Below are 72,089 nucleotides of genomic sequence, written 5' to 3'. Positions count from 1 at the left end.
CATCAAATATCTCTTTGAGAAACCATCACTTACGGGTAGGCTAGCTCGTTGGTTGTTGTTGCTTTCCGAATTCGATCTGAAGTATGTGACACGCAAGTCAGTCAAGGGAAGAGCAGTAACAGAATTCTTAGCCGATCATCCAGTGGAAGGAGGTGAAGCAGTTGAGTACTTATTCCCAGATGAGGCCATTTTGCATATCGACGACGAGTTTTGGACGATGTATTTTGACGGAGCGTCAAACCAGTACGGGTATGGGATAGGGGTGTTACTAATAGCACCCGACAATTCCCGTATCCCTCTAGCCTTCAAACTCCGGTTCAAAGTCTCGAACAACGAAGCAGAATATGAGGCATGCATTGCTGGTCTAGAAGCAGCCCTGGAGCTAGGGGCAAAACGGTTGGACGTCATCGGGGACTCGAACCTTGTTGTGTCGCAAGCAAAAGGAGACTAGAAAGTCAAAGAGGAAAAGATGATAATGTATCACCAAACCTTGGATTTGTTGTTTCTCGGTTTGAGAAGCTGAACTTTGCTCATCTACTAAGAGAGAACAACAGGTTCGCAGACTCATTAGCAACTCTATCTTCCTTGATAGACATCCCGTTTGGAGTCCGGATGCGTCCAGTCATCATTGACCAGAAGTTTGTGCCGGCATACGAATCAATTGCTGCCAAAGACGAGGTTCAGGACGAGAACCCCTGGTATTATGACATTTGGAATTTCTTGGAGAAGGAAGCGTATCCGCCAGGGGTAAATGCCAAGGATAAAAGGGCAATCAGAAGAATGGCTGTTCAGTTCATTATCTGCGGGGGTAAGCTGTATAAAAGAGGTCATTTGGGAATGCATAAGCTATGTGTAGAAGCTGAAGAATCGAAGCACCTAATGGAGGCCATCCATGGAGAAGAATGTGGAGCACATATGAACGGGGTAATGCTAGCGCGGACGATCCTCAGACAAGGTTACTATTGGTCCACCATGGAGGAGGATTGTATTAGCTTTGTTCAGCGATGCCACAAGTGTCAGATCCATGCAAACCGCATGAATATTCCGTCGTCGAAGCTGTACATCATGACTTCGCCATGGCCATTTTCAGTTTGGGGAATTGATGTGATTGGGGCTGTCACTTCGAAGGGATCGAATGGGCCTGAGTTCATCCTGGTCGCGATAGATTACTTTACAAAGTGGGTTGAGGCCCAATCCTATGCGGTGTTGAAGGCTTCACATGTTGCGAAGTTCATTAGGAAGAACATCATCTGTCGCTATGGGGTCCCGAACAAGATCATTTCAGATAACGGTTCCCACTTCAAGAAGGAAGTGATTGACTTGTTGGAAAAATATAACGTGGTTTTTCATAAGTCATCCACATACCGGCCGCAAACCAATGGAGCAGTTGAGGCCGCCAACAAGAATGTCAAGCGCATTTTACAGAAGATGGTGGAAACCTACCGGGATTGGCTAGATAAGCTGCCGTTTGCTCTGTGGGGCTACCAGACTTCGATTAGAACTTCTATTGGGGCGACCCCGTACTCATTAGTTTATGGGATGGAGGCTGTCCTACCTATTGAAATTGAGGTTCCGTCTTTAAGAGTGCTGGCTAAGTGTCAGACAGCCGAAGTAGATTGGCAACAGAGCAGATTTGAAGAACTCATGCTCTTTGACGAGCGCAGACTGAAAGCACTGTACCATGTTCAAGGTTATCAACGCAGAATTGCCAGGGCTTTTAACAAGAAAGTTAAGTCCAGGAATCTAAAAGAAGGAGATTTGGTGCTCAAGGACAACCGAGCTCCCATTCACGACCCTAGGAGCAAGTTCAGACCTAATTGGACTGGTCCCTACATCATCAAGTCTATCTGGTCAGGTGGAGCTGTGGTTCTGATGGATCTAGATGGCCTAGAGTTCTCACAACCAATCAATATGGGCAAGTTGAAGAAATATTACCCTTGAGAGGCTCGCTAGGTCGAAAACCCGAAAGGGCGACCTAGGCAAAAGTTAGAGCATGAAAAATCAGAAATTATAAAAACTGAGCTCGCAAGGTTGAAAACCCGCAAAGGGCAGTCTTGGCAAAAGTTAGAGCGCAAAAGGAGAGTGAAAATACTCGAGTGAACCCGAACCTGAACTACGTAAGGCTTGATTCCCATCTTTGGGATACGTAGGCAACTTCATCCTGAAGTTCAGCCATAAAATTTTTCCCGATCAACTTTGTCCATTTGATCATCTCAGCCATCTTTGTCCATTCAATATTCAAGAGCTCGGTTATGATCTCCGGTGCAGTGCTTTTCAGACTAGGGGCAACTTTCCAGTTACTAGGATCCGAGGTTGTGCTTCTCAGTGAAAAATCTTAGGCATGTCCAGTTCTGATCCACATCGAAAATAGTTTTGAAAAGTTTTAATGAAATTTGGCTTTGTTCAAATTAATCTTTTTACAACTTAGACCATTTTTGGACCAAAGCGGGAAATTTTCAGTACCCACAACCTTCAATTTCATTGATTTCAATACAGAGTTCTCCTGCTCTTGCATACAAATTGAAGCTGCTTTTTATTATATTCACAAAGAAAACTTGAAAGTACTAAATAAAGCAATGAATCCGGGGCATAGTCAAGTCAGGTGTTCCTACGCCTCCTCCCAGAGCTAATCAAAGCCTCTGACGCCAAGCTGGGCCCAATCTGTGCCTTTTCATTAAGCCAATCTATGCACTCATCAGACAAAGTGTAACTAAAAGTGGGAGCGGGGGCCAGGAGTTCTCTAGCCCCCAATGCTGTGACATGCCGAGCAAGTTGTGTACCTCGAACCGGGAACGCAGCAGGATACCCTATCCCCTCTGGCGGGCAAGTCTGATTGTGGCCAAACTGACGCTGGAACCGGAACGAGAAGTAGAACACACAGTGGGTTAAGCTGATCAACTGAATCCCAGTCTGCCGGGACATGCTGTAGCCCATCGCCGGTAGGTTAAGCCAATGGCACCGCCAAGCAATGCGATCTGCAGACAAACTGCACATCCAGTCGAACCACTAGCCTTCATCCAGGGCATCAACTAGACGTTGTCGGAAGAAGTAGCCGCGAGCTGAGTAGGCTGGGCAAGAGTCCACAACTTGCAACTTATCCATCAACCACACCTGGAAAGGGATGAAAAATGAAAGCATAAAGAATAGAGAAATGTACGATGTAAGAAAAGTAAGAAAAGGGTTTTGTGAGAAAAATCGAGCTTGAAGGTCGAGTGGTGTGAGCAATACATATGTGAGATCGGGTGGGAAACAGTACTTGTAGTAGTAGTGGACTCCCCGCAAATCTGGTTGTCTCTCAGCAATAAAAGGCATCTAAGCCCATCAACGTCTCAGCCAGAGTCATGGCAATACATCCCTTGCCCTCCTTCAAGCCTTGGGCAACCTCAATCAACCGGACGCTAGGCCCTCCGGAGCCCGAGACAAACAGGAAATAAGATAACATACACAAACAGAGGGCATGTCGCCGAAAGCCTTGCCAATGATGGTCATTACGGTCGCCGGCATCAGAAAATTGACAAATCAAACTCGAAATATCCAGCATTCCATCACAAATGAAAGATTGAGCGTCGTGCATAGCAAGTCCACATATTCGTCCTAAGGCTTGGGCGTGGCCAAAGCGAAGCTAAGGCAAGATTTCCTCACCACGCTTGGATTCCATCAAAGCTTGGAAGTCTTTGAAGGTAGGACACACCTCTTGCCCGCCAAAGCTAAAGACATGTGTTACCGGATTCCAAAACCTTGCCGCGGCGTGGAGAAACGGAAAGTGCAGCGGAGTGTGACTCAGCGTGAATAGTGCATTCATACTAAAACCCCGGAAGTTCAGCTTTTCCGAGCCGTCTAAGTTAGCAATCCAAGCTGTGAGATTTTGGGCAAGAAACTTTTCAATTTGGAGCAAATCAATGTGGAATTGAGAAAAACTACGAAGCTGAAGCCTTTTGTAGGGAATAAGGTTGAGTGGAGGACAGATGTCAGCATTCTGCTGGTCTCTGCCATTTATGGCCGGCTGGCCAAGTATAGTGCCGACCGACCACAACTTTTGGCCGATTATCAAAGATTCTGGCCGATGGCCACTTGTTGAGACCAATGGCTTTCCCCTGTGGCCGGTGGTATTTCCTTCTCGCTCCCTGAGCTGTTTACATGTTGAACATGCTAAGGATTTGCGGAATACCACCATTTCCAATGCCCTCCGGTGATGACTTTTGCGGCGTCACGTCCATTTGCTTATCGAGTTGTTGTAAATTTGCTTATCGAGCTGTATTTCACATTCCTTAAGCCTTTGTGTTGCTTATCGAGTTGTACTCGCACTTGGCTAGCTTATCGAGTTTCTTTGTTTTGTTTATTGAGTTGTAAGTCGATTCACTACTTGATTATTACGATGCAAGTACTCGATTTTCAAACCAAGTTCAGTTTCGTTCACATTGCTATGTGATACCTTGCGATGCGATGCATAGAAAGCACAAATGTAGCACCTTTTTGAACAAAATAATTGTTTCACTTCCCTCATGTGTTTTGCAAAATACACACTTTTGAAAAAGTAAAACCTGTCTGAGGCAGTGCAATGTGCTTGAACTACCAGTAAAAAGAAAAGTAAAGCAAAAAAAGAGCAGGGCAGCAAAGTATCGGAATTGATGCCGGTAACCTCCCCTTGCGGTCAATACAGTTCCCGCGCCCTTGTTCGGGTCAACTATGTGGCTTGGCACCTTTATTACTCATGGCAGTGCAAGGAAGTGCACTTTCGGAACACTAGTAGGCCTTCGAGTTGACCCCAAGCCGTGTCTTCTATAAGCGATGCTCGGTGCGTGCGAGGAACGTCCCTTCCCGTATCCTTTTCGTATCTTGTGAATTTCACAAATCACTTCAATTATACTGTGTTGCAGTGCTTTGCATTCCAATTTCATGAATAACATGTCATTACCATGCTTCAAGTTGAATCGGCCCCTTCAAGTTCCTTTTATACACATTGCATGCGTTGTCACGTTTTGCTTTACTTACATGTGTTCAAGTTCCTTTTATACGCATTGCATGCGTTGTCGTGTTATGCTTTACTTACATGTGTTCAAGTTCTCTTTATAAACATTACATGCGTTGTCGCGTTATGCTTTACTTACATGTGTTCAAGTTCTTCTTATACACATTGCATGCGTTGTCGCGTTATGCTTTACTTACATGTGTTCAAGTTCTCTTTATACACATTGCACGCATACGTGCATTGCTTTACTTACATGCGTTCAAGTTTCTTCTTATACACATTGCATGCGTTGTCGTGTTATGCTTTACTTATATGTGTTCAAGTTCTTCTTATACACATTGCATGCGTTGTCACGTTATGCTTTACTTACATGTGTTCAAGTTCTTCTTATACACATTGCATGCGTTGTCGCGTTATGCTTTACTTACATGTGTTCAAGTTCTCTTTATACACATTGCATGCGTTGTCGCGTTATGCTTTACTTACATGTGTTCAAGTTCTTCTTATAAACATTGCATGCGCTGTCGCGTTATGCTTAACTTACATGTGTTCAAGTTCTCGCGTTATGCTTTACTTACATGTGTTCAAGTTCTTCTTATACGCATTGCATGCGTTGTCGCGTTATCCTTTACTTACATGTGTTCAAGTTCTTCTTATACGTATTGCATGCGTTGTCGCGTTATCATTTACTTACATGTGTTCAAGTTCTTCTTATACACATTGCATGCGTTGTCGCGTTATGCTTTACTTACATGTGTCTACCTTCATAGCATTGTTATGCTTGTTTCAAATCGTATTGTCATACGTTCTATTCGACTTATGTTGTCATGCACTTTCAATTGCATTGTTATGCATATCGCTAACGATATTGTACCTGTTAAGTTTTCTTTCTCTTTCAGGCACGATATTGTATGTACGGTTCGTTTGAGGCTGGCGCAACCAGACGAACCGGACAGGTATTGTATTCTCTGCGTGAAACGTAGCGAGAATTACATAATTCTCTTACATCCTTTCTACAAGGTAGTGTAGTTGGATTTGTGTTAGACTGCTTAAAACTGTTGCATGTTATGCTCCGTTACAACTTTCTTTGCATGATCATAAGTTATGTTCGGTTTCTTGCATTATCAGTTGCATTTTGCCCCTGCCTTCGGGCGCATATCTTATCTATAGCTTGTATGCTTTGCCCAAGTCTTCGACCTTGTCAAAAATGGGTCGTCTCTGGGCTTTGACAATCACTCCCGTCATTGTTATGACTTCCGAGTTCTGTCAAAGAGGGGCAACTGTAGACACCCCATTTTTGACCGTCCTCAAGACTTGGACGTCACCGATGGAACACTTGGTGATTACCCATGTTCGTTTTTTGGTCTTGAGTTCCCGGAGGTCTCGACTGCGCGCCTTGCTTCAGGATATCTCAACTCAACTGTTCTGTGTTTGGTTTTGCACCAAACACTTGTGTTTTTTGTTTCTGAGGGAAGAGAGTAGCTTGTTAGCTACCCCTGGTACCCACTGGCCATGGCTTGAGGCCACCGGCCATGTTTTGAGGCTACTAGCCATTGGTGAAATATACCATTGGCTGGTCGGCATTTTGTGTGGCCGGCCGACCATATGTTTGGCCGACGGCCTCCTTTTCTGGCCAGTACCACCTTTTTGCCTTTTTGAGGCATGGTGCATGCCAGCTGTGCCAGCTGGAATGCACAAGGCCTACCCCCATGCATATATGTGGTTGTTTTCCACCTTTGACCCCTTTTTTTGCACCCTTTGCTCAAGGCTTCTTGAGGAAGCCTTGACCCCTTGTCTTGGCTTCCTCAAGAAACTTGCACCTTTGGGGTAGCTTCCATTGGAAGCTTGGTTCTTTTGACCTTTTTGCAATAGCTTCTCTAAGAAGATTGGGGCCTTTTCTTTGTCTATATAAGGAGCCTCCCCATTCCTTTGTCTTGGTTGAGCAAAAACCAGAGCAAGATATAGATATATATCTGATATACACTTTTTCTCTCTATATCTCCCCCTCTCTCTTCATTTTGTGTGTGTTTTATAGCCTAAAAGTGTGTTTAGTTCATAGTATTGCACTAAAGCACACACTATTACACCATATTTTGACTTGGGAGGCCTTGAGGGTTTGTTCTTGAAGTTTTGAGCTGATTTTGATCATAAGAAGGGGCATGAGCTTGCTGTTCTTCAAAGGTTCTTCAAGGGTAACATTACTTACTTTATATTCCCCAATCTTGCACTAGCCTTTAGCCTATCTTGCTTATTGTTTTAGACTTTGTGTATAACTGAAAAAAGTCTTGTATTTTTATGCTTAAGACCTTTCATTAAGGTCATTTTGGTGTTGGGGGTCGACCTCTCCCTCTTAGGCCTTGTTTGGCCCCTTTTGTCCCCTCTTTGATTGAGCTTTGAACCTTTTGTGTATTGGCCTTTTCACCACTGAAATCCCCATTGGAATCCAGTGGATTTTCAGTGGTGAAGAGGAGGTTTTGAGGTCTTGCATAGGGGAGGGACACCCCTCTCCCCTTTTGTCTCTTTTGCTTATGTTTAAGGCTTATAAAGGTAGCATGCATGCCTAGTTGTCTTTGGCTCCATTTCAGAGGTTTTCGGGTGTTTTTTGGTCATATTATACCTCTGTCCCATGTTGGTTTGTTGACCCTTTGCATGCATAATACACTTGCTTTGTATTCCCCAATCTTGCCTAAAAATGCATCTTGCCATTAGACCATCGTGCTTGCATTTGTTTGCCTAGCTTTGTGAAGTTTTGGTCATATTTTGCCATGCTTGAGGCCTGTTGGGTGTTGATTTGGTCGTGCCTTTCATGCTTCGTATAGTCTCTTTACATTCTAGCATGTTGGCATCGGGTGTGTGAGTCATTGGCATGCATTACCGTGGCTATTTCAGTGATTTGGACTCACTTATTATGACATTTCCGACGTTTTGTGCCTACATGCTTGCATTTGTTATCCTTTCAATGCCTTGAAGAGATGTGGTCTTACGCCCCATGTTTGAGTCCTTGTGCATGCCTATGTTTTTGAGTCCTTAGGCTGCCATTCATGTAGGTTTTAGAGCGTACTTTGATGCATTAAAACTCTATTTTTGGTTGGAAAGTCCATGACATGTTTGGTGGGGGGAGGTATAGAGTAATGCCCTTTTGGTGACCTTGAATGCCTTTGTTTTGATGCCCATTTCGTAGCATGTTTTTGGCCCAATACCGTGCATGTTCCAGCCCTGTTTTGGGGTCCTCTAGGACTGTTTTAGGTTATTTTGGTACATTGGGGTTTGATTAACATGGCCATGGTTTGACCTCTCTTGGTTGGCTTCAAGTTTGGATCATTGTTGCATGCCTTGCTCGCATGACATGGTTGATTTCGCATCTTCCTCTATGCATTTTCAGAGCTTAATATGTTAGCCTAGCATCCATGTTTGTCCTCTTGTGAGTGCCCTTGAAAGCTGCCTTTCATGCCTTAGTCTTAGGCCCATTAGTTTGTATGCTTATTTTGCATGATTGGCATCATTACACTGCTTGGTTTGGGGTGCCAAACCAAGCGCGAATATTGAGAAGTGTTCGTACTCAAGGTGACGTAACACGTCTCAATCCTCGGTCGCCGATGTCCTTGATCTCAATATCATAGGGTATTGGCACCCATTTGTTTGTTGCATGCATTTACATCAAGTTGCAAACATGGCCTCGTAGGCCATCATGCATGAAAATGCACAATTGATCGGGCCATGCTCCCTGGAGTTCATTGCATTATAGGGAATGTGTCCATGCATACATTTGCTTGAAAATTCCATGCCATACACTGCTTGCCCTCTGCTGCTGTCAACTGCAGGTTTCAGCAGGAAGATTTGGCCGGCCGGCAGTGTTGAGTGCCGACCGGCAAAGAATTTTTGGCCGAGAGCACAATATTTAGCCGATAAGAGTATTCCCATGGGCGGTGGTATACTCCTTAGGCCGGTAACATTCCACAACACTTAAGGAGCAGTTCTGGGGACTTTCAGAATTTTCAGAGGGGCAGGGCAGTGTTAACAGAGGCAACAGTGCTATGGCAGCGAGTTTCCGAGCGGGGCGAGTCAAGCATGCATCATTCGTGCATTCCGAGGCAGAGCTGTGGCAGCCTCTTTAAGCTTCACATTTAGTTTATTTTGTAATTAATTTGTTAATTAATTAAGGGTCTGTAATAATTAACTAGCTAGGATAGTTGATTCATTATTCGGATGTATTATTCTTTCGGTCCCTCCGAGTGAGGGCGTATTTGTAATAAGTGTGCGTGAGTGTGTGCGTGTCTTCCAACCCCACGTCTTTCTTCCATTTTATTTACTAGCTTTCGATGATTAGTCTAGGGCATGTTTCAATTAGCATACAGTACGATAGCATGTTTGCATCCATTTATTTGTTTTGCATGCACCGGGCTCGGCGCATCATTCTAACTGCATTTGTACTTCAATTCGAACTTGAATACATGTTAGTTGTAGCATCTCACATGCCATTGTAGATTAGCCGAGCCTATCTTAGTTGCATTTTGCATGTGTTACATTAGCCATCTTAACATGAACTAGGATCAGGCACATGATTACTAACTGGTTTCTGTTTTGGCTCAGAGTACTCGGTAAGTCTCATGCTTTAGCATCCTTGCATGTGTGTGAGTGTTGCTATGACAGCATACTTACCATGAGGCTAACTGCTTATGTGATATAACTGCTTGAGTGCCTGTGGATGAAGGTTGAATTACCTAAATTGGAATAATGCACTAAAACTGTGAGTTTTAAGCCCGCGAGATAGTGGCAAAACCATCTTTTCTAAAGCCCACTCGAGGGTGGCAAAATCTGCATTTTAGCCTACTTGCGAGTAGCAAACCATTTTTAAAACAAACATGAAATGCTTTGTTCCAATTTAGGCGATTTGGTCTATACTTGTTTGCTGTGCGCATAACATAGTAATTCTAGGCTAATAACCGGAATAAGAACACATAATGCTTTCAAAACAAGATATCATGGTTAGTAGAGGCCGATCTTCGGATCGGGCGAGAGGAGGTGCTCATAGCTGACCTTCCCCAATTGTATCCAAGTTCCCGAGCCGAGGCAACTTTGGTGATGACGGACACGTGGCCTTTGGCACCGAGTCAGGGTTTCCTAAATTTTCCAAAATAAAATATTTAGGTGGTAACTCTGTATCTGGCAAAGCAGTCCATGTTTGACACTTCTTTTCTAAAAATCTGTTTCTCAAAACGATTTGCCGGATTTGGACTCTTTGGTTCAGATTAAAAACCGACAACAAATCGAGTCCGAACTGTAGAGTGAGGCCCTCCCGGGGCGCGTCTACATTCCCCTAATCTTAATGCAAATTAAGAAACAAACATATCAAATTTATAATGTTCACCAATATTGGTAACCCACCCCATTAATTTTAAAACGGACCAAGCTTCTCTCATCATGTATGGTTTCCTGACAGGCTAATCCCAACACTTCCTTTGATAAGCAACCATGTGTGCAGTGAATCCTGCACAACAATATAATTTAAATTCTAAAAAGAAAGAGCATAAATGAAAATGGAACAACTATTCTTGCAAAAGAATGCAATCTACATACTTGGTGCCAGGAATATTCAGATTTCGACCCCTAAAAAAAAGAGAGGTTTCTTGCCCACCCACAACTGCCAAAGGGGACACTGATATTAATTCTGGAGGACGCCATAAAAAAAATTAAAACCAAAATGAAATTAAAAAAATAAAATAAAATTATTCAACAATAAAGAAAAAAGCATTATTAGCATATGCATATTACCTTCATGAAATCTTCAATCACATCTGCAAGTAACCAAACTATATGATCAGCTCTAAAACAGAGGCATTCAAAGCAACCACTCGTTCACCAATGTTTGATTATGCAAAACACTTATATTAAGTAACCATGTGTGCAGTGAATCCTGCACAACAATATAATTTAAATTCTGAAAAGAAAGAGCATGAATGAAAATGGAACAACTATTCTTGCAAAAGAATGCAGTCTACATACTTGGTGCTAGGAAAATTCAGATTTCGACCCCTCAAAAAAAGAGAGGTTTTTTACCCACCCACAACAACCAAAGGGGACACTGATATTAATTCTGGAGGACGCCATAAAAGAAATTGAAACCAAAATGAAATTAAAAAAATAAAATAAAATTATTCAACAACAAAGAAAAAAGCATTATTAGCATATGCATATTACTTTCACGAAATCTTCAATCACATTTGCAAGTAACCAAACTATAGAATTTAAGAATGCTGAATTGTTTTTTTAAAAACACACACATAAAATTAAGAAAACAAAAAACCAAAAAAAAAAAAAAACACAATTTTTGCTACTAAACTAAAAAAAAAAACCAAAAAATCACAATTTCTGAACTAACAGAAAACTCAATTGTATATACAGAATATTTTTATAATAAACGTGATGTTTTCTTAGTTGATGATTGAAATTAATATTATTTATATTTTTAAGTTTGACGAAATCATATCAAAATTCTATTTATCATAACCATCTATTTGCAATCCTACCACACCACACCACACCAAATCAAATCTCTTTTCTTTTCTTCCGGAAGAACTCCATTGCAGCTGGTGTAACTGGTGCAAAGATGAAAAGATGAACCTAGAAAGTCTTTTTCTTAAAAACACACACATAAAATTAAGAAAACAAAAAACCAAAAAACAAAAATCACAATTTTTGCTACTGAAAAAAAAAAAAAAACCTCAAAAAATCACAATTTCTAAACTAAAAGAAAACCCAAAACCCCTTTCTCTATAATCAAAGAAACACAAACATAAACTCAACTCAGACAACACAAATTCACATACATTATTTAGGATATATAGTTGATAGTTACTTGCAGATCAACAAATCATAGATAAAACTACAAAAAAAACACAGTTAATGTAACAAGCCCGCGGGGGGACCTCGCTACAGCTCGGACTCGACTTTTCGTAGTCACGGTTCTAAGTCTGAACCAAAGAGTCCCAATCCGGCAAATCGTTTTGAAAAAACAGATTTTCGAAAGAAGTGCCAAACATGGACTGCTTTGCCAGATACAGAGTCGCCACCTAAATATTTTATTTTGGGAAATTTAGGAAACCCTGACTCGGTGCCGAAAGGCCACGTGCCCGTCATCACCAAAGTTGCCTCGGCTCGGGAACTTGGGTACGATTGGGGAAGGTCACTTCGTGAGCACCCCCGCTCGCCCGGTCATAGACCGGCCTCTACTAACCATGATATCAATTTTTGAAAACTTTGTGTGTCCTTAATCCGGTTATTAGCCTAGGTTACTATGTGATGCACACAGCATATAAGTATAGACCGGGTCGCCCGAATTGGAGCAAAACATTTCATGTTTGTTTATTTGAAAGTGGTTTGATGGTGCTACCCGCAAGTAGGCTAAGACGTGGATTTGCCACCCTCAGGTGGGCTTAGAAAAATATGATTTTGCCACTATCTAGTGTAGTGGGCTTAAAACAAATAGTTGATGATTTATTCCAATTCAAGTAACCCAATCTTCACCCACAGGCATTCAGGCAGTTATATCAGATAAGCACATAGCCTCATGGTAAGCATGCTATCATGGCAGTCACTCACACGCATGCAAGGATGCTAAAGCATAAAACTTACCGAGTACTCCAAGCCAAAACAGAAAGTTTATTAGAAATCATGCATGATCCTAAATATACAGAAATGCCTAACGCAACACATGCAAAAATGCAAATTATAGCAGGCTCGGCTATTCTAAACGTGGCATATGAAATGCTACAACTACCATGTATTCAGTTTGGAATTGAAAGTACGATGCAGTTGGTATGATGCGCCGAGCCCGATGCATGCAATACAGATGAATGATGCAAACTTGCTGCCATACTGTATGCTATTTGAAATATGCCCTAATCTAACCATCAAAAGCGGATAAATAAAAGGGAGAAAGACGTGGGGTTGGAAGACATACATCACACCCACGCACACTTATTACAGTTATGCCCTCACGCAGAGGGTCCGAATAAATAATACAGTCCGAATATTACAGTCCCGAATAAAAGAATATTACAGTCCGAAATATTACAAATTCCTAATTAATTAATGAATTAACTAGGAAAGCGAATAAAACTGGCATGCAAGCCAGGGACTGCCTCGCTTCTGATGGATGATGCATGTCCGGATTGTCTTGCGCGGAAATCCACCGGAATGCCCCAATTAGCCTCTGTTTACACCTGTTCTTGAAATGCGTGCCAAGCCTCAAAAGTTGCTGATTCTTCGTTTTGCTGCAACAGAGAGCAGGAAAGGGGCATAGCAATGTATTTGCACAGATATATGCATGTCTCGATCCTCGTGCCACCAATCACGCATACCGAGGCATGATGGCCGAGGAGTCGAAATGCACAACTCAATATAGAATGAATGCACATGAAACTACAGCTAAAACCTAACTCCATCATGGATAATCCGGAGTGTCGGTGACTGGGGAATTGAGACACATTCCGTCACTCGGAGTACGAAATGTACCTCGTTTCCCGTGCCCGGGCTAACTCCTATTCCGGACACGATGCAATATGCATGATATGCATGAAATGCAGCTAAGATACAATCCTTACATGCGCAAAGTTATGGAATGAGGTGCCTCGAAGTGCGTGCACGTGGGCACGCGAACCGAGGCAATGGCAAGATATGATGTAATGAAAATGAGATGCCTCGAAATGCGTGCACACGGGCACGCGAACCGAGAAAATGATATGTGTCTCGAAATACGTGCACACGGGCACGCAAACCGAGGCGATGATATGTGTCTCGAAATACGTGCACGTGGGCACGCAAACCGAGGCGATGATGTGTGTCTCGAAATACGTGCACGCGGGCACGCAAACCGAGGCGATGATATGTGTCTCGAAATACGTGCACGCGGACACGCAAACCGAGGCAATGATAAGATGCAATGAAATGACATGGAAATGACAAATGGGCTTATACCAACATGAGTGAACCTCAGCCACACTCACATAGGATGCCGTCGGATAAAAAAGAAGTGCCTCGAAATGCGTGCACACGGGCACGCAAACCGAGGCAATGATGAAATGTGATGAAATGACAAATGGGCTTATACCAACATGAGTGAGCCTCAGCCACACTCACATCGGATGCCGATAGCAGAAAATGAGGTGCCTCGAAATGCGTGCACACGGGCACGCAAACCGAGGCGATGCAAAAATATGATGAAATGACATGGAAATAACAAATGGGCTTATACCAACATGAGTGAGCCTCAGCCACACTCACATAGGATGCCGTCGGATAAAAAAGAAGTGCCTCGAAATGCGTGCACACGGGCACGCAAACCGAGGCAATGATGAAATGTGATGAAATTACAAATGGGCTTATACCAACATGAGTGAGCCTCAGCCACACTCACATCGGATGCCGTCGGATAAAAATGAAGTGCCTCGAAATGCGTGCACACGGGCACGCAAACCGAGGCAATGATGAAATGTGATGAAATGACAAATGGGCTTATACCAACATGAGTGAGCCTCAGCCACACTCACATCGGATGCCGATAGCAGAAAATGAGGTGCCTCGAAATGCGTGCACACGGGCACGCAAACCGAGGCGATGCAAAAATATGATGAAATGACCTGGAAATGACAAATGAGCTTATACCAACAAGAGTGAGCCTCAGCCACACTCACATAGGATGCCGTCGGATAAAAAAGAAGTGCCTCGAAATGCGTGCACACGGGCACGCAAACCGAGGCAATGATGAAATGTGATGAAATTACAAATGGGCTTATACCAACATGAGTGAGCCTCAGCCACACTCACATCGGATGCCGTCGGATAAAAATGAAGTGCCTCGAAATGCGTGCACACGGGCACGCAAACCGAAGCAATGATGAAATGTGATGAAATGACAAATGGGCTTATACCAACATGAGTGAGCCTCAGCCACACTCACATCGGATGCCGATAGCAGAAAATGAGGTGCCTCGAAATGCGTGCACACGGGCACGCAAACCGAGGCGATGCAAAAATATGGACCAAAAATATGAACATTTACAGTATATGGTAGCCTCAAAATCAGTATACAAACATGATAGAAATGTGATGCAAAATAAGGCTCAACAATGGCTATAACATGAAGTATACAAAATATTCACCAAACAGAAAAAAAGTGTGAATGAAACATGAAGTATAGGCCAAAATAAGACCACTTTCAGTTCGGACCAAGGTCCAAAAACAGAAGCAAAGAGGGTTTCCAATTTATGCAAAAATGGGGCCAAATAAGGGATATAACTACAAGTGACACATGGAGACACCAAACAATGTTGAGCCCTTCTCCAATGTTGAAGAGGGGCTCAAAATAAGCCTCATATCAGTTTATAACATGCTCAAAAACAGATTTCTCATGGGCCAAAAATAGCATGCAAAATCATGACACATAAGAGGATCAATGAAGCAAGTGTATTATGGAGGACTCAAACAGGGTTGAGCCCTTCATGAAAAGTGAAGATGAGCTCAAAAGAGGGCCCTTTTCAGTTAGGGCCGGAGCTTGAAACAAAAAGAAAATGGGGCTTAGAAATAGATCAAGAAAAAGGGTCAAAAGGGTAAAAGTGTTACTTACCCTTGAAGATTCAAACTTTTGTTGCTTCTTGGATGGATTTGCAGCTTCTTTAGCCTTCAAGAATCCTTCCTTGTTGCTGGAAATGAGATGGTGGTGGTAGAGCTTGGTGGTGTAGAAGGAATGATGGTTAGGGGCTTAGGGTTTTTTGAAGAATTGAGAAGGAAGAAGATGGAGTTGGCTATGGAAGCTTGAAGGAGAGTTTTTCTAACCCTAAAGAAGAAGACCCTCAGCTGGTTATAAGGGCAAGAAAAGGGTGTAAAAGGGGGGTTAATTGGAGAGCATAACTCTCTCCCAAAATATCCCCCGGATACAGAAAATATCTGGGGGATATTGCCCCATAGCTGGAAAGGGTACAGTGCAAGGAAGCTGGCCGGCCTCTCACTTTTGTTGGAGGTGGCCGGCCGGCCACACCCCCTAGCCGGCCGGCTAGGGGTCAAAAGGGTCAATCACATTTTCTGGCCGGCCAGGTATTGGGGAGGTGCCCCTATGTGTGCACAACACAACCATGTAGTTGAAATTCCAAGAAAGTGGGCCTAAGGGGTTCAACATTGGCTCGGAAAGAGGGGGTCAAAAGGGTCAAGTTGAATTACTGGCCGGCCACCAACTTTTAGTGGCCTCCCAGGTGTGTAGATCACAGATATGTGGTTCAAAGTTCGAGAAAAAAGGTCCAAGGGGTTCAACATTAGCCCGGAAAAAAGGGGTCAAAAGGGTCAGGTGACCTTAATGGCCGGCCACCAACTTTTAGTGGCCTCCCAGGTGTGTAGATCACAGATATGTGGTTGAAAGTTGGCAACACTACCCCTAGGGTGTTCAACATTAGCCCGGAAGTTGGAAAAACGGGCGCCGGGAGGCTCCGGAGGAGAGATAACTGGCTGCTGCAACAATTGCTGGCCTCCCACCCTTCAGTGACCTTCCCTGTGATAAAACAGAGGTACCTGCCAAAAATGAGCGAAAACCGTTGCAAAACGAATGTTCCGGAGCCAAAACACGCAGTTCGGGGTCCCGAAAATGGGCTGTTAAGCGCCGAAAATGGTATTCGACCTCGAAGTGGGTTTCTCAGCCCCTAGTGTCCCTCAAAAGGGAGCAAATAGGAAGTATGCCAAAAATCAGAGCAATAGGAGATGGTTAAGCGGTCCCGAACCGAGGCACACGGCCTGACGGCTCCGAAAACCGGGAACCGGACTCCGAAATGGGCAAAATGGCCTACGGCCACCAAATCTAGCCTACGGACATTAAGAGATGGTCTACGGGACCTCTCCCTCCCCTCAGGAAAAGAAACAGAGAAAACCGAGTCTGGTTCGCAAATCGAGACAAGGCACAGAAGAGGGTTCGGAAGTCCGGAGGCAGGGCTCACGGCCGCGATTCTGGAACTTCTGAACGAGCACATTATACAACATCACCAAGCACTCAATTGGTGACGTCTGAGTCTTAAGGTCGGTCAAAAATGGGGTGTCTACAGTTAATTAAAATTAGAAAATTTAAAAGAGGTGGTGGTGCTTCTTTCCTCGTACACTTCAAAACAAACATATGAAAAAACAAATGTTTTTTTTTTCCGAATAGTTACAATATGATAAGGGACTTTACTCCCATGTCTTCTCCATTATCTCTTCTATGAAAATAAAGAAAATGGCACAAAACCCATTTTTCTTTTTTTGCAACAGAGAACCTCAAAACATCACAACAACTCCGAATAAAGCAATTCTCCAATACATGGGTTGTCCTCAGATTCAGGCACTCAAATATAATACCCCAAAAAGAGAGAGCCAATCTAGGAATGTTTGAGTTTTGTAGGTCATAATTTGCAGACCCAAATTGAGATTTCTTCTTCCCCGAAAGATGGCGATAAGCCGAATGAGAAACCCAACTGACAATTCCTCATTTTGATATACATATCAACCGGTGATTTAGAAATTCAGTGGGAAAAGAAAAACAGAGAAGGTGCAGGGGAAGGATTTGTGTCTTTAATTGTGATCCAAACAAAACCATTCTGCTATTGGGTTCGGAGAAACAAAATAAAGAAGGGAAGATCACACACACACTACATAGAAACCAATGACATGCATTGAGAGATAAAAAAACATTTAATCAATACTACTGCTACCCTGACAACCCAAACACTAATAACTCAGCAGTATAAATTGGGAATATAGGATATCAAACAATCTTTCAAATTGGAAGCAAACCACAAGTGCAAATCTTCTAACCAGTAACATTAAATCGACAAAATCAGTATTAGGCGGAGAGAGAGAGAGAGAGAGAGAGAGAGAGAGAGAGATAGAGAGAGATATTTACATACCTGTGTTGGAGAGCTCAGATCGTTTGATAGATTGCAGATTGTTACAGAGCTTTGCGTTCCTCAACACCTCCTGAATCATCGAGTCCTACCGACGGTTAACGGAGGATGAGTTATCCGATTGAGAAGCTGAGGCCGAGTCATCGTTGTTGCTATGGCACTGACATAGTGCAGAATCGGAAACCCTAGAGAGAGAGTGAGGGCTTGATGAGAGAGAGTAGGAGTGCAAAGATTATCGTCTCAATCGGGAGGAGATTTTAGGGTTTTAGAAGGTAAATTTGTGGGGGTTTGGATCGGAGCGAGGGGATGGAGAAGGGAATGTTGGCGGAGAGTCAACGCCATGAGAGAGAGATTAGACAGAGAAAACGGTGAAGGACTGTTATGAATGTAGGGATAATGATGATTTTCAGAGAGAGGCCAAGCTCAACAGTGAGTCCCAGCTGAGTAATTTCACACTAGGTATGGAGGAAGAAGAAGAACGGGAGGGAGAGAGAGATAAAGAGGGAATGGGGACAGAGAAGGGAGAGGGATAAAGATAAAAGGGAGGGGAGATGTGGGCAAGCGGGAAGGTGAGAAGAGAGAGATAAAGATAGAATAGAGGGGAGACGTGGGTTAGTAGGAAGCTCATTCTTTGGGCGGGAAGTAAGTGTAAATATATATTGATATATATTTAAGGGGGTCATCTCAGCCATCTATTTAAATCGACAAATGAATCATAACCATTGAAATGTCCTAGTAGGACAATTGTCTCTAACATATTTTCAAAAACCATTCTGTCTTATTATATAGATATATATATATTTATTTATCCCAATCCCACCTACTTAAATGGTTATAAAAAATGCCTTAATTTTGTATTTTAGTTGTTTAATGTGGAATAAATATTTAAGTAATGGGAATGATTACCTCTTCTCGCACAAGAAAGTCCTCAGAGACATTATCACTTTTTTTTACTATTTTGTTTCTCGTCTTACATTTATTTCCACAATCAATGTAATGTCATATATATATATAGAAGTGATGACCCAGGGTCGAATCTTGGGGGGAGTGTGGAAGTGTTCTCTTTGAGACCCCCCCTCTGTACTCCGGTTCGAACCCTCGGCGGCCTGTGGGGTATAGTTGAGCTCCATTGGTGCCTCGGTGGTGGGTCCCTCACATGGTGGGGGTTAATTCCTAACTGGCAACCGGTTACCCCAAGGTCAGGGCCCACGGGGCCGTGATGACACCTCAGAGTCCTTTTTTCCCTGATTAAAAAAAAAAAAAACTTTCACTCTAATTTTTTTAATCCCTCATTTTTTAATTGTAAAAATTAATTTTTCAAATTTCAATACGTATTTTAATTTGATTATCCGATCACTTATCATTAAAAATTTAGACAAAAAGTGCTTATATATATATATATATTTGATCGGCAAAGAAAAATTCCATTAAATATGAAACTTGAAGGTACAAGGAGATAAAACGCATTGAGAGAGATTTGAAGAGTAAAAATTTACTCTCCTACTACTGCTACTCACGTTTTTACAACCAACGTCTTAGCCTCACAGTTTTAAATTTTAAAAAGCAACTAGAGAAAAAAAAAGAAAAAGAAATAGAGTAAAAAAAAACACACTTGAGCCTCCACCTAACACCTAACACACAGCTATACACCCCACGTCTGACTAAGACACTTGATACACTCTTGAGCCACACGTTCTTACACCCTGCACCATTGTCGGACTGCCCCACGCCTGACTCTCTTGGGCACCCAACCTCCATAATTGCCGGACACACAGGCTCCAATGTCGTCGAGAACTACCCGTCGAGAATCACCATTGCCGGACACCCATGCCTTGCTCTCGACTGGGCTACTGTCACCAGGCCTTGCTCTCCACGCTTGAGTCTGTATCACTGATGCCGGACACTCAGGTTGCTGCCGAGAACCACCTGTGACTTCAATACGTGCTGGTTTCTCCTCCTTGGGTCAACAAATTCCTTGCTCTCGACTTCGACCTCTGCCGGAACTGCTACTGGTGACTCCTTTTTTACTGCTACTGCCTCCTTCTTTGGTTATATGACATGCTTCAACTTGATCCTCCTATCTTGTACTATTAAAAATTTTAACAAAAATGTTCATGTCGCCACATGATCATCTTCTAAGGGCATTATAGACAATAATTTGTATGAAAAATTACATTTTTACCTCTAACTTTCATTTAAATTTCACTTTGATTTTTCATGTTTCAATTTTCACTCAAATGTCAATGGAATGATAAGACAACTACATCAAGACACAAATTTTTGTCTAAGAATTATTGTAATTGGAAAATGAAATTTCAATGGAAAGATAAGACAACTACATTCACAAACATGGAATGATAAGACAACTACATACACAAATTTTTGTCTAAGTATTAATTATTGTAATTGGAAAATGAAGGACCGACGTTAAATTTGGCTAAAAGGCTAAAGGTGAAATGTGCAAATTGTCCACCAAAAAAAAAAAAAGAAAAAAAAAGAACCTACCATATCTTATGAAAAACTATATAAGAGGAGAATTTTTTTGATGAAATAGTCTCAAAATATATAACATCTATCTAAATATTACAAAAAATTAAGGTTTTAGAAATCAAAATTTAGGGATAAAATTATTTTTTAAGTACCAAATATTTTTGTTGCAAAAAGTGTAGTCATTATATTTTTAACAACAAAAATTGGATATTAGTGATGAATTATTATCATTTTGAGACCAAATTATTTTGTCCCTAAAAGTCTATTTGTAAGTGACATTTTCAAAATTTTGTTGTTAAAAGCTTCGTTTTTGACTTTTTGGGATGACCTTTTAGTGACTATCCTCACGACGATAAAAATTGGTTTCTAAATGTCTTTTGTAACAAAATTTTTACTTCTAAAGACCAAAAAAATTAGTTTATAAAACTCTTATATGTTGTAGTGAAACTTAGTTTTATTACGTTTTCGATCCTCTATATTTTCACAAAAATATCACTCAACATCTTCATTCCTAATTGAGCCCAAAAAAATATCTCTTGTGGCACATATGTCAATTTTTGTCAACCTCACTAGCCTCGCTACTACAATTAAGTTGGAGAAAAGGGCAAAACTACACCACTATTGTCGTAATTTGCCCTTAATATTGTGTTACAAAATTGGAAATTTGAGTTTTGTAGTAGGTAAATATGTATTAATGCATATTTATCAAGACATGTAGCCAAACAAGACCAAGTCATATTGCAACTGTAGATTGAACATTTAGCTACACGGTTTAGCAGACAATAGTAGACTTTTAAACCTTGAACCACTTGCATTAATTGCATTGCGTTGCCCTATAAATTGATATGTTCCTTACACTACTTTCTCATTCATCTTCAACCCTAAATCCACATCTCTCTTAGTCACTTGCATTGCATTGCACTTTGAGCTTGTATGGTTTTGTATTTCAAGGCTATCAATTAATATTACTAGCCATGAGTCCTTCACCATCGAATTTTTCTAGTATTTCTTCTGCAACTATTGCTTCATTCTTGCTTCTCATGCTTTTGATTTTGAATCTGAACAAACCTTGTAATGCACAGCTATCTTCCACCTTTTATGACCAAACATGCCCAAATGCACTCCGCGCTATTAGAACTTCTATTCGACAATCGATTTCACGTGAGCGCCGAATGGCAGCTTCTCTTATTCGCCTCCATTTCCACGATTGCTTTGTTCAGGTAAACTTTGGAGACCGACAGTGTATTAACCCAACACAACTGTAAAGCCATCTCATATATTACTTTAGTTTGTTTATTATTGTTGTATTAATTATAATTCTTTTGGCTTTGTAGGGCTGTGATGCATCAATCTTGCTTGATAAAGCGGCCACCCCGACAAGCGAGAGGAGTGCAGCGTCTAATGTCAGTTCTGTCCGAGGTTTTGAATTGATAGATGCCGCGAAGTCTGAGGTAGAGAAAATATGCACTAGAGTTGTTTCTTGTGAAGACATACTTGCAGTAGCAGCAAGCGATACCTCTATCTATGTAAGTAAATATGATATTAAGAAATATAGATACACGACATTTTTCAAAAACGTGTCTGTTTTATTAAATAAAATATAGCTAGATGCATTTTAAATTAGTTCTATGCCAAATCTTGTCTAGCGTGCATATAAACTTGAACTAATCATTGTTTGGTTTTCTGTTAATTGATCAGGTAGGTGGTCCATCATGGGCAGTGAAGCTTGGAAGAAGAGATTCGACAAGTGCAAGTCGTAGACTAGCAGAGAGTGATCTTCCACGTTTTACATATAACCTTGACCAACTTATTTCCAACTTTGCTAGAAAGGGTCTTAGTGTAAGGGATATGGTGGCCTTGTCAGGTAATAAAGTAATTGCTCTTTAGTAACATTTAAAAGAAAATTTTTTTTTTTTGGCCCTTTTTTGATTAAAAAATTATTATATACAGTTCATTAAATTCTTATGACAAAAAAAGTTATTTTTACTATGTTTGAAAGAGTTTCATTCATTTCTCTCTTCCATTCCCTTCGGCCACCACTACCACTCATCACCACATTTGGCCACCCCACTAGTGACCTCATCTGGTCACCCATGCCTCCGACAATAATACTGAGCTAGCGAGGCAACCACCTATTGCCACCACCTCTGGCCATCACCTTTCGACAGTTGGCAATTACCTCCGGCCACAATCTCCCATGTAAAGAACCACCTTCATCGACCACCTCATGCATCCAACCACCTTCAACCATTCTCTCTTACTTGCTTTCAAAACAAATTTCTAAAAAATACGTATACCAAACTTATTTTTTTTTTCAATTTTCCAAACAATAAACATAAGCATGTTGAAAGTGGTTTTTTTTTTTTTGTTTTTTTTTTTTTAATCGTTAGTAGACTGTAAACATTATCAAACGGTTGCACAACATTATTATTAGTATTTTTTTATTCTCTTGTGGACAAACAACAACTAAATATACTTTGATTTAAAATATAGGATCACACACCATCGGCCATGCACGATGCTTCACATTTCGCAATCGGATATATGACAATGGGAGCAACATTGATGCTGGTTTTGCTAGTAGCTGACGCCGTGACTGCCCCGCTGCTACGAATAATGGAAATGGTAACTTAGCACCACTTGATTTGGTGACACCCAATTCTTTTGACAGCAACTACTTCAAGAACCTGATTCAGAAGAAGGGTCTGCTTCAAAGTGATCGAGTACTTTTTAATGGAGGATCAACAGACAGCATTGTCTCAGAATATAGTAAGAATCCTTCGGTTTTCCAATCCGATTTCGCATCGGCGATGATCAAAATGGGAGATATTAAACCTCTCACTGGTCAACATGGGGTCATAAGGAGGATTTGCAGTGCTTTAAATTAAGATTGGTATAGCAAATGTTTTTTTTTTAGATTTGTTTTATTTACTTTTTTTAGGATAAAGTTAATTAAAAATTAATGTGTTTAACGAATGTTAAATAATTAGTTTTGGCCTTTTGCTTTTTATTTCACTTTCATTTTGTTTCATTTTTGGGTGTTGGGTTTGCTCTGTGATAAGTGTATATGAATTTGTGTTATTATATTTTAATAGTGAATCAATAATAATATTAATGGTCTGGTTCAATTATGTTTCATTTCTAGTCCAAATGAAAAAAAAAAGACTTTACTAATATTATTGAAGTTGTTAAATTGCTCTAATTGTTGAAAGGACAAACATAAATATGACTGTAGCAGTTATAAGAGTGATATGGCTCAAACATAATATAAGAATCCCAAAACAAACACGGACCTCTTCAGACACACCTCGTTTGGGAAGATCCAAAAAAGTTAAAAAGTCAAAAAGTTACTCAAAAAGTTAAAAAGTTAACACTATTCACCAAAAGTCAACAATTACGGCTGCACAACTCCCAATTCAAATTTTTCCCTACAAATCAATTTTTATAATTTTTTATTACACATTTTTCAATAAAAAGTCAAAAAGTTAACCCAAACATCCATATTTTCAACCTCAATTTTTTAGTCCAAAAAGACAAAAAGTGCACTTTTTTAGTCTTCCCAAACTTGGCCTCAATCCTCCCTCCCCGTACTTTTATTTTTACTTTTTCAAGCTCCCAGTATACAAAGAAGTTGGGTTGAACTAAGGCCAAGTTTGGCTAACCTAAAAAAAGTGTATTTATTTCATCTTTTTATTTTTTTTGGGTCACATTAATCAACATCTCCTCTCTACTTTTTCTACACATAATACAAAAAAAGTCAAAAAGTACATTTATTTAGTCTTCCCAAACTTGGCCTAAATTTTAAATTGATCCTGTTTGATTTGAAAACTTAATAAATTTTAAAATGTATTATTATTTACATTTTAATCTCAAAATTGTTGTAATCAAACCCAACTTGAATAGTTTGAATTTGCACAGAGCATATAAGCAAGTTGAGTTTGGTAAAAGGCTGCTTAAATTTAAAAGTTAAAAGATTTGTAATATGTCTGAATTTGACTTATTTAAATAATTAATCAATGATAAATTACATTAACAATCCTTATAATTTGAAGCTTGTATCACTTTAGTCCCTAAATTTTTAATTGTGACACATTTGACCCTGAATTTTGAATCTTGCTCCAAATAAGGACAATTGAACATATCATTGCTTAATTTCAAGGGCAAAATCGTCAATTTGATAAAATATAAACTAATTTGACAAAAATAAATGTCAAAAAAATATTTTAAAATTTTTAAAAATTATTTCTACCCACCAAAAATAAAATTATGTAAAATTGATAAAAATTAATAAAAATTACATGATTAATTTTTAAAAATTAATTTTACATGATCATCATTCAAATACATAATAAAAATTAATTTGGTAAAAAAAAATAAATGTCTAAAAAATTTATTAATTTTATATAATTTTATCTTTAGTAGGTAGAAATAATTTAAAAAAAAAAAAAATAATTTTTTGACATTTATTTTTGTTAAATTAATTTATATTTTATCAAATTGATGATTTTGCCCTTGCAAAATCTAATAGTATCTTTAATTATTCTTATTTGGAACAAGATTCAAAATTCAGGGTCAAATGTGTCACAATTGAAAAGTCAGAGATCAAAATGACACAAGCCCCAAACTATAGGGACCGTTAGTATGATTCACCCATAAATCAATCATAAATGAGTTTTTAAGAGTAAATTACACTGTTACTCTGTACTTTGCCCCGGAACTTTTAATTTTATTTCAAATTAATCTAATTGTAATATTTATTTATGACAAATGCACACATAAGCGGTATATGTCATATTTTTAGGATTGACATTATAAAGTTGATCAATTCAATGACTCAACATCAACCAATTTAGTGATAATTTCCGTTAAAAATCCTAAGGCCTTATAAATTAGACTAAATTGATACAAAATTTTAAGAACTAAAATAATACAAATAGCAAAATGTAGTGTGTTCAGTTTTTAATAAGTCAAGCACAAATCAAACTTAAATAATATGATATATATTACAAGCATCATATATGAAGCGGATTAATAATCCGGAGAAAATGTAAGGATAAATAATCCTTATATAAGAAATTAATAGTCGGGTCCAAATTATTATCTAGCCAAACAAACATACAATTATGAGTAACCCGAATGAAAAATTCTCAACTATCAACGCCACATATTCCCCTAATATATTTTATTTAATTTTAATTTTGTTTTCCTAATACTCACACAAATCTTGCATGTCTATTTTTTGTTTGGAAAAACAAAAACCCGAGACCCTAGTGGTTTATTAATATTTCATTGACATTATTGATGTGATATGAAATTTCTCCAAATAAATTATATATATATATATATATTGTTGAGAAAATTACTATTTAGTGTTATTTTTTTAAAAAAAAATTAATTACAGATATTAATTATAAATTTTTAAAAATTTTTCATATCTGTCATTATTTTGTGGACCATCTATTGGATTGTAAATTTTCCAATTTTTGTTTAAAGAACGTAAGGCATCACCGAGCGGGATAACTATTTAGTGATTTCGGAATATGGACATGTGCTATTTCATAATATTATGATTAGTGGAGAAAGTCGGTAGGTGAGATATTGTGTTGAATAATTGAAGAATATGAAGGAACATATTAAATAATGATTGATTAGAAAGTACAGACACGAGATATTTCGACAATATTAAATAATTTTCCGAACGGATGACCTGTGTGGGTTGGTGTGCGTTTTTGTGGGCATGAGATATTTCCGCTCTTCAGTTCTTGGCCTCATCTCACTCATTAACAAGAGTGATTATTCAATATTTTCAGAGTATAGATATGTGGTGCTCCATAAGGTTTTAATTAGTAAAGAGGAGTAGGGATTTATGATTTATGTTGGGAATAGAAACAAATTATCGGCTTGGAGTATGATCACGCGATATTCCGAAATTATTGAATAATTTTCTCATTAACAGTGGCATAATTTGTGAATAAATAGCTAATGGATTTCAAATTAGCTTCAACTCTCTCATTCAAAAAGTATATACATTACCATCCCATGACACAACACATGTATATACATATATATATATATATATATATATATATCGTTCTTCGCTTTATATAGAATCAAATTATTTATCCATGCCTGCCAATCCTTCAGTGACTGCACCCCGTGTTCTCATCGTATCAAGACGATATGTTCGCAAGAACAAATTTGTTGATACGTATCCTGTCTTTCTATCAGTCTTATTAAAACATATAGTCCGTTCATTTTTTTTATTATAATTTATTTGATTTGTAAATGTAATTTTTCAGTGAATATCAGTTCGTTTGGGATATGAGTTGACTTTTAAATGTTTTGATTATTTTAACTTAGGACTAAAAAACCTGATTTGAGATAGATTTTTTTGGCTTTTTTAACTTTTGTGAGAGAGAAAAAAATGAAATGATTGTAATATGAATGCGATATTTTATCTTATTGGACTAAAAAATCTATTTTGTATTTTTTGTGACTATTTCCATGGCGTTCTTCTCTACAAAAGTGAAGATATCAATCCCTCTCTTTATAACATCAACACCAATGGCCTCTCATCAGAACAATTGCGTGAAATCAGAGAATCGCACCCCAGCCATACCTCCATCGACCAAGAAAAAGACTTTTGAAGTGAGACTAGCCAAGCTCTGCCTCCAAAGTAACATACCATAACACTACAAGAATTTGCTTCTTTGGCAATCACTTTCGGCGATTAAAACATGTATTAGTCGGCGTTGGTATAGGATGTAGCTACTAAAATTTTTTAGTCGGGAAATATTATTTATTGGCGACTAATTTTTTTTTTTTTGTAAGCAAAAATGTCAGTTTTAGCTACTAAAATATTTACTAGTCGCCGTTAGTCTAAATTTTAGGCTACTAATTTTTTTTAGTCTTCTTATATTTTTTTTTGCCTGCAAAATAAATATTAGTAGTCAAAAACCAGGTATGTTTTTATGGTTACTCTTTAGCGACTAAAAAATTTAGTGGGCAAATATTATTTTTTCCCAACCAAATGGAGATTTAGTCGCCAAATACTTTTGGCAACCAATAAAATAGTCGCCGTTGATTTACCTATGGCAACCAAATAGGATAGTCGCCAATAAGCACCCTTTTGCCGAAAAAAATTTGATTTTAGTTGCTAAAGCTTGAAATTTTTTAGGACGCGACCTCTTTTATTGTTGTCCGCCTCTTTCTCTGTTACACAAAACAACATTCAAACCTCTCAGACAAAGACAATTAGACACCAAACCTCAGAGAGAAACACCTTACTGCAGCCTACCGTGCGGAGGACATTGCCACGGCCATGGCCACCATTGCAAAGCACCACCAGCACAACCGCAGATCACAGGTTTCCTTTCTCTCTCTCTCTCTCTCTCTCTCTTTCAATCTCGCTTTCTCTCTCTCTCTGTCTTCCTTCCTCTGTTTCCCTCTTTTCTAATTGTGGCTTTAGGGTTTTATATGCTTGAATTAGTTGAATTTTGTGTTCATTTCTGAAATGGGTTTGGCTGTTGTGGATTGATTTCTAAAGTAGTATGGGTTTGATGTCCGAAATATGGTTTGATTTTACTAGGTTCATATACTTCCCCCTCTTTTTCCTTTCTCTTTCATTAGTTTGAGTATGAATTTGTTACTGATATATGCACTTTCAAATTGTATCTGTAATTCTGTTTTGAAAGGGCTCCATGTTTAATGTATTTGGATAGAATGGATGCATTTGTCTGATTTCTAAAATTAGAATCACAACTGGGCATAATTATAAATACACCTTTGCAAATATTTTTGTAGTTTTGTACTGTACAATTTTTTGTACCATTTGCTGATACATAAGAATTTCCAGTAGGTGAAAGGATATTTGGGTTGACTGACCTATGGAGTTGAATGCTTATCAGAACTTTCTAAAGCAACGATAGTTGATTTGGCTAGCGGCTTCCTCATAATATTGTAAATCAGTTACTATTTGAACCATCTTTTCACTTTGTTTATATTATAGTTATGATCATTTTTAGATCTTTGAATTATTTTTTATTTATTTTTTTTATTTGTATAACTTTAGGGAACTCCTGGACTAACAGGATCAGTGCTTTGGGACAATGGAGTTGTATTGGGGAAGTTCTTAGAGCATGTTGTAGAATCAGGGACAATACTTCTTCAAGGCAAGAAGGTCGTTGAATTGGGATCTGGCTGTGGATTAGTTGGGTAATAATGACAACTATTTGCGTAAAAATGCGAAACAACTCCCAAACCACCATATGGATGTCACCACCAGCTTCCCCATGATAAATAAGACCTGTGACAATAGACAGAATGTAATTTGCACGTGTAGTTTGGAAGTTAAACCCAAAAACGGCTTAAACTTAATCGAAAAAAGGGTATTAAGAGGGCAAAAATGAGAAATAGCCCCCGAACCACCATATGGATGTCACAACCAGCTTCTCCATGATAAATAGGATCTGTGACAACAAATAGAATGTAACTCACACGTGTAGTTTGGAAGTTAGAGCTGAAAATGCCTTAAACTTAATCGAAAAATGTCGTTCAAGGGGCGAAACTGCGAAACAGGCTCCGAACCACCGTATGGATATCACGGACAGCTTCCCTATGACAAATAGGACCTGTAACAATAGAAGGAATGTAATTAGCTTGCGTAGGTTGGGAGTTAGAGCCAAAAATACCTTAAACTTAAAAGTAAGAGTTTGACATCCAATCAACGTTCAACATTTTGATTGTAAATGATGTCATTGTTTCATCATACAGTGGTCATTTGGGTGGTACACGTATTAAGAAAGCATGATATGGTTGTGGAGATAACCCCATAGGTTACTCATTTATTTTACTTTGACTAGGAAAATAGGAATGAAGAAGAGGTAAATAAAATTACAACCAAAACATTCTAACAATAAGCATTTATTTTATGAAGAGGTATGCTCCTAAAAATTGTATTTTTGTAAATTGAAATCAAGTTTGGAATAAATCTTTCATGATACATATATATGATTGTGTGGAGAAGTGGTTTGGAAATACTCTTCTGATCCTGGGGGACGCTCATGATCCTCTGCTAGTCACCTGAAAAGGAATAAACACTCTAGTCGGGGGTGCCGGAATTAGCACTCCGACGGGCAAGTTAGTCTCTATACTCAAGATTACTTGTATTCTAAGTTAAGTATAATGGTTCTCACGTACCTCTTTCTGGCTGATGTTATTCTATTTATATCTTTTTTTCTTGGGCCTCGGGATTAGGTCCATTTTCAATTCGATATTCGGCATGTTTTGTAGCAAACCGCTTTCCACTCGGCCCCTTGCTTAACCGGCTATTTGGCCGAGTAGGATTGGATTTGAGCATGCCAGACGACGCCGAGTGCTATATATTTTGACTCTCCAAGTTCGACTATCCGGAATCTCTACGACTCCAAATACTCGGCCCCCGCAATTGCCCCTCAAGCACTCCACTAACGATAGTTGGCTGGAGCGTTTGGCTTCGAACTCAAAAAGTCAGAGCCGAAATTCGGCGGTTGACCCCATTCCAACGCAAATGTCTGAACACACACTTCTCGGTTATCATTTCAACTTCCTGCCCCTTCGTACACTTCTATTTATTGTGATTTAAAATTTCGACGTCTTTTCAAATACATACACACTTTTAGACTCATCGCTGGACTGCCTTCCGAATTACCTCTACAACTTCTTTTTATTCACTATCCTCTTCACCTCTTGTAAGATCTCTCCTCTCTCTGCTTTGAATCTTTTTTCTTGCTTTGTTCTTGGCTTAGCATATTCCTATAGGCTGGGGGAAATGGCAAAACATTTAAAAGGTCTCCTTTCTTCGGATCGAATTTCTGGCTTTCGACGCCATTTCTCCATTCCTGATGACGTCCGTCTGTCACTTGTGACAAACGACACCCTCGATATGGAGAGGGCTGTTGAAACCATGATCGTCTTCCCTCTCCTATCAATCGCAGAGGGTGGAGTCCGTTTCCCCCTTCACCCATTCCTTAGGGTTGTGCTCTGCCATTGGGGCTTAATCCCTTCCCAACCCAATGTCAACTTCTTTAGAATCGTGATGGGGATTATAGCAGTAAACCATCGCCTTACGCTTAACCTTGGCATTCCCGCTATTCGGCATTGTTACGCCTTGGCCAAGTCTTCTGGTCGGCACGGGCGTTATTTCCTTAGGGCCAGGGACACCGACCATCAACTAGTGACTATGCTTTCCAGTTTTGGGAAGCGAGTCGATGATGTTATGGTCATCGTCCAAGGAAATTGGAAATTCGGCGAAGGCGAGGATCGCCTCAATCCTATTCCTAGACGGAGAGGCAAACCAGGCGGTCGTATAGCTTCTTTTATTTATTTTTTTGTTATATTTATAAAGCTTCATTTTCGAGACCTCATGGTTTTGCTTGTGCAGGAAACGATTTGAAGTAAGTCTTGACCTTAACCGACGATGCTGTCCTTTCGGAAATCAAGGTTGCGCTCAAATATTTCGGCCGGCCGAGTCTTCAGAAACAGGGGAGGGCGGCCCACGTTCTACTTCGCTATGAGCCGAATTACACGACCTTTTTGACAGAAGAAAACATCCCAATTCCGAAGGGTGAGGAGTTTCTTGCCGCTCTTATCTTGACTAATTTCAAAAATTTGAGGCAAGTCGATTTCGAGGGGTCAGATTCGGAGCGACCAGAAGTAGCTGAGGTCGCTGAGTCAGATCAGTCCGAAGCCGATGTCGCCGCTCTTATCTTGCTAAATAATTTTAATCGCCAATTACCTTCCCTAACAATTTTTCAGCGATGAATTTTGTGACTAAAGATTTTAGTTTCTAAAGAGTTTGGGTTACTAAATATGGCTAAAAATTTAGTCACCAAAAGTGTAAATTCTTGTAGTGTAAACAAGGACCCGACTAACGCTCTTTACCATAGTTGTGCTATGCAAACCCACAAATTAGGACAGTCCAAGACTGGACATTTCTATCTGGCATCATATCAAAAACCTGACTAGCGTTCTTTAAGAATACACGCTTGGCATACATGTCAACAAAACTATGCCAAGTTCCACATTCAATACCCAACCATTCTTCGCAATAAGTCCATGAATTGATTTTCCAAGCAGCAATCCTATAGAACCCATGTGGACACACCTTACTAAAATCGATCCCCAAGTCACTTGGTCAGGTTTTAATTGCTCAACCACCAATATTTCGAGAAATAGTGCTAACTCATTTCCCTTATGGCCATTATTCACGTAACATGCGATCATGGCAGACCATGAGGGAACATCTTTCAAAGGCATTCTATCAAACACGCCCTAAGCTTTTTCAATATCTCCTGACTTTGAATAGCCTGTAATCATTGTATTCCACGTGACCATGTTTCTCTCAAGCATTTCATCAAACAGGTCACAGGCATCGGGAAACGAAGCGACAACGTATGCATTGAAAAGGGAAGTGGTGACGTAGATGTGAGAATTGAAGTCGAGTTTGAGGAGATAGGAATCGAGATTGTGGGGAAGTATTTTGTGAATGACGCCACGTGGCCGAGGTGGCTCCGAGATTTCAGCTAAGGTACCACGTGGGCGAGTCATAGTTGCTGAGATGATCGTGGTATTGTCAAGGTTCGGTGTAGTAATATCGAAATTATGGGATATCAGGATAAAGGACAAGAGTCCTAGATAGGAGAGAACTCCTAGTCTGGATAAAAATAAGGTTCTTGAGGAGTCCAAGATGAGCATTGTGCTTGAGTCCTATGAAGTGAGACTTCTAGGGGACTAGAGCATTGCTGGCTATAAAGGGGAGGCACCCCCATGGGTCTGAGGTATGCTTTAATTTGTTCATTGAGTACTTGTGCAAGATCTTTGAGAGATTGTTTGACTAACTTGATAGTTGGAGTGCTTCCAGATGGACAAACCACCATGGTATTCTTGTCTTCTTGTTGGCAGGTGATTGGCTTAATCTATTTTGATGCGTGCTCTCCAGCTAAGTTCCCTATTTGGTTGTGTGGTTGGAAATCAACACCTATAATTTGGCGCTGTCTGTGGGAACTTAGTAATAATAGATGACCAATAACGGACAGGAAGTGAGGATCAGGGATGACATTTACAGTGAGGAAGAGGAACATATGGGTCCTAACGTTGGAAAAGGAAAGAATAACGAAGAAGTAAAGGAGGTTGACCTTGAGGCGAACAATGTCGCTCAGGGCTGAAATGGAAGCAAGAAGGGTAGTCGAGATGAGTACTACCAAGAAGGCGATCTCCAGGTATGGAATGATAAGTGATTAAGAAGAGATGAAGAATTGAAGGACATGGTGAGTAAGTTGACAGACTTGTATACAGTAGTTAACTTCATGATGCAGAACAACGTGATGCAATTAGCGTTTTCCTTACAAGACACACCGGCACCAGCAGCTGAGGCCAGTGTCCAAAAGGACAGACAGAAGACAGTGCTCATTGTATCACAACACGCTAAGGGACATAGAACTTCACATCAGTAATCACGAGATGCCAGGAGGATAGAGTCTGTATGAGGAGAGTCACAGAGAACACCACGGACCAATGGGACCTATGTCAGGGGATGTCGACAGATCCAAGGGCAAGGCCTTTGTTTTGATGATGTAGTGGACGTGGAGAAGTCCAAAAGAATGCATCCTAACATCAGAAGTAGTACGTGGAAAAGGTTGAAGTCGATTAACAGCCAAGCTCCCAGACGAACGAAGGAGGACCTGAGAGATTACATCCAAAGGAAGAGACACAATACTGAAATCACATCAAACGTCCAGCCGAAGAGGCCATTATCGGTGGAGTTAGATGCGTTTGAAGCAACGAAGAGGTTTAGCATGCCAAGGTTTTAGGTTTATGATAGTAAGTTTGACCCAAACTTTCATGTTAGTTTATATTTAAATTCAATGGCTTTGTATAGTGGGAATGAGCAGCTATCGTGCAAAGTATTCCCATCGTCGTTCGGGGAAGTGGCATCAGATTGGTTCCACAATCTCCCTTGTTACAAACAAGTTGCAGCCACTAAGGATAGACTCCCTACTAGCTTTGAAGATTAGTGATGGCGAAGGTCTTAGGGCCTACGCTAAGAGGTACTATAAGGTTTATAACCAGACTCCGGCTTATAACCAGGAACTCGTAGTCGTGTTCTTTAAGAACGGCTTGGATGACGATTGCCCACATCAGCAGTTGCTCGCAAAGACACTCCCAAAGAACATAGAGAAAGAAAGGAGAAAAGTATGCCAGGGTAGAGGAAGACAAGTGCATCAAAACAAGAAAGGAGAAACGGCTTGCCAAAGCGAGGCCGAGGAAATATCAGTGTTGGCAGGTCGAAGTTAGGGTTGAGATATATGCAGGCAGTAAGTATGGTTTCAAGATCCCTGCCTATAAGGTCTTAGAGAGAATCAGGAACCATCAATTCTACAGGGCACCACAGAAGGTCGCGGGGGAGTTCATGGGCAGGAACCCTAGGAAGCACTGTGCCTACCATGAGGAAGAAGGGCACATGACCTAAGGGTGTCGGGCTCTGAAGTTGCACCTGGAAGATTTGGTCAGATAGGGACACATGAGATACCTAATCAACGAAACAAAACCAAGAGAGGAGTAGGCAAAACTGGCCTAGGCACCGACAACACCACCGCCACTACTACCGCTGCAAGTAGAGGGACCACGGGTAATAAATGTGATTCACTTGAAGGTCAACGAGAATGTAGTTCGAAGGGAGACTGAGAGGGTAAAACACCTGCATCATGTCTACCAGGTCCAGTAGAAGAAACTCAGGACAAGTGGACTTTAGGGGCCTACGATATCCTTCTCTGAAGAGGACCTTGATATGGAACAACATCCATATAACGATGCTCTGGTGGTGACATTGAAAATAGGAGATTTCCAGGTGAGGCGCATCCTAGTTGATCAAGGCAGCTCTTATGACATCATGTACGTCAGATATTACAAGGAGATCGGTCTCTGCAAGGATGATATAGAGCAATTTGATAGCCTTATGGTCGGATTCAATAGGTTGCGAACATGTCTCTAGGAGCCACGAGCCTAGAGGTGCAGGCAGGGACCAAGAAGGTAATTATAGAATTTACCGTGATAGATATCCCTTTCCCATACAACATCATTCTGGGAAGACCTTGGTTGCATGCAATAAGGGTTGTTTCTTCAATGCTACACCAATAGTTACGATTCCTAACTAAACAAGGGATTGAAGAAGTAAGGGGGGACCGAGTACAGGAAAAAAATCGCTCCATGGTAGCAATGAAGTACACTTGTAGTGTAAGGGAAGTAGAGATAGTAGAGATTGATAGCGAAGACTGCAAGGTCTTGGATGATGTCGGCAAAGAATATACCGACAAGAGCGAAGAACCTTTGAAAAAGGTCTTTGTACATGAAGGAAATGAGGGGCGATTCTTCCTCCTCGGCTTTGGCTTAGCTTAGGAGAAAGGAAACTAGAGACTTTCTTGAGAGAAAACATAGAAGTGTTCGCTTGGACAACCTATGAGATGCCAGGGATTAGCCCCGAGGTCACCTGCCACAAACTTAACGTAGACAGGATGACCAAGCTAGTGATTCAGAGAGAAAGAAGACCAATTTGGTCTATGTCCAAGCAGTAGAAGATGAGGTGGAGAAGTTACTAGAGGCACAAGCAATCCGGGAAGTGAACTACCCCACTTAGCTGTCTAATATTGTGGTGGTAAAGAAAAAGAATGGCAAGTGGATGGTCTGTGTAGAATTCATTAGTCTAAACAAAGCATGCCTGAAGGACTACTTCCCCTTGCCCAAGATTAATAAGCTTATTGACGCCACATCAGGGCATAGAAGAGTGAGCTTTCTGGATGCATACAGGAAGTACCACTAGACAGCAATGTATTCCCCAGATGAAGAGAAGACAACATTCATTACCCCCAAAGGACTTTACTAGTATGAGGTGATGCCCTTTGGGTTGAAGAATACAAGAGTGACATACCAGAGGTTGGTTACCAAGATGTTCAAGTACTTAATTGGAGGGACTGTGGAAGTCTACATTGACGACATAGTTGTCAAGAGTAAGGAACTAGTAGATCATCTGTCAGACCTAACATAAGCTTTTGACATGTTAAAAGCATTCGGCTGAACCTAAAAGTGTGCATTTGGGGTAGGATTTGGTAAGTTCCTGGGTACTTGGTAACTAGGAGAGGAATTGAAGCAAGCCCAGATCAGATCAAGGCCATTTTTGGTTTGAAGAGCCCAACAACAACGAAGGAAGTCTAGATTTTGACTGGTAAGGCAATAGCCCTGAACAGATTCATCAGTCGAAGTTCAGATAAATGTAAGTCGTTCTTTCAGTTGTTAAAAAGGCCACATACTTTTGTGGACAGTGGAGTGCGAAATTACTCTGGTCGATTTGAAAAGGTACTTGACAACAACATCAGTATTGTCGAACTCGGTACCAAGAGAAGAGTTGCTCTTATACTTAGCAGTTTCAGACCACATTGTTAGTGCCGTGGTAATCCGAGAGGAAGAGGGAGAGCAGAAAGCAATGTACTATGTCAGCAAGACCCTGGCCAGTGTAGAAACTAGTCTTTGTTGCAACATGGAGCCTTGACATGTAGAGTGGTGCGATGGGATGTAGTGTTAGGTTAGTATGACTTAAAATTTAGGCCACGGACAATGAGAAAAGGTCAAGTTTTAGCTGACTTCATGGCAAAATTCACACCAAGCGCTTGCCCAAGACCGACACTAGCGAACCTCGGCCTAGGGTGCCTAAGAGAGTCGGAGGAAAATCAATTGGGACCATGGAATCCCACGCCGGCCAGATAGAAGAAGAGTGAAGAAAAGTTGAAACCTTGCGATATTTACATCGGCGACTCTTTCAGTCTATTTGTCGATGGTAGTTCGAACAGATAACGGCGGGTGTATGAGTGGTTTTGGTTTCGCCAGATGGACAAATGATAGAACAGTCCATCCATTTGGGGTTTAAGGCCTTAAACAACGAATCAGAATATGAAACACTAATTGTTGGCTTGAAACTTGCAGCAGTGGTGGAAGCTGAGGATGTGGTAGTCTTTTGTGACTCCCGGCTTATTGTAAATCAAACGATGGGCGAATACATAGCTCGAGATGAAAGGATGGTGGCCTACGTAAAGGAGGTCATCAAGTTACTTGCACAATTCCAAAGTTTTCGGTTACAACAGGCCAGCTGAGATGACAATAGTCATGTTGACGCCCTACCAAACCTTGCTAGTGTTATAAAGTCAAGCAAGCCAAGAACAATTATGATGGATTATCTGTTTGGCCCAAGTATAGAGCCTTTGATAATAGAGTATGAAGCAATATGTGTAAAGATGTGTCCAAGTTGGATGGACGCTATAGTCATGTTCCTCAGAGATGGCAAGCTACCAGCAGACAAAAGCGAAGCACACAAAACTAGACTGAAGTCAGCTAGATTCTGTCTAACAGCAGAAGGTCATTTGTACTGGAAATCTTTTACCAGACCTCTACTACGATGTGTGCACCCATCCCAAGTAGAATATTTCTTGTACGAGATCTATGAAGGAGTATGTGGAAACCACACAAGGGGCAGATCACTGGCCCATAGAGTCATATCATAGGGATACTGCTGGCCCTACATGTAAAAAGATACTGAAACCTATGTGAGGAAGTGCGATAAGTGTCAAAGGTTTGCACCTTTCATACATCATCCAGCTAGAGATTTGAACCCAGTATCTAGTCCTTGGCCATTTGCCCGGTGGGGCATGGATCTTGTTAGGCAACTACCTAAGGCAACTAGATAGAGGAAGTTCTTACTGGTAGCAACTAATTACTTTACGAAGTGGGTAGAGACTGAACCCCTTGCAAAAATCTGAGATGTGGATGTAAAAAACTTCATCTGAAGAAATATAATCACCAGGTTTGGGATCCCCAAAGCCATTATGGCAAATAATGGTACCCAATTTGACAGTAAGCTGATTAAAAACGTTTGTGCAAAGTATAAGATCAAGAATTACTATTCCACTGCCAACTTCCCCCAAAGCAATGGTTAAGCCGAAGTGTCTAACAGGATCATCTTAGATGGAATCAAGAAAAGGCTGGAAGTTGCCAAAGGCAAGTGGGTGGAGAAACTGCCTAATGTCTTATAGGCATATCGCACAACGTTGAGAAGATCAATTGGGGAATCACCTTTTGCTATGGCTTATGGCACTAAAGCATTCATTCCACTGGAGATCGGCATCCTTGGAATTAGAACCTAAGGAGTGGAGAATGGAACAAATAAGGCATTCCTTGCTCGAGATCTGGACCTAATCGAGGAAAAAAGAGATAGAGCAGCAATTCGGCTGGGGACGTATCAGCAACAACTTGTCAAGGCATACAAAAAGAAGGTCAACCCTTGGGAGTTCCAAATTAGAGACCTCATCCCGAGGAAGGTAATTGGCAACAAGAAGGATCCCAGGGAGAGCAAGCTCGGCCCAAATTGGGAAGGACCATATCACATCATCTCGATTGTTGGCAATGGCGTTTACCGGCTTGAAGACACTAACGGCAAAAAATTGCCAAGGCTTTGGAACACCAGCAATTTGAAGTTCTTTTATCATTGAAGTTGTTGTTTTTTTAATGTAAATAGTTATTAGCTGAATTATTATTAAAGATTAGTTCGATTTTGTTTTTTACGAAATGTTGTTGAAATTTATGATTGAACGGTAAGATTGAGACAGTCTTAAGACGATGTTCCCATGGTGAACAAGGCGATTAACTTAGACTTGCCATAGATGACAGAGTTGAACTAAGTCGGTAATGTTTCTGTATGAAACAAGGCAAAAATGGCCACGTTTTGGTCATTTTGAGCTAAAAGTCGAGGCAAATAGCACTTTCGGTACACTAAGGTCAAGCCTCAATTGTTTAGTTTGGACGAGCCAAACGTGATGACCTCAATCATGGATATCTAAGTTTAGGCAAGAATCTGGTGATGCGTCCTTAATGTGAACATAAGTGATACTTAGGTTCACATTAAGGGGCATGAAGTACAAATAAGCATAACACTTATGTAATTTTTGACAAAATTTTACAAGTTGAATTTATCTGAGATGATTGATAAGAGATACTATCTGAGATATGTTAAACCGAGATGACTGATTAATCTGGTAAATTTGAGATGATTAGTACCGATATGTTCTAATGCAAAAAGATTATGTAAGTAAGTTCGACTTAGAAAAGTTTCAAAAGATTCGAAGTATAAAAATATGCAAGGCATAAAGCATATATGGAAGGCAGTCAACACTTAGTAGAAAAAAGAAGAAAGACTTGCATTCACAATGAAAGGAAACATCTTTAGTTAAAAAAGAGAACACGTAGGCCCGGCGTGGCAGCAAACTGATCAAAAGGAAAAATTATAACTGAAAGAGGAAAAAGTACAGCTTCAAAGAAAAAAAAAATCCTAAGTACTAGCTTGAGGCTCATTGTTCTAAGCAATCTCAATATTGATCTCTTGCAGGGTTTGGTCGAGACTCCTTTCAGCAGTAAAGACCTTGACCTCAGACATGAAGGTTTTCTTTGGTGAGGTGCTCTTAGAGACCTCGTCCCCATCATCTTCAGTCAGATCTAGGATTTGATATTTAGAGTTGGGGACTTGGCCTCAGCAGCAACCTCTGTCCCAGCTTCCTCTTCAGCCTCCCCAACATCAGTCTCTTCATCTTCTTCTTCTTCCTCAGACTCGGCAGGGGAGGGAGGAAAAGGCACATCGAGTTGGTTGGTATCCCCAAATGGCGAATCCTCAGGAACATATAGTTTTTTTAGTGCTACCATCCACTCGAGGTAGTAACCTTTGTTACAGGCCAGGTTCACTTGTTTTCTATACTGGTCTTGAATATTGGCTTTCCCTTCAGAATACGCCTTCTCGTGTACGCCATTCATCTTGGCCTCTTTTGTCTTGAGAGCCTCTTTGAGTTTGGCCTCGGCTTTGGCTGCTTTGACTTCGATGGCCTTGGTGTTAGCCTTGGCAGCTCCGGTAGTAGCTCAGCAACTTCGGCTTTGGCCTTGGCCTTACTTTAGGCGGCCTTAGCTGCATTAGCCTTGTCTATCAAATGGTTGATCTTGGCTTTAGCTTTATTAAGTGAAGACAGAAAGCTTGTTTCTTCTTGAGTCTTCTTGACCAAGTCCTTCGTCATCACGTCGGTCATCACCGTATGGGAGTGAGCATACTAGATGACCTGTAAAAGAAAAAGCAAGTTAGCAAAATTTGATTATGTATAAATGATTAAAGTAAAAGCCGAATGAAGAAATGAAAAGATTTAGAGACCTGCCAAGACTGAATGTCGCATCATCATGGCAAAATTCTTGTATTAATTGAAGTCGGCCAGATGGTTCATGTCGGCTAGAAGAAACACGACCATGGACAGAGTGGCACCAACCTCCAGACTCTCAATGGCGCTATCACCGATCTTGAGAGGTCGGTCACCAACCAGAACCTCGGGCACCTAGGTCTCCTCAGGGTGGAAACTACTCCTACCCTCCAAACTTTCTAATCTCGGCTTCTTCGACGGCAGCACATCAAACGACTCAACCTCAGTTGCCCGCTTCTCGACGTCAGCCAGTTTGGATATGGGGACCATGTCCTCTAGATCCTTTTCAGAATATGAGGGAACAAGGGTGACTGTGGCCTTGGCTTTGGCCTTTTTCACCCTTTTTGGTTTTGGCTTCGGTTGGGATTGTGATGAGGGAGTAGACTGAAGTGTCACTATGTCGGGCAAGCTAGCAAGTAAATCTTCAACTATTGCTGGTTTCGGTCCCATGTCTTCGGTGGTTGCAGTGATGGTTACTCCGGTGCCAAATCGGATTGCAGGCAGAGCAATGAGGGGATTCGCCAAATCGTACACTGACGTCTCTAAACCTTAGCGCTTAGGGCTTCAAGTTCTACAAGCAGAAGTGTTTAGAGGTCGGCTTCAACGTTGGCGTTGCGATGGTGGAATGCGTTGGGTTAGAGCAAAAGTAGATGGCTGGTCCACAAGGTCAAATGTTGAAGCTTAGTTTGGCCTTGGTAAAGAAACGACAGGTGGAGTTGAAGCAGATGAAGGAGTCTTGCTCCTTCTTGGGATGTCAGAGAGCGGGGACCGATAGGTTGGTATGTAATTTAGTAGGATACCTTGCAAACCTGATGGATAGGTCGAGATGTCGGATAAGATCTCAGCTTCTTTGGTAGATGAGGAAGAGCTACAGAAATAATAAGAAAACATCAGAAACAGATATAAGAGATAAGTGCTAAGTGTAATAAGAATGGGATTTTGACTAAGTTCTTACCCCCATTGTCTCTAAAAACTCCTCATCACAGAGGGTAGAGATAGAGATCATTATCAGGTGTGAATTTTTAATTGCCTGAGACAATTAAGTAGTCAGCTCCAGTACCTTTATTAGAGTCTGAGAGGTCGGCTATGAGTTTGTACTTGGTGGATTTGGGTTTGAGGTAGTATGTGTAACCACTGGTGGATTTGATGCCACATATAGCATAGCAGTATTGGATGTCAGATAAAGTGATAAAGTGATCCTAGATTTTTGCCGACGTGCCAACTCGGCAATACCGTTTATGACCCTAAAGGTGTTTATTTGCTAGTTCCACACGGTTGAGTTTGTAGAAGTGGATCACTTCCCTAAAAAGGATGTCAAGAGGGAATCTAATTCCACCCTCGATGATAGACACTATAGGGAATGACATATAGGTCTCCTCTGGCATCATGGAGTCCTCTTTTCTAGCCAACCTAAGTTGAACGTCCGCTGGAATGGAGAACTACTAGCGGAAATATTCTAGTTTGCTGGGTGAGTCTACTCTCTATTTGAACATTCCCATGACCTTAGTTGGGCGAATCTGGTGGTTTACTATTAGGAAAGAGGACTAAATGGGTTAAAGGACCTTCGCGAGGGTTTAGGGAGAAAGCTTGTTTCAATTTTTCCTAAGAATGGTTTCTAACAAATCCCAAACCTAAAATGGACTAGAATCAAAGGCAGAAATCTAGGAAATAGAAAAAGAAAACCAGAAGAACACGATTCAAAATATGAAACAGTGACAAAAATAGAAAGAAGGACACATATATGGACAGTACAGTGGTGTGCATTCAAGAACACATTCAAGGCATGCAATCATTATGAATTCAAGAACACAAGCAAGATCAAGGCGTTTGCAGAATCAAAGCATAAGAGGACGGATTCAAGAAAGTTTGGCCCATAGTACCTATTGCCAGTGTGCAAAATTTGTAAATAGTGTATAAGAATTATGAGCAAAATTCAAAAAACGCAAAGACGAGATCAAAAACATGAGGAACACTAGATGAATCAGGGCAAAAGACATACAATGTGTGATATATAACAGTTTAGAAAAAAATACAGTTGAAAATAGTACAAGAAAAATAGAAAGAAATGGGGCACTTGCAAAGTGGAGTCGAAGAAATAGACACTGGGATGAAGTCCGATGGAGTTAGACGATGAAGATGATTGGAATCAAACAGTGAGAGGCTCGCCGGAGGAGTTAAACGGAACGGTTGCAGAATCTTGAAAACACAACAATGGAGGTTGATGGGATATTTTGTAGAGAGAAAATCGGAGGGAGAAAGAGAAATCAAGGATGAATAGTGAAGAGACGAAGAGAGAAGGAATGAAGTTTTGTTAAAAAATGAAAATGTGGCAAACATGATGAAATTGCCTTGGACAACGTCCTTGTCAGACGGCGTAATAGATTCGATGTGACGTGATGGTGCGTGACAGGTACTAACCAATAAGAAGGGGACACGTAGAAGAAATGGTTGAAATAATGGTGTGTGACAACTCATGCGCAAGTGGGGGCTCTTGCAATTGTTGAACTGGTAGGGTAATGACCTCAGCTAGCAAAGTTATCTCAGATGAGATGTTGAAAGAACTTGGTTCTTGATTGTTGATAAGAGGGACATTTGAGTCCTGGTTACCTAAAATCAAAGAGTCATGAACTCGGTCGGAGAAGTATATTTATAGGTTCTATCACCTCAGGTTGCCAGGGAAATGGAACCTAGGGGGCAGTTGTGGGGAAGTATTTTGGAAATGATGCCACGTGGCAGAGGTGGCTCCGAGATGTCGGCTAAGGTGCCACGTGGGCGAGGTTCGGTGTGGTAATACCGGGATTATAGGTTATTAGGATAAAGGACAACAGTTCTAGATATGAGGGAGCTCTTAGTCTGGATAAAGATAAGGCTCTTGAGGAGTTTATCCCTATCTAGCTGAAAGTCCAAGATGAGCATTGTGCTTGAGTCCTATAAAGTGAGACTTCTAGGGGACTAAGGCATTGCTGACTATAAATGTAAGGCACTGCCATGAGTCTGAGGTATGCTTTAATTTGTGCATTGAGTACTTGTGTGAGATCATTGAGAGATTGTTTGACTAATTTGATCATTGATCTGCCTCGAGTAGACGAAACCGCAGTATTCATGTGTTCTTATTGGTAGGTGGTTAGCTTAATCTATTCTGCCGTGTGCCCTCCAACTAAGTTCCCTATTTGGTTGTGTTGGTCCTTTTTAATATCTTTTATTTATTTATTGATATATCTTGCTCATGAATGGAGTTTCATTACTTTGGTAACCTGTTATCTTGTTCATGAATGGATTTTCATTACTTTGGTAACCTTTTATCTTGTTCATGAATGGAGAGTAATTAGAATTCATGAATTTGGTGGTGAGTTAGTTTTTGGAGTTACTCCATTCTCTCTACTTTAATGATCATCTTTATTTTTGGTGTAACTTGTAAGGTCCTAGTGGCCAATAAATAGTCCCTCTCATCTACTCTTTTCTACACTAATACACACCAACTATTTTCTATACAAGAGAGATTACTAGCAAAGAAGGGTGTTTTTCTGTTGGTAGAGCTTGGGTTTACCATCTTGTGTAGAGTTGGCCTGAACCATATGACAAGTGGTCGGGTTGTTGTATCCTGGAGGAGACAAGTCATAGTTTTGTGACTGCTGCATCGGTATTTGGGTTCTTCCTACCGCAGTGGGCTTGATCTCCTTAGAGAAAACGAGATATCCGTACCTCAACCTGATCTATTTGTATCTCATTTTGTTTGCATTATTTATCAATAAAATATAATTTTTTCTGGTATTGTCACCAACAATTTTAAGGAGATCAAACATGGAACAAGTGCCAGACAAAACCAATGATGGAATTGGAGATCTTAACAAGCCTTTCAAGTTCAAGGGAGTTCATTTTAAGAGGTGGAAAGGAAAAGTTCTGTTTTACCTCAGCCCTTTGAAAGTTGCATATGTTCTTACCGAGAAAAATCCAAACAAAATCCCAACCGAGGAGATGAATGATGAAGACTACGAGGCACATGAAGCAAAGTGGCTTCCTACAATACAGACAACATTTTTAAATGGAGATGTAGATGAGGAGATTTACATGGACCAACCCGAAGGCTTTGTGGAGCCTAGCCAAGAAAAGAAGGTGTGTAAGCTAACTAAATCCTTTTATGGTTTAAAACAAGCTCCTAAACAGTGGCATGAGAAATTTGATTCCTGCATGCTTGAGAGGTTATAAGGCGAATGAATGTGATAAGTGCATATATTACAAAACTTGTGAGAATGCACAAGTGATTATTAGCCTATATGTGGATGATCTACTTATCTTTGGCTCTAATTTGCATATCATAAATGAGACTAAAAATATGCTTAATAGTCAATTTGATATGAAAGATCTCGGTGAAGCCAAATTTTTTTGGGGAATTAAAATTATCAAGACTAAGGATGGCATTTTTATTGATCAGTCGCATTATGTTGAGGAAGTTTTAAAGAAATATAACTTTCTAGACTGTAAACATGTTGCTACTCCTTTTGATGCAAGCATACATTTATCTGTTGCAACAAATGAAAAAGAAGTGATTAATCAAAAGGAATATGCTAGCATGATTGGTAGTTTGAGGTATGCTACTGATTGTACTAGACCTGACATTGCATATGCTGTTGGAGTACTTAGCAGGTTTACTAGCAAACTAAGTCAAGATCATTGGCTAACCATGGGACGAATTATGAGATATTTATCTGGTACCAAAAATTATGGTTTGTTTTATAACAAGTATCCTGCGGTACTTGAGGGATATAGTGATGCCGATTGGAACACTTTGTCAGGTGATTCTCTCTCTACCACGGGTTTTATTTTTACCTTGGGTGGTGGTACTGTAATGCCCTCAAAATAATAATATTAAACCCAACAATTAAGACATGCCTTGATATACAAAAGTTCCACATTCTTTCATTCATGAGAGTTCCATTACATAAGTATTACATGTTAACAACAAAAGCGAAATGCCCTACGGGCTTACAGCTTTCCAAGTTAACACTTGGTTACAACAAAAAGAGTACTAACTCATACACCTTAAGCCCTTGGCTTGAATTTACATGTAATACATCAAAAGAACAAAATAACAAAAGTCCGCCTGCCTCTAGCCTCCCAAGCTACGTCCTTGGAGGTGGCATGCTACCTGTACCTGAAAATGATATTCCCATATAGGGTGAGCCACAGCCCAGTAGAAATATACTAAACCAACCATGAACAATGACTAAAATATTAGCAATTGATAGATGGCCAACACAGATACATTCACATAAATCACACATTTATGTCATACGACTTATGAGTCCAAATTACTTTTCATTTTCCCCTTTTCAACAGATAGGCATATAAGCACTACCCACATTCTCAACAGATATGTATAACAACAATATCCACAGATAAGCATATAAGCTATATCCACATTCTACAACAGATATGTATAACCACAATATCCACAGATAAGCATATAAGCTCTATCTTCACTTCTCTAGACAAGCATATGAGCTGTATCTACGGAGTTCATCCCCTATCTTCTCCCAACACTATCCGGTTTAGAGGTACATCCCCTATCTTCCCCTAAACCGCGGAGTACATCCCCCATCTCCTCCTCTACACATAACGTATACAAACACATTGGTTCTATATACATTCACACAATACATATAGTTAATGTATTCTATCAACCGTCAAATTCCATGACACATTCCATTGATTAGTTTCCGTTTGCCTAATCATCATGCATTGTCTACAACAATCACGACTATCCTCCACCGATAGCCCAAAGCAGTTATTTCTAAACAGAAAATAAATGCACAATGGATATTCAATCAACATTTCATTTTCCTCATTCATCACAATTAATTATCCCAATTAATTAAACAATGTAATTAGGTCAATTCCCATAATTAACATTTCAACCCTTAGGTCCCATTTTCATCAATGACTTAACATTTATTCCATTTCTCTATGCCAAACATGCATTCAGGTTTATTATGAATAAAACCCCAACTTTTGTAAAATTACACAAAAGCCCCCAAACTTTCACAAAATTACCAAACCAACCCCAACATCTCAAAATGCCAAAATTTAAAGACAAAACCCATAGAGAGGAGTAGGATATCCCTACCTCGAAGTTTGAGCCAAAAAGGAGATGAAGACTCTAAGATCAACGTGCTCCAAATCCAAACTTTTTCAGATTAAATCAAAGCCCTCAACGCCCTCTATCTTTTTAACAAAAGCCCTAGGTTAGATTCACACTATAGGGAGATCAATTCTTAGAGAGAGAGTAAGTTTAGAGAGAGAGGGTCTCGGATCTAGGTTTTGAAATAAAAAGGAAGTGAAAAAGTGATGTTCAAAAACGCTACTGTCCGCTGATATAAAACACGCTCGCTCAAGCGAAGCCTTGGTCGATCGAGCGACCAGACACAGAAAACTCTCGCTCGAGCCAAGAAGCCCTCGCTCGAGCCAAAAACTCAAAAGTGCGCTCGAGCGAAAGAATGCTCGCTCGAGCCAACAACTCAACCCTACAGGTTTGCAACCAGAAGCACGCTCGAGCGACCAACTCCTCGCTCGAGCGAAGAACAAACCAGACCGCTCGAGCCAAGAAAAGCTCGCTCGAGCCAAGAAACACAACTCTCAGGTCCAGAACCAGATGCAAGCTCTCGCTCGAGCGAAGCCACTCTGGCTCGACCCACCAGACACGAACTCAACTCTCGCTCGAGCGACCAACTCCTCGCTCGAGCGAAGGTCTAAAAATTTGGGCAGCAACACTAGGCTCCCAAACACAACCAACCTGAAACAAACCTGCCCAACACATCCTATAACTCAATATACAAAGTAAAGAGGATGCAAACAAGATAATAAACAACTACCAACATCCACGGACACATGTCCGGATCACTGTACAATAAGGGTAAACCCGGGATCGCTATAACCTCCCCCCCTTAAAGAATTTCGTCCCCGAAATTAAGCACAAGTTTTCAAAAACAAGTTTTCCTCCATTTTAAACAATGTTACACTATAACATTCAACAATTCGACCCATTACCGGTCATCCCCTCCATTTAACAAGAGGCATCTCACAATATGCAAACAACATATGTACTTTCAACATGCATTAACATTACGCATTATCTTTCCAATTTCAACAATACATTCAACACATATAGTGTCACATTCAACTTCCATATGAGGCAAGTTCCAAAACATACTTCCAATAAACCAAACATTTTCAATGTTTCACAACTTAAGACATATATAAAAGCTCTTAAGTTTAACAACAGTTCAAAATGTAAATACAAGATTACATATCAACAAACAAGTCCGGATATTTTTCACGGACTTCCAACTCACGTTCCCAAGTGGCCTCCTCCACTCCGTGATGTTTCCACAAGACTTTCACCAAAGGAATGGTCTTGCCACGCAGGACCTGATCCCGCCTATCCAAGACCCGAACCGGTCTCTCCTCATACGAGGCATCCTCATCTACTTCTAAATCGGTCCAATCCAACACATGTGATGGATCTGGCTCATACTTCCGAAGCATACTCACATGAAACACGTCATGCACTCCGGACAACTGCGGCGGTAAGGCTAACCGATAAGCAACCTCGCCAATCCTCTCAAGGATCTCAAAAGGACCAATAAACCGAGGGGATAACTTCCCACTCTTCCCAAATCTCATCAAGCCTCGCCTAGGTGATATCTTCAGAAAGACATGATCACCTACCTCAAACGCCAAAGGCCTCCTCCTACGGTCAGCATAAGATTTCTGCCGACTCTGGGCTGTAACAAGCCTCCTACGGATAAGCTCAACTTTCTCCGTCGTCTCCCTAACCAACTCCGGACCCAACAAAGGTGCATCACCCACCTCAGCCCAACAAACTGGAGACCTACACGGGCGGCCATACAAGGCCTCAAACGGTGCCATACCGATGCTAGACTGAAAACTGCTGTTGTAGGCAAACTCTACCAATGGCAAGTGCCTCTCCCACGTCCCACTGAAGTCCAGGACACAACCCCGAAGCATATCCTCGAGGATCTGAATAGTACGCTCGGACTGCCCGTCAGTCTGAGGATGATAGGCCGTACTAAAGGTCAACTTAGTGCCCAAGGCACTCTGCAAACTCTGCCACAACCTAGCAGTAAAACGAGGATCTCTATCTGAGACGATCGTCACTGGGACCCCGTGCAATCTCACTACGTCCCGAATATACAAATCGGCAAGATGATCCACCGAATCTTTCACGCGCATAGGAATAAAGTGCGCCGACTTAGTCAACCGGTTTACAACCACCCAAATAGCATCACTACCCCGCTGAGTCCTCGGAAGACCTACAACGAAGTCCATAGTGACATGCTCCCACTTCCACTCGGCAATAGGCAAGGGTTGCAACAAACCCGCTGGCCTCTGATGCTCGGCCTTCACTTGCTGGCAAGTAAGGCACTTCGATACGAAAACAACCACATCTCTCTTCATACCTCGCCACCAAAACTGGCGACCCAAATCCTGGTACATCTTAGTACCTCCCGGATGCACCGCAAGGCGCGAATGGTGAAACTCTCGGAGTACTTCCTCTCGGCAAGACTCCGGTACAAACCAACGGTCTCGGTATCTCACACTCTGGTCGGGATACACCGTCAAACCCTTCTCAACTTTCCTACTGGAGATCTTCTCTCGGAGGGACTCTACCTCAAGGTCACCTCTCTGTGCCTCTAACACTCTAGTCACAAGTGTAGGCTGCGCAACAACAGAAAACAAGGCCGCAGCCTCAACAGATTCGCCCAGTAGCAAATCAAACTCACCAAGTGCTCCCAACATCTCCCATTCCCGGATGGCTATACAAGCTACATCACTAATGGATTTCCTACTAAGGGCATCGACCACAACATTGGCCTTTCCCGGATGATAATGCAACTCAAAATCATAATCCTCGATGAACTCCATCCACCTCCTCTGCCTCAAATTCAAGTCTCTCTGTGTAAACAGATACTTCAAACTCTTGTGGTCCGAGAACACCTCGAACCTCTCACCATAAAGGTAGTGCCTCCAAATTTTCAAGGCAAAGATCACAGCCGCTAACTCTAGGTCGTGTGTGGGGTAATTCTTCTCGTGTATTTTCAACTGACGTGAGCCATAAGCTACCACTTTCCCCTCCTGCATCAACACACAACCCAAACCCTCTCGTGAGGCATCACAATAAACCGCATAACCCAACCCTCTCTCCGGAATAATCAACACCGGAGCGGTGGTCAATCTAACTTTCAGCTCTTGGAACGACTTTTCACAAGTCTCACTCCACACAAACTTGACCCCCTTCCGAGTCAGTCTAGTCAACGGTGACGCTAACCTGGAGAAATCTTTCACAAACCGACGGTAATACCCAGCCAATCCCAGAAAACTGCGGATCTCAAACACACTCTTAGGCTGTGCCCAATCTTGCACTGCCTCAACCTTGGATGTATCAACAGACACCCCTTCCCCGGATACCACGTGGCCTAAGAATTTGACTTCCCTCAGCCAAAACTCACACTTCCCAAACTTGGCATACAGCCTATGGGCTCTAAGCAACTCAAGCACCACTCTCAAGTGTTCCTCGTGCTCCTCCTCTGAAGGCGAATAGATAAGGATGTCGTCCACGAAGACGACCACAAATCGGTCTAAGAACTCCCGGAACATCCGGTTCATCAAGTCCATAAAGACTGCCGGTGCATTGGTAAGCCCAAATGGCATCACCAGAAACTCATAATGGCCATACCGCGTACGGAATGCCGTTTTCAGAATATCCTCTTCCCTGACCCTCAACTGGTGGTAACCCGATCTCAAGTCTATCTTAGAGAAACAACGGGAACCCTTCAACTGGTCAAACAAATCATCTATACGGGGCATAGGATACTTATTCTTAACCGTAGCCCGATTCAACTTCCGGTAATCAATACACAATCTCAAGGCACCGTCTTTCTTTTTAACAAAGAGGGCCGGTGCTCCTCACGGCGAAACACTAGGGCAAACAAAGCCCTTATCGAGCAATTCCTGGAGCTGAACTTTCAACTCAACCAACTCTGCTGGTGCAAAACGGTAAGGTGCCATAGAAATCGGTGCCGTACCAGGCATTAAATCAATAGAGAACTCTATCTCTCGGTGAGGTGGCAAACTAACAAGATCTTCGGGAAAGACATCCGAATACTCACAAACCACCCTCGGCAACACAATCTGAGACTCATCATACTCACTACTCTCAAAGCTAGCAAGTAGACCACTAAGCTCACTTCGCCCTCGCGAATCATACCCCGGTGGCAAAACACTACCAACCCGGTCTCCCAAGAAATGGAACCACTCCCCACTCAAGGTACATAACGTGACCCTCTGGCGGTAGCAATCGATAACAGCCCGGTATGACGATAGCCAGTCCATACCCAAAATAACATCAAAACCCTTCATGGGCATGACAACAAACGGAAAAGGAAGCCTATAGTCGGCGACCTCAATATCACAACCTCTAACACCCTGTTTCAAGATCAACTCACCACCCAAAGGTGATACCACACAAATAGGAGATGCTAACTGTGCTAACTCCAATTCCAAAACAGATGCAAATGCAGCAGATACAAAAGAATGAGATGCACCCGTGTCTATCAACACACTAGCAACCGAGTTGCAAAAAAGAAAAATACCTCTCACTACTGATGGAGCTGGTACTAAATCCTGCGCGGTAATAGCATACACGCGCCCCGTAGGCCCTTGGTCTACCTGCTCACCTCTCGGAGCAAAAGACTGCTGCACAGACTGGGATGACGAAGCTCCCGGATTGGCCCTCGAGGCCTGCACAGACATAGCTGGCTGAAAACCCTGCGTCTGCCTAGAACTAGACGCTCCCGAAGTGGCACTCAACTGCGGGCAAAACCTCTTCAGGTGCCCAGGCTGTCCACACTGATAACAAGACAAGGGCTGCCCCCTGCCCAAACTCTGACTCTGCGGTCTAGCTGAAGAAGAAGCAGCTCTCTGACCCCCACCCTTCTGCGGGCAAACAGAAACCTTGTGACCCAGCTGGCCACACTTGTAACAGGTGAAATCCCCCTGACCACCTCTCCCGGAGCCTGCACTCGGCACTGGGAAGGTCGATCTAGCAACACCACCCTGCGACTGCTGAGGGTTAGAACCCCTCTGCCTCCTGCCATCACCCTAGCCATCTTGGCTCCTCTTGGAACCTCTTTGCCCCTCATCCTCCTCCTGCATCATGAGCTCTATATGAGCTGCAGCGTCCACTAGGTGCCTATACTCCCGGATGTAAGACCCACCAACCCTCAACTTGAGGCCCCGCCTCAACTTCCGCTCAAACTCATAGCAACGACGTTCCTCAGACGCCACCAGTTCAGGTGCGAACCTGGACGGACTGGTAAAAGTAGCCTCAAACTCGGCCACTGACAAGCCCTGCTGATTAAGCCGGCTAAACTGATCCCTCAGCTTCTCCCTAGCTGCTGCAGACAAAAACCTCTCCTGAAAAGCATTTATAAACGCCTCCCAAGTACCACCAACACGAGCCTTCTCGTACTTCCACCATTGACCCGCATCTCCCTTCAGTTGGAAGGATGCCAAGGTCACTTTCAGTGCTCCGTCCTCGATGCCAAGCATCTCGAACGTCTTACTCATTTGCTCTAGCCACTCATCAGCCTTCAGTGGCTCCTTCGGATCCCCGACAAACTCATCCGGATTAGACCGGAAAAACTCCCTCTTCAAGAAAGAAGGCCCTACCTCAGCTGCCTGATTCCCAGCTCTAAGAATACTCAAAGCTCCTGCTATCTCTCTGGCCAAAGCACCCATGGCCTGCTGACCCACTGGCTCGGCCACATTGGCCTGACCAACACCCTCCTGCACTGCCGGAATCTCACCCTGTAACGGTACTTCCTGCCTCGCAGGTCTACCACGCCTAGCACCTCTTCCTCGTCCTGACATCCTAATAAAGGTAACACAGAACATTAGCACATTCACAAATGTGCCAAAACTAAACACTCACGTCCTAATGCATGGACAATAGTAATTCACTCCACGTAAGCACATAAACACATAAGCACTTACAAATTTCATTTCCGAATAATGATAGTCCCGAGGCGTTACTAGAGTTCCGGTTAGAAACAGCATTGATCAAGTGCTTTTCCAACAAGACTCCCAGAAACCCAAGGATCCAATCAACATCCTAGAAACTAAATCCCATACCCACATAGTCACATAAAACATGTTATCAATTAAACACATAGCATATGATACTACATCAAAGTCTCTATCAAGTGAGACAAACCCATTGTGATACTAATCACTTCCCACGTACCCAAAGTATTCGAACCCGGTACGCTTTGATACCAAGTTATAACGCCCTCAAAATAATAACATTAAACCCAACAATTAAGACATGCCTTGATATACAAAAGTTCCACATTCTTTCATTCATGAGAGTTCCATTACATAAGTATTACATGTTAACAACAAAAGCGAAATGCCCTACGGGCTTACAGCTTTCCAAGTTAACACTTGGTTACAACAAAAAGAGTACTAACTCATACACCTTAAGCCCTTGGCTTGAATTTACATGTAATACATCAAAAGAACAAAATAACAAAAGTCCGCCTGCCTCTAGCCTCCCAAGCTACGTCCTTGGAGGTGGCATGCTACCTGTACCTGAAAATGATATTCCCATATAGGGTGAGCCACAGCCCAGTAGAAATATACTAAACCAACCATGAACAATGACTAAAATATTAGCAATTGATAGATGGCCAACACAGATACATTCACATAAATCACACATTTATGTCATACGACTTATGAGTCCAAATTACTTTTCATTTTCCCCTTTTCAACAGATAGGCATATAAGCACTACCCACATTCTCAACAGATATGTATAACAACAATATCCACAGATAAGCATATAAGCTATATCCACATTCTACAACAGATATGTATAACCACAATATCCACAGATAAGCATATAAGCTCTATCTTCACTTCTCTAGACAAGCATATGAGCTGTATCTACGGAGTTCATCCCCTATCTTCTCCCAACACTATCCGGTTTAGAGGTACATCCCCTATCTTCCCCTAAACCGCGGAGTACATCCCCCATCTCCTCCTCTACACATAACGTATACAAACACATTGGTTCTATATACATTCACACAATACATATAGTTAATGTATTCTATCAACCGTCAAATTCCATGACACATTCCATTGATTAGTTTCCGTTTGCCTAATCATCATGCATTGTCTACAACAATCACGACTATCCTCCACCGATAGCCCAAAGCAGTTATTTCTAAACAGAAAATAAATGCACAATGGATATTCAATCAACATTTCATTTTCCTCATTCATCACAATTAATTATCCCAATTAATTAAACAATGTAATTAGGTCAATTCCCATAATTAACATTTCAACCCTTAGGTCCCATTTTCATCAATGACTTAACATTTATTCCATTTCTCTATGCCAAACATGCATTCAGGTTTATTATGAATAAAACCCCAACTTTTGTAAAATTACACAAAAGCCCCCAAACTTTCACAAAATTACCAAACCAACCCCAACATCTCAAAATGCCAAAATTTAAAGACAAAACCCATAGAGAGGAGTAGGATATCCCTACCTCGAAGTTTGAGCCAAAAAGGAGATGAAGACTCGAAGATCAACGTGCTCCAAATCCAAACTTTTTCAGATTAAATCAAAGCCCTCAACGCCCACTATCTTTTTAACAAACGCCCTAGGTTAGATTCACACTCTAGGGAGATCAATTCTTAGAGAGAGAGGGTCTCGGATCTAGGTTTTGAAATAAAAAGGAAGTGAAAAAGTGATGTTCAAAAACGCTACTGTCCGCTGATATAAAACACGCTCGCTCGAGCGAAGCCTTGGTCGATCGAGCGACCAGACACAGAAAACTCTCGCTCGAGCCAAGAAGCCCTCGCTCGAGCCAAAAACTCAAAAGTGCGCTCGAGCGAAAGAATGCTCGCTCGAGCCAACAACTCAACCCTACAGGTCTGCAACCAGAAGCACGCTCGAGCGACCAACTCCTCGCTCGAGCGAAGAACAAACCAGACCGCTCGAGCCAAGAAAAGCTCGCTCGAGCCAAGAAACACAACTCTCAGGTCCAGAACCAGATGCAAGCTCTCGCTCGAGCGAAGCCACTCTGGCTCGACCCACCAGACACGAACTCAACTCTCGCTCGAGCGACTAACTCCTCGCTCGAGCGACGGTCTAAAAATCTGGGCAGCAACACTGTCACGACCCAAACCCGGCCCTATCGGTTTAGTACCGTAACCGGCCAGTAATTCGAGATTACCGAAGGCCTGCAGAACAGTAATATAGTAAAACAGAGTACAGGGCCTGGCGGAAGCCAATACAGTAATTAAACAATGTCCAATGAGTTGTGACAGTCTGAATGCCAAAAAGATTTTTCATGCATTCATACATATACAAACAGTACAGTCTATACAAAATTTACAGTCACACAGTACAGGGACCTAATCCCTTGATAACAGTACAGTTAGTAGCTGACAGTCTATACAGTAATCCAAACCGTATGGAGACAGACGGGGGAAAACAAACAAAACACCCCAAAGCCATAGCATGGCAACTCGGAACCTCGCAGTGAGGCACAAAGGCTGGCTTTGACAAGACTGGAATCTAACCCACGCTCCTAGCTCCGATCTGGTGGCTGAGCACCTACATATATATATAAACAGTGAGCTAAAGCCCAGTGAATAACATAATGCGTAAAGAGGTTAAGAATGAAATGTCCTTACAGTAATGAAAGCAGTTCATTAAACAATACTTCAGTCTTTCAAGTCAGAACAGTTATTCAGTCATATGTGGTACATCCATTAGCATAGCAGTAAACAGTAGGTCTTAAGGACCGAACAGTAATGATGGCCATCAATCAGTAAACAGTAGTGGTTCCACGAGGGAACCGATAGAGAATTCTGTCATAGGAACAGTAAACAGTAGGTGCTAAGGATGCCACAATACAGTTCAGAATATAGGACATATATTCATTCAGTTAACAGTAAATCAGTTTAGAAAACAGTACAATTCAGTCGTTCAGAAGATAATCATTTGTGAACATATCTTTACACAATCGTTACTCACAGAGTTTGGGCTACGGTATGCTAGAGCGTGTCTCTCCAGTCACCAACCCTACACAGTTCACAGGTTGAACACACACTAAGCTACACAGTTGGGAAATATCATAACTTAATCCCTAATTTGCCTTGGTGTGTTCTACATCTATATCCTCATTAAGATGCCTTAAACTAGGCCTAAGAATGCCTAGGATGGGATGAGGATGCAAAAATACACTTAGAAAACATTTCGCAAAGCTTGCTGAAAATAGGAGCCTTGCTCGAGCGAGACTTTCTTCGCTCGAGCGGGATTCCAAAATCAAAGTCTTCGCTCGAGCGAGGAATCCTTCGCTCGAGCGGTCTGTCGAAACAGTAAAAATACTGGATGCTGTGATTTTACGCGCGATGGTTGCTCGATGGTCGCTCGAGCGGAGCCCTGGACAAAGGTGCTCGCTCGAGCGGGGAATCCTTCGCTCGAGCGAGGAAGCCAAATCTGGAATTTCCAGATTTGCCTCCCAAGCTCAAACCAAGCATTCCACCACTCCAAACTCGACCTCTTGGGCCCAAATTCTGGAAAACATCACTAAATTCAATGTATAACAAGTTTCAAAGCTCAATTTATGAATTCAAGCCCCAAAGGTGAGTCAATTAAATCCATATCCAAACCCATTTTCAAGAATATGAAGAACATGCAAACATGCATGGATTCAAACCAAATTCAACCTTCAAAGCTTGTTCAAATGGACTCATTTCTTCAAGAACATGATGAATTCATGGAGTATGACCAAAAGATGGACATGCAAGTGAGGAAACATGGACTTACAACCTCAAAACTTCAATATATGTACATGCATGCAACAATTAAGCTTCAATTCAACAACAATGAACCAATTCATGACTTAGTTCTACAATGAAGCATGAATCATGCAAGAACTAGCTCAATGACATCATTAAGATGATGAATGATCTACCTTAGGTGTAGAATTAGAAGTGAGGGAGCTCAAATTAGTAATCAACCTTCAATTCTTCAAGTAATTCTAGCCAATTCACAATGAAGCAAGTCGAACTCAACTCTTCTAGCTCCTCTTTCTTTCTAAGGTCGGCTAGAGCACAAGGAATGGGCTGAGGAAAATGTTTTTGGCTCAAGTATGTAAGGCTCTAGCATCACTAGGTAGTGGGCCACTAAGGGTGGCAAAATGGTAAATATGGCAAACTCTTTAATTAGCTTATTTTAATCTAATTTAATCATACCTAATCAGTTTTCAGATAATTATACCATAAAATCACATTAATTATGAGGATCATCAAACACTAATCAATTCCGGATTCGGCCGCCGATAAGGCCTTCAACTAGCAGTTTAAACATATAACACGAACAGGTCAAACAAACAGTCAACAGATAAAATGCAATTCAAACAGATGTATTCATTCAATTCAGTTTCAATTTCGGTCAGTCGGTTCAGTACTTTTAGTCAGTTCAATTATCAGTTAGTTTAACAGTAATCGGTGGTTATCAGTAATCAATCAGTCATTAATCAGTAAACAGTATGGGGGTTGTTACAAACACTAGGCTCCCAAACACAACCAACCTGAAACAAACCTGCCCAACACATCCTATAACTCAATATACAAAGTAAAGAGGATGCAAATAAGATAATAAACAACTACCAACATCCACGGACACATGTCCGGATCACTGTACAACAAGGGCAAACCCGGGATTGCTATAGGTACTATATGTTGGAAGTCTAAAAAACAGATTATAATTGCTAATTCTACAATGGAAGCTGAGCTTATAGCGTTAGCTTCAACATGTGAGGAAGTGAATTGGTTGAGAGATTTGTTACATAAAATTCCTTTTTGGGAAAAACCAATTCCTCCTGTGTTAATTCGTTGTGATAGCACTGCTGTTATTGGTAGAGTGAACAACCATTTTTATAATGGTAAATCCAGACCTATTTGAAGGAAACACAGTAATGTGAGATCCTATTTGAGTAATGGCATCATAACTGTGAATTATGTAAGATCTTGTGATAATCTTGCGGATCCATTAACCAAGGCCTTGGCGAGAGATATGGTCTGGAATACATCAAGGGGGATGGGTTTAAAGCCTATAAAATCATAAACCATGTATGAGGATACCCAACCCAGGGACCAGAAATCTTGTAACTAGGTTCAATGGGAAGAACGAATCATGTGGTGGTTGTAAAAATGCACTCTTTAATATTTTGTTATCTATCTTTATGATATAAGTGCATTTGTCCTATAATGTTGGAGGGTTGAGTTTTTATACTTTCAATGAAATTCTGTAGCTTTTGTTGAGTGGGGTGTGTCAATTACAAGAGCATCCTTGATAGATTTCACCTATGTGAGCATGAAAGTGGGCCGCTTTCTATGAGAACAAGGCTTATTCTCAAATATGCTCATGAAACCTGGGTTTAGCACAAGGTCGTAATGTGCTGGCTAGTAAAGCTCATATTAACACCTGGACTATTATGTGTGAGCAGTAATACTTTATTTCCCCTAAGCAGTCATAGTTCAAGTCTGAGACCACTACTGACTCTAGAATAGAGGTTGTTGTTTCACTAGTGAAGGTTCAATGCAAAGCATACCTTCATGATGCATACTAGTCTATCTTTGTTTGGTAATCTCTCTTGTCCTTGTTGATATTAAAATGAGTGGGGAATTGTTAGTCCATTTTAATATCTTTTATTTATTTATTGATATATCTTGTTCATGAATGGAGTTTCATTACTTTGGTAACCTCTTATCTTGTTCATGAATGGAGTTTCATTACTTTGGTAACCTTTTATCTTGTTCATGAATGGAGAGTAATTAGAATTCATGAACTTGGTGGTGAGTTAGTTTTTGGAGTTACTCCATTCTCTCTAGTTTAATGATCATCTTTATTTTTGGTGTAACTTGTAAGGTCCTAGTGGTCTATAAATAGTCCATCTCATCTACTCTTTTTTACACCAACACACACCAACTATTTTCTATACAAAAGAGATTACTAGCAAAGAAGGGTGTTTTTCTGTTGGTAAAGCTTTGGGTTCACCATCTTGTGTTGAGTTGGCCTGAACCATATGACAAGTGGTCGGGCTGTTGTATCTTGGAGGGGACAAGTCATAGTTTTGTGACTGCTGCATCGGTATTTGGGTTCTTCCTACCACAGTGGGCTTGATCTCCTTAAAGAAAACGAGATATCCATGCCTCAGCCTGATCTATTTGTATCTTATTTTCTTTGCATTATTTATCAATAAAATATAAATTTTTTCTAGTATTATCACCAACAGGTTATGTGGTCGAAAATTAACACCCACATAGATGATTAATGAGAGGAAAGTTGTGCATGTGGGTATAAGATTTTAGAGTGAATAGTATGGAGAAACTGTCTAAAGGTATAGAGTGGTGTTGCATTTAAGAGAAAAGTTGCAAAACTTTGTTGGGTGAAGAAGCATTTTTAATGGTGAATGACCATGAGTTAAAGCTTCTAGCAAACCAAATGATTGTGGGTTTTAGTGAGTTAGAGAGAAATAGTCGCACAACTTTGTTTCCATTAAGCAATGGTATATATGCAGGGACAACAAAACAACCCACTATCTGTATAAGATTGTTGTGTTAATTAATATGATAGATTTTGAAGGCAATGAGTTTCAAATTCAAATGTTATTACAATTTTAGTATTTAAGATTTTTTCCCCCCCTTATACTTAACAATGGTGTTTGTTTACAATTTATTTTTTTTAATACTTATCACTCCTATAGAATTATTATTATTATTTTTAGATGATGGTTATTCTTATAAAATTTAGCCTCATAACTTGAATATTACACACCCATTTAGAAAAAAAAAAAATATTAGTTTAATATCTCTAAAATTTTAGTAATAAAAGAAATTCATAATATTTTTATTTTTATTTTTTCTAAAGTAACTCACCCATACTCATATAACACCATCATCTCAACTGCTCCCTTGCCTCTTGTCTCTATCTTATTTCCACCATCATCTAACAATCTCTATGTCTCTCTCTCTATAAAATATATACTAGTTACTTTCTCTCTCCAACAAATATAGATGTACATATATCATCATTACAATCACAATTATATTCACAGCCTGGACCAGCGTTCCATAGAGAGAGAAAGAGAGGGAGGGAGAAAGAAAGAGAGAAACAATCTAGATTCCTAGAGATAGGAGAGAGAGAGAGAGAGAGAGAGAGAGAGAGAGGATTGGGCCATTGGGGTCTATATTTGGAGAAGTGGATGTGATGGGTTCGGTGTGCTAAAACCCTAAATTCTAAGATGGAGTTGAAGAATTGAAAGGAAGAGAAGATCTATAATGGCAAACAATGTAGATCCAGTGCTCACTCCAGTATTTCTCACGGTCATTTTCTTTAATTCTCTTTCTCTTTCTATTCCCGTGTTTTTCTAGATTGATCGATTTCTTTTTAGACATAACAATGTTTGTACTGAAATTGAAACATTGAATGAGCTATTTTTCTCTTCTTTTTGCTTGTTTTGTCCATCTTTAGTTGTTCTATTAAATTATTGATACAAAAAGGTAGCGTTTTGGTGGGTTTGTGAAGGATGTTATTTTGAAGGACACAATTAAGGCATATTCACAAACACATAATCGAAAATGATATATAGAGCTTGAATTTTTCTACTTTGAACTTAAGCTACTATGCTTATTTGAAAATAATAAATATTTTTTTCCCATCAATTTTAAGTTTAGTTTGGTCACTCAAATGTCTGTTTTGCTATGTTTGGCCAAATAAAGGAGTCAACCACATGTGCCTCATGGTTCACGGAAGCAAGGGATGAGCTTAATGGGTGTTGAATTTGAAAACATCCTTCTGTATCTCTGTAATTATGTATGTGGGTTTGAACTTTAGCTGTTAATTTTTCTAAAATTTGTGTGGAAGTAGAAAATTTCAAATTAGAGAAATTTCAAAATATAAAGAAAAGTGGTCAAAATACAGAGAAATTTATGAACAAATTAGAGAAATTTCAGAGAAATTTCAAAACATGGAGAAAATTGGAGAAATTGAGTAAAGTAGAGAAATTTCAAAACACTAGAAAAATGTTGAAAGATTCCAACCATTATGAAAATATTACATGTTTTTTATCCTATAAAATCTTGGAACCCCAATCATTATAAAAATATTACATGTCTTTTATCCTATAAAATCTTAATAATGAGAACCTTAAAAAAATTTCCCAATATATTGCATTGCTCTTAAAAAAAAGCCTTGTATATTTCAGAACGGAACAAGGTATTCATTATGGGCCGATCTCAAAATGGAATCGGATTTCCCAAATGTTAACCCAATTAAGCCCCAAAGAAAAAACAGGTAAAAAAATAAAAAACACGACCCCAAAAAATGCGGTTATTATATATTTATTTTTGGTTTCCTGGTTTTTATTTTTAAGTTCAGAAAATGATTAACAAACAGAATATTTATACAAGAAATGGATACAAAATGTTGTGGAGTATCATATTTGTAATTTTGAGCCACAATGATAAGTGCTTTGCTTTCAATTAAAGGATCATAAGTGAAAGAACCACAGAAGAGCGAATTAGTATATATGAAAATTTTATTTGTATGACATTTTCTTTTTAAGTTTATGCATTTATTTGTATCATGAAAAAATGTTATTCTCCTTTACCCCTTCTATAACAAATAATTGGGAACTTCTATTTACACCACATTTTAAATCTTTATACCTATCTTTTCACCACACCCTTAGATTTAAATTTTTTATTTTATCTATTACATATTTATAATTCTAACCATACTCTCATCCTTAACCTCACACTTTCTTTCATAACCCTCTATCCTCCATTCTTCTTCCCTTTCCTCTTTGTCTTCCCTTCCCTCTTCCATTTCTCTCACCTCTAGAGTAGAGGGCATCGACAGAGTGGATGATTTAGAATTTTGAAGAGGAGAACAACGATTAGTAATGGTAAGCTTAGGGTTTGTAAGGAAAGACAGTGGTGGGGAAGGGAGAAACAAGGAGTTGGGGTGTCGAGGCAGAAAATGAAGGGAGTTAGGTGGCATTTGGAGGGAGAAGGCTTTTTATTTTGTCAATTTAAATTTTAAAATTTAGATTCGTTTTCGATCTATATCATTTGTTTATTTTCGTTAAGTAAGACTAATAGAAAAAGGTATTTTAGTCATTAAACTTAATAAAAAAAATAATATTTTAGATATGTTATATACATACATTAAGTTTAATGATTAAAATATCAATTTTTTCCCATTGATTTTACCTATTGAAAATAGGTAAAATTATAGTTTAAAAGATATGCAATTCTTGTTGAAAAGACTAATCTAGCAATTGCGTAAGGCGTTAAGTCCAATGAATATTTTTTTGTTGGTGAGAAGTCCACTCATTGTGAAATAGTTTGGTGAGAAGTCTTTTTGTTGTTTGGGAAGACATTTTATTTCTTATTTTATCCCTAATCTATATGTTGAATTTTTTTTAACTATATGTTCAAATATTTTTTTTTATCTATTTACTTTTTTGACTATCTGTTTAATTTTTTTCCCTTAGCTATTCAAATATCAGTCCAAATTTTATTATTTGTTAAATCTTTTTCCCTGAATTCTATCTGTACAATTTTTTTCATATCTGTTGAAATACCAAGCCAAACCAAATACTATCTATTGAAATACAAAGCCAAACCAACCCATATCTATTGCAATACAAAGCCAAACCAAACCATATTTGCTCAAAAATTCTATTTGTTGGGATTTTTCACCACAAACACTCAAATAACATAGATGTATATATTTTTAATCTGTTGCAATCAACAGCAATAACAAAGAAAAAAAAAATACCAGATTTGTTCAAATTGAGAGAGTGATCTACTCAAATTCTATATTTTTTATCTATTTAAATCCAACATAAATAGATTTGTTATTTTTATCTATTCATTCACCAAAGCACTGTGTGGATTTCATACAGATATGCAATTCTTGTTTATTCACTTTGATTGCAAGATCATATATGGATACCATAATCGAAACCAGAATCCAAAACTAGAACTCAGAATCAAATCCAAACTGTAATTTCTCGCAGAATAAAAAAATAGAACCAAAAAGGCAATGTGCAAATCACAACAGATTTAGGTCAAAACCTAAACCAAAGCTCAAGCTTCAAAACCGAATTTAGATTTGGACTAGATCTGCTCCAATTAAGGTTCGAAATCAACAAAAGAAACCTCAATCGATTAATTCACACCATTCCACTAGATTTCGCAAAGCACTAGAAATCACAATCATGATATAAAGGTTATGTCGGAGTTTTTAAATGGAGGCGAGCTGTTTTGCGAAGGTCGAAAAAGGACAGTTTAGTGAAGATCTCAGCCGCTGGTATTTCTAGCAGTTGATATCCGTTGCCGAATTCTGTCACTCCCGCTGCATCTTGCATAATGATCTGAAGCCGGAGAACCTCTTTCTCGATGAGAACTAGGACCTGAAAGTCATTGATTTTAGATCGTGTACACATATACATATATATATATATATATATAATGAGAGAGAGGAATGGACATTTGTTGACGGTTTTGATCTCAGCATCGAAGTGACAAGCGACGTTGTCGGTTTTCTCATCCTTTCTTGTAGTGGCTGTCGAAGCCTTCTTGCAGATTGCCACCAGCTTCCAGTCTTGTGCTATCGGACCAACTCCTAACATTCTTGAATGCTTCTCTCTCTCTCTCTGAGATTCAAATATCAAAAATTAAATTTCTTGTCTCTCTTAGTTATCTAAAATCGATTTGCGTGATTCATCAATGGACATTGCGGAGAGTGGATCGAGTGCGCTTGGATGGGAGATGTAAAAGTAGATTTTCCAGAATAAGGAGCCACTGTTATCAAAGATAAGGTAGCAAAGTAGGGATCTGGTGTGATGATTTCCAGATCTGAGATAGAGATGATAGAGAAGAGGAAGAGAGCGGCTATCATCGGAGATGAGACGACGGAATAGGGATCCAGCGCGGTGATTTTCAAATTTGAGATGGAGATGATAGAGAAGAAGAGAGAGAGAGAGAGAGAGACAATTGAGAGAATGAGGGTTTGAGGGAGTTAAGATCCTCTCCTTGGTTTCTCTCCTTGCCTCCCTACTTATAACGGTGGGGATGCATTCCAAGATGATCCAACGGTTCAGATCTGGCTATTTTAATTTGTTCTATTTATTTTATTTTATTTTTTTGAAATGGCCAGATTTGGACCGTTGGATCATCTTGGGGTGCATTTCTACCATTGCAAGTAGGGAGGCAAGTTGAGAGACCAAGGAGACAATTTGAACTCGATTTAAGGAGAGCTTTTTTTTTTTTTTTTTTTTTTTTTTTTTTTTTTTCTTGAGATAGCGTTAGTATGTTAGTATAGTTAAATTAGAACTGAAGGGCCGTCGTTGCTCCATCAACTTAAACCCATGACCTCTCACTTACTACACCCTAAGATGCAGCTATACGATATATATATATACCTGGGACATTTTGGTCATTTTGTGAGAGCTTGTCCTTATGGACATAATATTCCAGAGTGTGAATCTTTGGATAAAGAAAATCCAAATTTGAATTTATAGTTCGAGTGCCCTTTATTTTATTACAATTATCAAATCATAAGAACTTTTTTTTTTATTTTAATTTCTCTTTTATTTTTTCTTAAATATTTTTATTTTAAAATTTTATTTATTTATTTTTAATAACCCACTAGCTTACAAAACAAACTATTCTTCTCAAACTTTGATCTTCTTTAGGGGTGTAAATTAGCTAGCCAAAAATCGGTGTTGGGCAGGTGTGACAACCCTGTTCCGTATTAAGTTATTATTTCATTAATTATACATGTAATTATGTGCTTAACATGCTTTTGAAAGTTAATTATGTGTTTTGTAAGAGTTTTGACTCTATATATGTTCATTGCAGGGAAAATCTATTTTGAATTTTGCTAAAATCTGAAATTAAGAGCCATAAAGGCGACATAAACCGAATTATCTAGCTTAAGCTTTGATTAACTAATCAACTAATTAAGCCTATATATTTTATGATGTATATTTGTTTAAGCTCCGATTCTTGAGCTCAAATATGAGGGAGTTAGTGGGCTTTGTAAAGAGAGATATACAACTTAAGGAAGAGAGTTTTCTAGAGAGCTTAAGGAAGACATTGAAGATCAAGCTTAAAGATTCATAAATCATCAACTCAAGGTAGGAGTTTCATCCCAATTTCTTCAATTTAAAACATCTACACTCATAATCTTCTAAGATGTAAGCTTAATTAGAATGATTCATGGTTAATTGGGAGTTTTGTGGTATAATGGAAGTAGAACACTTATATGTGAGCATGCATGGAAATAATTGAAGTAATACTAGCACGTGAACTTAACATGCATGGCCTAAATTCATAAGACTCATGTTCACACACTTGATTTCTTGCATTGTTCTTGAGAATTGAGGAGGAAACTCCATGGATTTTGAAGTTGAAGCTCTTAACGTTATGTTTTATACTTTTACGATCTAATTGAAGTTTTTAAGCTTTCAATTGGCAAATTGGGTTTTGGTTATGAAGTTATAATTGGTGATTTGAGTTCATAAACATGACATGCATGGTATTAATGTATAGCAAATCATGTTCAAATATCTGTTTCTTTCATGGTTCATGCATGGTTCATGGAATTTCATAGAATTTATCCATAAAAGATGAGTTTGGAACTCTCAAGTATATATTTTCTAGTTTAACACTTTAATTTAAAGTTTTGATCTTTTGCAAGAAAATTGAGTTTGATTTGAAAGCTATGATTTTTCTTTAAAGTTATGTGTGTTAAATTCAAGATGTTTTTGAAGATTTTTGAGCCTTGAAATGTATGAGATTGAAGTTTTCGGATTTGAGAAAACCCAGAACCACACGCACGGTGGTGGTTCCGCACATATGGCCAGTGCCTCCACACGTGCGGTTTTCAGACCGGTTTTCGTTTCGTTTTCTCTCAATTTTTCCCAACTCCGGGCCTCCATTTGCATGGTTTTCACATATATTTCAAGTTTATACACATGTCATGAACATAAAAGGAATTAAAGAAAGAATATAAATAACCAAATGAATTAATAACGAATGAACTGAATGGGTTGAAAATCGACTGAATGAATTGAACAAATTTTGAGATGTTATGATTGAACGTGTTTTGTAGGTCGCTTGCACGAGGAGTATCATCCTGCCAAACACTGTGAGTAATGTCTTTGTAAAGATATTTTTGTACAAGCTACTTTTAAATTAGTTTTGCTATACAATGATTATGCAATCCATATTTTGATTACGAAATATTCATTAAGACAAGTATGCGAATTCCTGATTGTTCATGATGTAATAAGTTTTCCGAATAAGTGTTTTTGAACGATAAGTTATGCTATGAAATTTCAAATTGAGTATGATATGATAAGCTTCGAAAATGAAATTTGGCTAAGAATGAATGAGTTGCCTTTTGAAACAACAACTATGGTAACAATGTGAGAAATGCCTTTTCATCCCCAATGACTTCCGTATTGTTTTCAAGTCATCATGTACGTTCCGTATAAGTTATTGACTGATTGTAACATTTTATATGATGTCGATATTTAATGACTGTTCCGTATAGACGTTTCGAATGAAGTCGACCAAAGTGGGCGTTCCATATGAGCTCGTCCAAAGTAGACGTTTTGTACCAAGTCGTCCCAAGTGGACATTTTGCATAGTCATCCAATGAGGATGTTTTGTATACAGTTGTCCTATACGGGCGTTCTGTATGTGGTCGTCCAATGTGGGCGTTCTGTATGAAGCCGTCTAATGAGGGCGTTTTGAATGCTTCGTTTTGCTGTGAATGTTTTGTGCAGTAATCCGTCAAGTTTGATAAGCCTATTGGGTACTACAAAATGTGTTAAGCCATGAAAGGTTTGATGATCCATATTTGCTATTATACGTTTCCGAAGTGTGCTTTAACTACGTTAAAAACGTTATATATTCTGCTAGAGTTATGGAACCCATTCATTTAACCTCTTTACATTGAGATTATTCATTGGGCTCTAGCTCATTGTTTATGTATATGTATGTAGGTGATCAAGTATCGAATCAAACTTAGCAGTGTTGATCTGAACCCAGTTTTGTCAAGCCAACTACTGTGACTCACCGTGAGGTTCCAAACTGTCAAGTACCAAGGTTTTGGGTGGTTTAGAATTCGCCCATTTGTAGATGTGATCATGTGTTATAAAGTTTTTATTTTAAGACTCTTTTCTTTGACTGTTTGTTGTCGGGATTAAATCCCTAAGTCGTATTTTGTTTTTGTAATCAAGCTTAATGCTTGGACTCACATGTGTACAAAAGATGTTTGTTCATGTAGGTCCTCATAACTCATTAGACGATATATTTAATTATTTATAGGCTTCCGCTAGCCCCGTTTATTGTATTATTGTGAAACAGTCCTTTGATAATCTCGAATTATTGGTTGGTTATGTTGCTAAACCTGTAGGAGTGAGTTTGGGTTGTGATAGCAGGGCTAGCCCACTTGTGCAAAATTGTGGCCTAGGCCCCAGCATGGGTACTCGGGTCTCGGGCTTGGGGCGGGCCTGACCATTTTTTAATATTTTTTTTCTATTTTTTCCACCAAAAATGACATTGGGCCTCAAGTAGACCGGGCCTTGGGTCGGGCCTTGAGCAAGCCGATGGGCTAAGCTTCGAGACAGACAGACGATGCCCAGGCCTAAGGTCTCGGGCTAGCTTGGGACCGAGCCACAGGCCGATGGGCCATATTTACACCCCTATTCTCCATTTCATGTATATAATGGAATATTTTTATTATAAATCTAATGGCTATGAAATAGAAATGTAAATTTATAATTACTTTAATTAAAAAAAAAAATTCATTACACTTACCATAAAATGATGTAGTAGAATTTCTCCATTACAAATATGCATTGAAAATTACTACAATCCATTATGCTCAACGACTATTCTACTCTATAGCTTTATAGAAATTAAGAGATGAGAAGAAAAAAAAAGGTGAGAAGGTATGCATTTTCTAGGGTTTTAAAACGGTATCATTCTACTTTATAAGGTCTTCATAGATAGGGACAAAGCTAAATAAGGTCCAAGGGGGGCACGTGTCCCCCCTCATTTTTTGAAAATTACACTTTTACTTCTAATTAGAATTTTTTTTTTCATTTAACTCCCTTTTAATTTTCAAATATGTTTCAAAATATTTATATCTCATCTGTCTTTTCTCTTTCTTTTTAATAAATTCCTTCTAATTTACCATTAGAAATGTTTAATTTTATCAAAATATTTTCTTATAATTATTTATATCTCTCATTTCTTTTTTGTTTTTCTGAACATCTATGTCCTTTTTTTTTCTTTTTTCATTTTTTTTTGTAAACATGTTATTATATTTTAAATCGTGATTATCATCATATTTAGCAACTAAAATAGCAAATAAAGAAGCATCAGTTAATTAAAACATATCTAAGGCACATAATTTTGATATTACGTTGATCTTTGGCTATTCTATCACCAAATAAAAATTGAATTTGATTAAATTTTGTAATTGATATTACTAAGGATTAATAGTGCCCCCCATGAATCAAAACTCTGGCTCCGCCATTATTCATAAAAATTAAAAGGTGAGGAAAAAAAGGTGAGAATGTATGCATTTTCCAGGGTTTTAAAATGGTAGTTAATAGATGGCTCGACCATGATTAATTTTAGAGAGATTTTCATTAAATAAAGATAGGAGAGAGAGAGAGAGAGAGAGAGAGAGAGAGAGAGAGAGAGAGAGAGAGAGAGAGAATTTGCATACTACTTAGGGTGTTAAACTCTATTCATTTTTCATCTCTAAAAAAATAAAGAGTGGTCATACATCTCCCTAATATATCATTCTCATTTTGACTTTTAATAAGGGGGAGAAAGAGAGAATAGAGAGATAGAGAGAGGAGTGTGTATCTCTCCTTCACATGGTTTATTTCATGTTATTAATAATGAATTATGAGTCCAAATATTTTTAAAAATAAAATACAACTGTGACATCACATCTTCACATACCCGTGTTATTACTATTTAGTAATAAACTCATAAACCCCACATTTAAATAAAATTACCTCTTTCAACTATCACATTTCTGTATAGTATTATGTCATCATATCACTACAAGAAAAAACACATTCGGCGACCAAATTTCCCGACTAAAAAAAATTTGGTCGCTGAAAGTATAGCTTTCAGTGACTAAAAAAGCATTAGTAGCCAAAAGTAAAGCTTTTTGGTGACTAAAAAAATTTAGTAGCCAAAAGTCTACAATTGGCGACTAAAAATAAGTTTGGTCGCTGATTATATGGGTTTTACCGACTAAAACATTTTTAGTAGCCAAAAATAAAGCTTTTTGGCGATTAAAAAAAATTTAGTAGCCAAAAGTCCACAATTGGCGACTAAAAATATGTTTGGTCGCTGATTATATGGGTTTTACCGACTAAAACATTTTTAGTAGCCAAAAATAAAGCTTTTTGGCGACTAAAAAAAATTTAGTAGCCAAAAAGTCTACAATTGGCGACCAAATATAAGTTTAGTCGCCAAAAGTGGTTATTTTTAGCGTGGAAGAAAAAAATCCTAAGGCAGAAATTAAACTTTTTAGCGACTAAAAAATAATTAGTAGCCAAAAGTATAGAATTGGCGAGTAAAAAATCTGTTTAGTCGCCAAAAGTGGTCTTTTTTTAGCGCAAAAGTCTCTTCAGCGACCAAAATTAAGTTAAGTTTTTATTTTTATTTTGCTACTAAATAATTTATTTTTACATAAATTATGTCAATAAAAATAATTATGTTTATACATATACTTTTATATTAATATTGGTCTATGTGCTATATAAATAATATATGTTACATATATAATCAAGTGGTGTTATAGAGGTGTAGTGGGAAGAGTGTGGTGTGTAAGGTTTATGGTGTGGAAGGTTAGTGGTTCGAGTCTCCATAAGAGAGGATGTAAAGCTTAACAATGAATTATTTTTTTTCACGGATCAAGCTTTTGGCGACTAAAAGTTTTGGTCGGCGATTCCTTGACTATTGGCGACTAAAACATTGGTCGGTAAATGTATAATTTTAAAGAAATATAATTGACTTTGGTGACCAAAATTTTGGTCGCTAAAGACTTGTTTTCTGCCGACTAAAGGTTTTTTAGTCACCAATACCTTCACCAACCGTCTTTGCGCACCAAGCTGGCGACCAAACTATTTAGTCGGGAAAACTTTTTGGCGACTAAAAATCTGACTTTTGGCGACTAAAAATTTAGTCGCCAAAAGTGCTTTTTCTTGTAGTGTATACATTTATTATTATATGATAATATTACATCAATAATAACGTTATATTAGCCTATTTATGACCTAGATTATGTGAATTAAAATAATCACAAAAAGATAAAATAGTCTAAAAAGTCAATAAAATAAAATGTCACATCCAAAGTATAATTATTTTATTTTTTTCTCTCACAAAAGTTTAAAAAGTCAAAAAACCTATTCTAAACGAGACCTTTTAACACCAAATTAAAATAGTCAACAAATCAAAAATTCAAAAAATCAACTCACATCCCAAACTATGGTGGTATTTGATTATTATTATTATTATTATTATTTTTTATCCCACTCTTCAAATTTTGCTGATGTGAACATATGATGTGAAGGCCAATTGGTCCACCTCCACAAAATGGTATACGGTGTAACGGTGAGACTTGTCAAAGTGTATGAGGGTGATAATCTCCTCTCATGCATTATTAGGCCTGTTTAGTATAGCTTATAAGCTGCTTATTTCAGTTTTTAGCTTAATTTAAGTTAAATTATTGTGTTTGGTGCAGCTTAAGTTAACTAGCTTATAGCTTAAATCAAGCTATTTCTCAACTTATCTTAAAAGCTGGTCAGGGGGTGCTTAAATTTTTGACTTAAGCACGCAGCTAGTGTGGGAGAGCTAAAATTACTTAAATGCCCTCGTCAATACCCAAATATTAATATTAATTAATATTAATATTAATTAAAAAATAAATAATTGTATATTTATGAAGAAAAAGAAAAAAATCAATATTAATTGAAAAATAAATATTAATTGGTATTAATTATTAATAAATTCATATTGTATATTTTTATATTAATTAAAAAATAAAAAAATGTATATTTTTGAAGAAAAAGAAAAAAATCAATATTAATTGGTATTAATTAATAATAAATTAATATTGTATACTTTTGTAATGAATTAATTATTAATTGATACTAATTAATAACAATTGTTGATTATTAATATTAATTGGTACAAATCAACTATTTTGCTACTGTTTTCCCATTCACCCCTCACCAAAGGACCTTTCCATTATTGCTAATTTTTATATCTAAGTATAAAATCCCTTGGATATTCAAATGGCATTATGACATTGTTGATAACATAATTATCCGACAACACTCTGTTAAATGGTGGGATAAGTTCACAGTGCCTCTTATTGTGGAAATTGTCCAAACTGAATTCCCATCTGATCAACTGGCTCCTACTCCTGCAATGGTCAAGGCCCAGCAGAACCTAACTGCTACAATCAGTCACGAAAGCCTAAGTCTTCCTCCAGTCAATCTTGGAAGCCCCTCATCTAGTGGCTCCAAGCCCAAATCAAAGGTTCAACAAGCAAGGCCCATTGCTAAATCTAAGTCCAAAGCTGTTGCCGCTCAGCCATCCCAATCACATCACAAATCAAAGTCCAAGGCTAAGGCTAAGGCTAAGGCTAAGCCCATTTCACCTCCTGCTTAGCCCAAAGTAAAATCCAAGATTAAGCCCAAGTCATCTAGAGATGAATTGCTCCAATTAGCCCGCAAACTTGTGGATCAAGCTGAAGCGCAATCAACCTCTAATTCAGACAATTCAGAAGAAGGTTCAGAAAGTTCACATTCTTCTGAAGGATCAACCACTCAATTAAACCTATATGGACGGCCAGAGTTCCAAGATGCTCAGGATCCATATGCATAATTAGCTCAATCAACTTTGGATTCTATATAGATACAAATTAGCTTCAATCAATACTCTTTTGAGAAAAGCTGCCAATTTGTATTTATATTGATTCCCTTAATCACATGTTCCACCAAAAGTGATGAATAGTAAAAGTTACTGTTCACTTTTACTGTTCACTCAATCAACTTTTGATAAAAGCTGCTCAACTGTTCAATCAATTAGCCGAAAACTCTGCTAATTCAGAGCCAAGTTATGTTGTATCTTGTTTCTAACTGTTCTGCTACTTCTGATTAATCAATTCCATTGTTTGTTTGATTAACCTGATTTCAGTCATCTTAATCTGTTTCAAATTCTATTTGTATCTTTCCACCTAGCTAAGTCACCCACTTTCGTCCCTGTCCAGAGTAAGTCCTTAGGGTTAGGTAGTGTTGGACTTAGGGGTCTCCTGAATAGGGTATGTATGGATGCGGGTATGTGAAAACATGATAAATTTAGACAATGTATTAAGATTCCTATAAAACAGTTTAATTAAAAAGAACAATGAGTCGATTATTTAGAAGTAACTCCTCAGTCAGTTCTAGGTCAACTACTTTGCCCTCAATACCTAATCAAGGATTAGTAATTAATGAAGAAGATGTTGAAATACAAAATGATAAAATTGATTTAAGTTGGAATATACCAAAATTATCAATCAAAGAAATTTATAAGACTACTTTTATACAAAATACTTTTCATGTTAATCTGCATGTTAAAACTATTGAACAAGTTTATGCTTTAGAAAAACCCAGGGAAACTTGCCAATTATTTGATGCTAATCTTATTAAACGATATTTAAAATCTGGTAATAATTTTATTCATTTAGGCTTAATTCAAGTTGGTGTTAAACCATTAACCATGCAAGGAAAAAATACCTCTGTTTTGTTATGTTTACGAGATGCTCGTTTTCTTGATTATAATGATAGTTTAATGGGTATGATGGAAACTGGTCTACATAAAGGTCCAGCACATGTTAATTGTTTTCCTGATTTTACACTTAGTTTACGTGATCCACATATTTTAGATGCATTAACATTAAATATTCAATTAAATGGTTCATTTACTAATATGAAAGAAAAAGTTCATAATATTGCTTTAATTTATTATGTTCATTACAAATGCATGAAAACCAATTTAAATGTTTAAGCTTTACATAAATCTCCAAAAGATAAAACCCTACTAATTCAAAGTAGTAATACTGATTCACATATTAATGTTCCTCAAATGATTGAATGAAAAAATATTACTCTCCCTAATCAATGGATAAC

General features: G+C 39.3%; 2 pseudogenes; one reads left to right on the top strand and one right to left on the bottom strand.

Moving 5' to 3' along the window:
- The first annotated feature begins 21,335 nt into the window (after window positions 1-21,335).
- Window positions 21,336-23,437, top strand: LOC114312405 (lignin-forming anionic peroxidase-like; annotated as a pseudogene).
- A 7,845-nt stretch (window positions 23,438-31,282) lies between these two features.
- LOC145802178 (pentatricopeptide repeat-containing protein At1g09220, mitochondrial-like) lies at window positions 31,283-60,685 on the bottom strand (annotated as a pseudogene).
- Between the last annotated feature and the right edge of the window lie 11,404 nt (window positions 60,686-72,089).

This window comes from Camellia sinensis, chromosome 11 (genome assembly GCF_055761805.1).
Source record: "Camellia sinensis isolate YWXY chromosome 11, ASM5576180v1, whole genome shotgun sequence".
In the NCBI taxonomy this organism is placed as follows: domain Eukaryota; kingdom Viridiplantae; phylum Streptophyta; class Magnoliopsida; order Ericales; family Theaceae; genus Camellia; species Camellia sinensis.
Note: the sequence above shows the minus strand (reverse complement) of the source record. Positions and strands in the feature narration are given on the sequence as shown.